Below are 72,089 nucleotides of genomic sequence, written 5' to 3'. Positions count from 1 at the left end.
CTTCATGAAATGAAAGGTGTTTCGGAGCCTTTTGTTACTCCAAAACAAGGGGGGAGGGATCTTAGAAAGAAATTATCACAAAAGAACTGAAGGATAATGTAGCTTCAGGTTCTGGCCCAACAGAAAAGCTAAAACAGATTGTAAATGACAGCGATAGAGATGATATAGATGAGACTATTGTTGATGCCCTGAAAAGAAAGAAAAGGAATAAAGAGTTGGATGAAAATTTGAAGATCACAAAGGAGGCTGAGGAAACAGAGCGACGAAACAAAGAAATCGCAGATATCTTACAATGTACGAAGGCTCTATTTCCTTAAGGGACTCAGGATGTGTTGATCAGTCAAGCAGTTGAATCATCGAGTATCTACTGGTTAGAACTGATTGCTTCTTTTGACTGCGACAATTCTAAGGACTCACAGTTTGATATGCCAATTACAAGGAAGGCATTTACTTTTCACTGTTTTGACTCAACTGTTGAGGTTCCCTTTCCAAGCCCAAAGGTTGACCGAGAGCTTATCGAATGGTACTTAAAGTATGGTCAACCTCAATATCTGACATGGAATGCACAAAAGATTGTAACTGTCAAGGTATTGAAGCCGACTCCAGCTGACAAGTTTGTGAACGTCCATTTCAAGGTTACACGAGGGACTGCAAACTCTGTTTCATTGATATCTCTGGTTGATCTTCCCAATCTCAATCCACATGATTAGATTTTGCTATTCAACATTCTGCTCAATAATTCCAAGGAGTATGAACCGATTCTAGAACATTTAAAAAGAATGTTGGGCTCCTATATCCATGAAGTTGCAACAATGGATCAGGAGATAGCGAGGGTAATGAACAAGAAGCCGACGGTCAAGCCTACTCAAAAGCCTGGTGATGTGAACAAGATGAAGATTGGGCAAATTGACTCAACTCATTTAACTGTGATGTTTACGAAGGGTGACGCTCATAAGTTCTTGTTCGCTTTGGTAGATAAACATCTGTTTTCTACCGACTGCTTGGAGCACATTATCAATCTAATACATCGGTGCAAGCAGAACTCGGATGCTGATAAGAAAATTTTTACTGATATGCTTCGGTGGTATATCACCTTTCGATACCATCTGTTAGCTATCATACCGAGAGTGTTCAAGATGGTGAAGACACCCTCGGTTCCTAAACAAAGTTGAAGTCTCGGTCCCAAATACGCAAAGGGTGAGATTGTTGGGGCTTATTGTGTTGCGTCTTAGGGCTTTTTGTATATATCCTGATTGGGCCTGTCCATCAGTGATTATCTCTTAGGGTTAGACTATATATATGCATGCATGTATGCATTATGTTTTACACGTCTTATTAATTTCGCTTGATTTTTGTAACCCTAAACACCTCTACAGTCAAAGTTCTTAATCGAGCTCTTCTGAGGTGTTGAAACATTAATCATTCAACGTATTCAATTCATATTCTGTTCACTTTACGTACTTACTTGTTTGCATACTTAGAATCAATCGATCCTGATAGAACTTTGTTCCAACACAGGCCTAAAATAAAAAATACAGATTTCCATGCATTTTCAATAAAGATATATTAACCCAAATAAAATCACAAATCGACCCTAGCCATGGTTCCGCCCCTTGGACCCCACTAGGGGTTACCACCCCTTAGGCCCCATGGTTTAGGGGTTTCGCCCCTAAATAACAGTGTACTTTAAATCAAAATAACCCCAAACAAGTGTGCACAATGAACCACCCTTATTTGTTAAATATTTATGAAGATTACATCAGTCGAAAAGTTCATCATATTACACTTAAATAATACTAGTGACACAAATCACTAACAATCCTTCCCAAATTAAGTGTAGTGTTGTTTAACTTAAAGTAAATGGATAACAAACAACAATCTGTATGCATAAATGAAATGTCGTAACGACTGAATTTCATATTAGTATATTATGCATTCAAAATATTCGAATATCAAGGTGTCACTATGGATTCAACCCTTTCTATTCACAATAAATGCATGTAGATCATACACATAAATAATTTACATACTAATATGTTCTAACTTGACACTATATTTTACTAGCTTGTGCTTTATCCTTCAATAAGCATACCAAAACTAAGTCCCAAACTTCTTGAAGCGGCTAAACTTCATGTTTATATAGGTAGTCTACTTACTCTTACACCTACATATATAATTTTTCAAAAGAAATATTAAGAAATAAAATTTTAACCTCCTTTACTTGCAGTTTTGGACACATACCTTGGGATGATGTTAGTTATGTGTTGTAATATTTAGATATCAAGCTTTCCACATTGAACTGAGCATCTAATGTTATATTAAATGGGAGTTAGGTATCTTAATATGAAAGATTTTAGGTGGACTTAAAATTCATCCCCATAGTCGCCTTGTACACAAGATATATGCCATTTAAAACCTGGCATGAGTTGCCACCCCTTAGACCTTGCTACTAGGGGTGTTCCCTCAGACCCTCTTGGTTTATGGGCTTTGCCCTAAATGTAGAAACAATGAAGTTTATGATCGATAGATTCAAAACAGTTTGTATGAATCAAACAATAAGAACAAGAATGAATTGAATTGAATGAGTGCCAATGCTTTATTATCAAGTATCTTAGAAGAGTTCGATAGAACTTCTCTGCAAAAATACGTAGGGCAACTGAATCACTAACCCTGACACGGTACATGCAAGCTATATTTATAGCTAAATCCTAGCACCATAATGACGGATGGACATGCCCATACCGTTAATAATAAATATTATTCTAATACAAAAAAAATTATTGACACAACACATTTAATATCCCTAACAATCTCCCTCTCTGTGTCAATAAGGAAGGCAGATTCTTCATTGTGGTTGTCGTTTCTGAACCTTGAAAAGTTTTGGCATTAAGGCCAGTAAGGTGTTGCGAACAATAATGTACCACTTGATCATGTCTGCAAAACATTTCTTGTCAGCAACATCATTCGGTTTATACTGCTTAGTTATTCCCAAAATATACTTCAAAAGCGATATGGAATAAAGGTGCTTTTCAAGAAGGAAAAACAAACACTTCTGAACGTTCAAATCTTCTCGAGTACTCGTTTGATACATCACACTCCAATTATCTCTTATAATCTTTCCCATCTTCATCTTGCTAATGTCACTTGGAGCTTCCTTCGGTTGTACAGTGGGTTTCTTTCGTAAAACAACTGCAATCTCCACATCCATTTTTCCAATTTCTAGAACGTAGGAGATCAACATCCTCTTCAAATGTGCCACGATAGGTTAGAATTTCTATTCATCCTTAGACAAAAGATTAAACAATGAAATCCAATCATGAGGATTAAGGCATGGCAGGTCTGCAAGTGTGAACTCAAAAGTTGTGTTTCTTGACCCCTGAGAAGCTTTAAAGCGAGCATTGACAAAACTCTCTGTTTCAATAGGACCAACGACTTTAACAACACAAATCTTCTTCAAACTCCAAGTTTGGTATTAAGGTTTACCGTGCTTGAGGTAAAAAGAGATAAGCAACTGATGAACATCGTTGTTGGAATCCAGTGCACTTGCAATCCTGTCAAAGCTTCTGAACAAGAATGCCTTCGTAGTAATAGGAAAATCAAGTTGAGACTCCGAAGTATTCTCCAACTCAAACGAAACAACTGGCTCCAACCAGTATACATTCGGATTGTCTATCGCCTCATTCAGAATCCTCTCCATAGACCAAGGAGGGAAGATGGAATTCTGAGTTTTAAGTGTGGCTTGGGCATCACGAGCCTCACGTTCACGAGCTTCTGCTTATTTAGCAACTTGCTGAGATTCATCAAGCTCTTCCAACTTTATCCAAACAACCAAGATCTAACCTTTAAGTCTCAAATGGACCAAAAATGCATCTTTCTCAACTTAATCCATTAAGCCCAATTCTCCAACCTTCAGATCTAAATCAACATGATTTTTATATGGATAAATTTTCCAACTTTATCCATAACAAGGTCACAAACTTTCAAGATCTAAACTTTATGCACTAAAATGACCAAAAATGCTAACACAACTTGCATGGCTTAATGAACAAGCACCAAAGCACAACTTTCCAAGCCCAATAAGTCCTAAGAGTATTCCATATAGCTCAAAAGGTACTTGAGTTGCCTAAACTCCTAAACACAAGATCAAAGGACCAAAAAGTGGCAATTATGACAAATAACTAGATCTAAGAAATCAATGAGCAATATAGAAGCTTATTACTCATAATGATGTAAGAATGATGTAACCTTGCTAGATCTTTACTTGAACCCCTTTTCAATACACTTTGCCATTACCTTGATCTTCAAGATTTAACCTTCCAATGGAGAAATAAGCTCATAAATGATGTCAATGTGTAAGTCCCGGAGTTCCAGGTATAATATTTTATTCTTTATTTTTGGAAGTTGTGAGGAGACTCGGCGAGTTGGTGTTTAAACTCGCCGAGTATGGTCGTGGATTCGTATCCGAGTTCACAGCTGGACTCGACGAGTTCATGAGTGGACTCGGCGAGTCCATGCTGTTTAATGAAACCCTAATTTCCAGGGTTTGAGACCTATTTAAAGGCTCTTAAGGCCTTCATTTGCGGCCACCAAACCCCAGAGAGAAACCATAAGAGATCTAGAGCGTTTGTGAGGAAGGAGAGGCCATTCTTGATCCTTTTGTTGGTGTTTTTGCAAGAAGGAGGTGACCAAGGCAAGAGGAGGCTGAAGGAGGTGCGATTTTGGTGATTTCTGAGCTCATAGAGATCATATTGAGGTATTTGTTCGGACCTTCTTCAGTTTTTGGTGTTGATTCTTAGAGTTAGGGTTTTCTAACCCTTTTAGAGGTTGGATAAGTGGAGCATTTGGTCCCTTCTCGAGTCTATGTTTTGGATCTGGACCCAAAGAGGTCCAAAGACCTTAACCCTTGGAGCTTTATGAGTCATTTTGGGAGCTATGAGCTTGGGATGTCATTTTTGGGGCTAAATCACCAAGTTAGACCACTTAGATGTTATATAAGTGTCAAGGTCTGAACTTTACGTGATTATCATGCTTGGGAAGGCCAGATCTATGAATGTATGGAACAGATTTGACCTTAGGAGGCCTATGGAGTTTGTGCATGGCATGAACTCGCCGAGTCAAAAGAACAGACTCGGCGAGTAGGATGAGGGTTTCCCGTAAATCACTCAGTGAGTGGACATGCCGAGTTGGGAAATAACTCAGTGAGTCTGGGAGAGTTAGGGGGACTAGAGTTCAAGGCAGAACTCGCCGAGTTGTTCTTGAGACTCGGTGAGTTGAGTCGGGGTGGCCCCGCGATTCATGCCAGGTGGAACTCGTCGAGTCAGGGGAAGTACTCGACGTGCCAAGAGAGGGGCTAAAAGAGTCAGTGGACACGTGCAGACTCGACGAGTCGCCCAAGTGCACTCGACGAGTCGGGTCAAAGTTTGACCATTGACTTTTGTTGACTTTTAGGGTTGAGTATAGTGGTATTTATGAAAGTATTTACTTTGTGCGATTAGGCAGAGGCTAGATCACATTTCTACCGAGTCAGAGACTTACCGAGACACCTGAGGTGAGTCTTATCACTATAATTTACCTAGAGTGGTATTATGTGTGGACCAGAGGGTCTTATGTGTTATGTATGAGATTATGTGGTATGTGTTATATGTATGTTGTATGATGTTATAGACCGGACCGAAGGGTCCATCGATACAGACCGGGCCGGAGGGCCCAACGAGCTATGACCGGACCAGAGGGTCCAACGAGCTACGAGACTGGAGGGTCCCGCAGAGACACATCGACCGTAGGGTTGTATTATAGCCTCGAGTGGCGTATTTGTTGTATGCGGTATTTTGGGGAACTCACTAAGCATTTATGCTTACAGTTGATGTGTTATGTGTTTCAGGTACCAACGATGAGCGCGGGAAGGCGCCGACATGATTCGTACACACGCACATTGGAGTTTATATATTCTGATCTTGGGGTTTTGTACTGATACAATGTTGATACAATGTTTTTAAAATGATTGTGAATGATATTTTATGGTTTTTCAAAATTGAAAAATTGTTCAAATTTTACGGTGTTACAACTTGGTATCAGAGCCTTGGTTTGAGGGATTCGGATGCATCTTCGGGCGTATCTGAACTCAAACTGAGGATTTGAGGAAAATTTTGATAATGAAGTAAAATTTTTGAAAAGAATAAAAAGAGTTTTGAGACAAACAGAGCAGAGCCATGTGTACGATCAGCCAACGCCCGAACGATGAATCCCCAAAAGTACCCTTACATTATGTGTTATGAGATATGTTATGTTACATTATGCATGCTAGAGTAGGCTAGGTATACAAGTTAGGACTAGAGTGGCCTGATTTGTGATGCCTTAGCCTAGGAGATTTCTGCTGCAGAGATGCTTTGAGAGCGAATAGATAGCAGTTAGGAGCTCATGAGAATGGAGTACTTGTAATCCAAGATCCAAGGAGGAGGACTTGGAGTGAATGCTGATGCGGTGTGGTCAGTAGTATTAGGCTCGTACTACTGAAGAAACCGGATCAATAGGCATTCCAAGTAAGAATCTTTTGGACAACGGAGGACGAGTAGGGTTGTGTCATCGATTATGAGTATGCTCGATCGAGTCTGATAATTTTTGTTGTATTTCAGAGGCATCATGGTTGGGACTCGACACACACCTAAGAGCAGTGGTGTCAGCGACGAGGAGATCCGTCGATTGATTCACGAGGAGGTGGTTGCTGCCATCCGGGCTGAGATTTCTGAGATGTTTGGGGACATCAAGACCACATTGATTGAGACTTTTGATGAGCGGTATGCAATGCTGACTGAGGTTGCTGCAGCTGCAGCTACTGCTGCTATTGCTGCTGCCAGACCTCAGGGAGGTGACTCGTTGTTGTTTCGGGAGTTCAGCAACACGAAGCCACCAGAGTTCGACGGGACGCAGGACCCGATTTCCGCTATGAGATGGATCTCTAACATCGAGGGATGTTTCTATACGTGTTCTTGTCCAGAGCACTTGAGGGTTTGGTTCGCCCTGAACCAGCTCTGCTTGGGAGCGAAGGATTGGTGGAAGTTCGTGACGGCGAACTTCACTTTGGCTGAGATTTCCGAGGTGACCTGGGAAGGTTCACCGCTATGTTCAAAGATGAGTATGTTCCCCCGGTGGAGAGGGAACGGTTGATTCAAGAGTTCTTGACCCTCAAGCAGGGTACTGATTCTGTGGCAGTGATCACCAGGAAGTTTCATGAGAGGGCGATGTTTTGCCCTGAGCAGGCTCATATGAGCCGTTATCTGAGTGTTCTGAGGAGAGATATTCAGGAGTTCGTGGCGAACTCGACTTACCGGACATTTGCTGAGCTCCAGGCAAATGCCCGGAAGCGGGAGATTGAGTTGGAGACTCAGGCCAGGGAGGAGGCCGAGTCACAGAGGTCGGATCGGCGACCGGCTCAGTCTCAACCGGCAACCAAGCGGGTTAGACCCGCTGATTTGAGATCCGGGGGCGCGAAGGGCCGCACCTGTGGTAAGTGCGGTAAGAGTCACGAGGGGTCGTGCAGGGCTGGAGTATGCTACAAGTGTGGGAAGGAGGGGCATATCGCGAGGGATTGCCCCCAAGGGATTTTCGGTTTGCAATCATTGCAACCAGACCGGCCATCGAAAGGCCGAGTGCCCTCAGCTTCTTCAGGGGTCAGCGCAGGGATCTGCGCCTACTGCTAGGGCTACCGAGGTTCGGCCGGTGAAGGCCGAGGCCCCGAAGGCTCGTGGGAGAGCATTTCAGTTGACTGCGGAGGAGGTCCGTGCGGCGCCCGATGTCGTGGCTGGTATGTATTCTATATTCATCTTTTATTTGAGTTGAGTTTTTTATGCTTATATGATGATGTGCGTAGGTACTTTTCTTGTGAGTTATGTGCCTGCTTTGTTATTATTTAACTTGGGTGCGAGTCGGTCGTTTGTTTCCGTAGCATTTAGTCAGCTCATTAGTATCTGTCGAGAGGCATTGGATCGACCTCTGCGAGTTTCCATAGCTGATGAGCGAGTTGTGTATGCTTTGATGTGATTCGAGGATGTGTCCTTGAGATCTTCGATGTGGAGTTTCCGATAGATTTGGTTCCGATCGCGATGGGGGGACGTGTGTGTTATAGTGGGTATGGATTGGTTGAGTCGATATGGAGCGGTGATAGACTGCGAGCGTCAATTGGTGATGATTCGAGACCCTAGTGGGGGAGTTCTTACGGTGTACGGCGAGGGTACATGTACGGGGTCAACATTTTGTTCGGTCGCCAGAGCGAGACAGAGTCTACAGCAGGGCTGTAGGGGATTTGTGGCATATGTGATGGATGCAAGGGTTGATTCAGAGAGACCGAAGTCAGTTGACGAGGTCCCGATAGTGCAGGAGTTTCTGGATGTGTTTCCAGATGAGTTGTCGGGTGTGCCTCCGGAGAGGCAGGTAGAGTTCAGTATTGAATTGGTTCCGGGATCTGCGCCTATCGCCAAGGCGTCTTATTGCCTTGCGCCTCCGGAGATGCAAGAGTTATCCTCACAGCTCCAGGAGCTGCTGGGGAAGGGGTTTATCAGGCCGAGCAGTTCGCCATGGGGGTCGCCTATCCTTTTTGTTAAGAAGAAGGATGGTTCGCACCGGATGTGCATTGATTATCGGGAGTTGAACAAGCTAACGGTCAAGAACCGTTACCCGTTGCCGAGGATCGACGATTTGTTCGATCAGTTGCAGGGAGCATCTTGGTTCTCCAAGATCGATTTGAGGTCTAGGTATCATCAGGTGAGGGTGCGGGAGGAGGACGTCCAGAAGACAACATTCCAGACTCGTTATGGGCATTACGAGTTCGTGGTGATGCCTTTCGGACTCACCAACGCATCGGTGGTGTTCATGGATCTCATGAACAGAGTTTGCAGACCGATGTTGGATCGCTCAGTGATCGTGTTCATCGACGACATATTGGTGTATTCGAGATCCGGAGAGCAGCATGAGGAGCATTTGAGGGAGATCCTCGGAGTTCTGAGACCGGAGAGGCTTTATGCCAAGTTCTCCAAATGTGAGTTCTGGCTACAAGAGGTTCAGTTTTTGGGGCATCTCGTTAACCAGAATGGGATATTAGTCGATCCGGCCAAGATTGAGGCGGTCATGAGGTGGGAGGTGTCGAGATCCCCCACCAAGATCAGGAGCTTTCTAGGTTTGGCCGGCTATTATTGGAGATTTATTAAGGATTTCTCCAAGAACGCCGTGCCACTCACCAAGTTGACCCGGAAGGGTGCTGCGTTTTCTTGGGGTCCAGAGCAGCAGACCTCGTTCGAGACACTTCGCCAGAAATTATGCGAAGCCCTAGTGCTAGCCCTTCCAGAAGGGATGGAGGATTTTATGGTATATTGTGATGCATCGATATCCGAATTGGGAGCGGTGCTTATGCAGAGGGGGCATGTGATAGCATATGCATCAAGGCAGCTTAAGCCTCATGAGTCGAGGTATCCCACTCATGATTTCGAACTGGGAGCGGTAGTGTTCCCCCTCAAGATCTGGCAACATTATCTGTATGGGGTTCAGTGTACGATATACACGGACCACAAGAGCTTGAAGTATTTGTTGGATCAGCCCAACCTGAATATTCGCCAGAGGAAGTGGTTGGACGTGGTCAAGGATTATGATTGTGAGATCCTGTACCACCGGGGCAAGGCTAATGTTGTAGCCGATGCGCTGAGCCGTAGGGCGGAGGGCGCCCCAATGCGAGATGTTTGTTTGAGATTGACAGTGATGACCCCGGTGTTGGATGCTATTCGTGGGGCTCAGGCTGAGGCTGTGAGGCCAGAAAGCAAGAAGAGAGAGCGAGTTGTCAGGATGGTATCAGAATTCATTACCGATAGCCGGGGGCTTATGACATTTCAGGGTCAGATATGGGTACCGTCCGTGGGCGGAACGCGTACCATTTTTGTAATAGCCCGGATTTCCAGGTATCTTTTATGCATATATTTTTGGTGTTTTGTGAGGGGACTCTGCGAGTTGGAGCTCAAACTCGCCGAGTAGGATCGCGGTTCTAGATGCGGGTTCGCGCCTAGACTCGGTGAGTCCGCGCTGTTTAATGAAACCCTAATTTCCTGGTCCTAAGCCCTATTTAAAGGGCCTTATGGCCCTTCATTGCGGCTACCTTGACCTTGAGAGCACCAAATCAGCTGAGGGTTCTTGTGAGTGAGATAAGAGGCCATTATTCATCAATTTTGTGTGTGTTTGCAAGAAAGGAAGGGGAAAGTCAAGCTAGAAGAGTTGGGGAGCTTGGATCTACTTCCATTTCGTCAGAGGAAGCTTCTTGAGGTATCATTCAGAGCTTATTCTCGTGTTTTTGGTAATATGGTCAAATCTAGGGTTTCTTCATGCCTTGTTTGCTTTGTATTTGAAGTGTGAGAGGTCCCATGGGGATATGGTGCCTAGATCTGGACCTTAGTAGGTCCAGAGAGTCCCAAATGCCATGCTTTATGTCCTTCCTTTTGGGTTGGAGACTTAGGTTGCCATTTTAGAGGTCATTTCTTCAAAAGAAGCCTTGTAGGCGTTGCATGGTAGCCAAGACTGTGACTTTACGTGATGAATGTGCTTAGGAGGGCCAGATCTATGAGTTGATGGAGCGGATCTGACCTCAGAAGCGAGTTTGAGTTGATGCATGGCATGGACTCGCCGAGTCCGAAGAACAGACTCGGCGAGTAGCATGAAGATTGTCCTTGACCACTCAGCGAGTGGTCTTGACGAGCTAAGGGTTGACTCAGTGAGTCGGGGAGAGTTAGAGAGGATTGACAGGTGGACTGAGTCGAGCTGGAACTCCCCGAGTTGTTCTTGAGACTCGGCGAGTTGAGTCGTGGTAGCCCCGCGATTCATGCCAGGTGGGACTCGTCGAGTTGGGGGTGTACTCGACGTGTCAGGAGAGGATCCTAGAGAGTCAGTGAACACGTATAGACTCGCCGAGTCGCCCTAGTGCACTCGCCGAGTCCGGTCAAAGTTGATTGTTGACTGTTGACCAGAGTTGACCAGTGTTGACTTGATAGGGGTAGTCAACCTTAGTGGTAAGAGTGTTAATTAGAGATATATGATGTTATAGGAGGATTATAGCTCGGAGGATCGAGCACGAGTGATTTCCAGGATTCGCGAGTTATCGAGATATACGAGGTGAGTCTTCTCACTATACTTTACCTTGAGTAGGTAATCAGAGTCATGTGACAGAGTATTTGTATGCTATATGTGTGTTATGTGTTGTACTGCATTATTTCTATGTGATTTATGTTGTGCATGTTTATAGAGTTGGAACCGGAAGGTTCCCAGAGTTAGAACCAGTGGGTTCACAGAGTAGGGTCTACGGACCCACAGAGTTATAGCCTCGAGTGGCTAATATGTGTTATGTGTGGTATTTTGGGGAACTCACTAAGCTTTGTGCTTACAGTGTTAATGTTGTTTGTTTCAGGTACTGGTGATGACCGTGGGAAGGCGCTGGCTTGATCTGTACACACGCATGGGATTTTTATGATATGTGATCTTGGGATTTTTGTATGATATGGATTGGAGTCTTAAAACATTGATGTTTTTATGAAAATTAAATGAAAATGTTTTTATTTTATGCGAAAAATTATTTTGAAATACACGGTTTTACAAGTTGGTATCAGAGCCTTGGTTTGAGGGATTCGAGTACACCTTCGGGCGTATTTGAACTCAAACTGAGGATTTGAGAAGTATTTTCAAAAAGAGTAAAAGATTTTTGGAAAAACGCAGAGCGGAGTTGTGTGTACGATCAGTCCGCGCCCGAACGGTGATTACCCAAAATACCCTCATGTTATGTGATATTGATATTGATATGACGTATTCGCATGCTAGAGTAGGCTAGGTATTCCTATTAGGAATAGAGTGGCCTGATTTGTGATGCCTTAGCCTAGGAAGAGTTGAGCTGCTATGAGATGCTTGAGAGTGAGTAGGTAACAGCGAGGGGCTTGTGAGAGATCTATTAGAGAGTGGCCTATGCATGATAGAGTACTTGGAATTTGGGATCCGAAGAGGAGGACTTGGGGTGTATTCTGATACGGTGCGGACAGTAGTATTGGGCCCGTACTACTGAAAGCACCGGAGCGGTGTACAGCTCAAGTAGGAATCTTTGGAATACCAAGGATCAAGGAGGAATGAGTTGTCGAGTGTGAGTATGCTCGAAGGGGTTCTAATTTTTTGTATGTTGTATTTCAGAGGTAGATCATGGTGAGGACACGTTTGATGCCTGAGAGCAGCGAGACCAGTGATGAGGAGATCCGTCGGATCATCCATGAGGAGGTGGCTGCGGCCATCAGAGCAGAGATACCAGAGATGTTCGGGTCTATTAAGACCATGCTGATTGAGACCTTTGACAAGCGTTATGCCGCTCTTTCTGAGGCTGCTGTTGCAGCGGCCACCGTGGCTATTGCTGCCGCGAGGCCGCAAGGTGGTGATGCGCTGCTGTTCCGGGAGTTCAGCAACACAAAACCGCCAGGGTTTGATGGGACCCAAGACCCGGTGGCAGCTATGAGGTGGATTTCTGATATAGAGGGGTGTTTCTTCACTTGCTCATCTCTTGAGCATTTGAAGGTTCGGTTCGCGCTGAACCAGTTTGCTTGGGAGCGAAGGACTGGTAGAAGTTTGTGACGGCGCATTTTACGTCTGCTGAGCTTGCGGCAGTGACCTGGGAGAGGTTCACTGCCATGTTCCGAGATGAGTACGTTCCCCAGGTGGAGAGGGAGCGTTTGGCCCAGGAGTTTCTGACCCTCAAGCAGGGTACTGAGTCAGTTACAGCGATTACCAGGATGTTCCATGAGAGGGAGATGTTCTGCCCTGAGCACGTGTCCACTAAGCAGGCACGTATGAGCCGATATTTGAGTATTTTGAGGCGAGACATTCGGAAGTTCGCGGCGAACTCCTCGTACCGGACATTTGCTGAGCTTCAAGAAAATGCCCGGAAGAGGGAGATTGAGCTAGAGACTCGGGCCAGGGAGGAGGCGGAGTCTCAGGGGAGGGATCGGCGACCGGCACAGTCTCAGCCGGCAGCCAAGCGGGCCAAGCCCGCTGATCCCAAAATAGGGAGCCAGAAGGGCCGCACTTGTGGGAAGTGTGGCAAGGGTCATGATGGAGGCTGCAGAGCGGGATCTTGCTACAAGTGTGGCAAGGAGGGGCATATGGCCAAGGACTGCCCCAAAGGGTTTGCGGTATGTTTTCACTGCAATCAGACCGGACACCGGAAGGCAGAGTGTCCGCAGTTGCGAGGATCATCTCAGGGAGCACCTCAGGGATCTGCCCCTGCTGCCATCAGAGCTATAGAGAGTCGGCCAGTGAAGGCCGAGGCGCTGAGGGCACGAGGGAGAGCTTTTTAGCTGACCGCGGAGGAGGTCCGTGCAGCGCCTGATGTCGTGGCTGGTATGTATTATTTCATGTATTTATTTTAATGTTGAGATATTATGCTTATGATATGTTATGCGTAGGTACTTTTCTTGTGAATTTTGTACCTGCCTTGGTGTTATTTGACTCGGGTGCGAGTCGGTCTTTTGTGTCTTTGGCTTTTAGTCAACATATTAGTGTTAGTCGTGAGGCGTTGAGTCGGCCTCTGAGAGTTTCCATAGCTGATGAGAGGGTGATATATGCCACGGAGGTTCTCCAAGGGTGCATAGTCGAGATTTTCGGTGTTGAGTTCCCGATTGATCTGGTTCCTATTGCAATTAGTGATGTCTGTGTCATTATGGGCATGGATTTGTTGAGCAGATTCGGTGAGGTTATCGACTGTGAGCGACAGCTGGTGACCATACGAGACCCTAGTGGGGGAGTTCTTTCGGTGTATGGCGAGGGTACACGTTTAGGATCAGCGTTTTGTTCGGCCGCTAGGGCGAGGCAGTGTCTTCAGCAGGGCTGTAAGGGTTTTGTGGCGTATGTGATGGATACGCAGGTGGATTCCGAGAGACCGAGGTCAGTTGAGGAGGTCCCGGTAGTGCATGAGTTTCCGGATGTATTTCCCGAGGAGTTGCCGGGTGTGCCTCCTGTGAGGCAAGTGGAGTTCAGTATCGATTTGGTTCCGGGGGCCACGCCTATCGCCAAGGTGCCTTATCGCCTTGCACCTCCAGAGATGCAAGAGTTATCCTCGCAGCTTTAGGAGCTGCTGGGGAAGGGGTTTATTCGGCCGAGTAGCTCGCCGTGGGGAGCGCCTATCCTGTTCGTCAAGAAGAAGGATGGTTCACACTGGATGTGCATTGATTACCGGGAGTTGAACAAGCTGACGGTCAAGAACCGTTACCCGTTGCCAAGGATCGACAATTTGTTTGATCAGTTGCAGGGAGCATCTTGGTTCTCCAAGATCGACTTGAGGTCTGGATATCATCAGGTGAGGGTGCGAGATGAGGACGTCCAGAAGACAGCGTTCAGGACGCGTTATGGGCATTATGAGTTTGTGGTGATGCCTTTCGGGCTCACCAATGCCCCGGCAGTGTACATGGATCTCATGAACCGAGTGTGTAGGCCGATGCTGGATCGGTCGATGATTGTATTTATCGACGATATTCTGGTATATTCGAGATCTAGAGAGCAGCATGAGGAGCATTTGAGAGAGGTTCTCGGAGTTTTGAGATCGGAGAGGCTTTATGCCAAATTCTCCAAGTGTGATTTCTGGTTGCGGGAGGTCCAGTTCTTAGGACATCTCGTTAACCAGGAAGGGATATTGGTCGATCCGGCCAAGGTTGAGGCGGTGATGAGTTGGGAGGTGCCGAGGTCACCCTTCGAGATCAGGAGTTTCCTAGGGTTGGCAGGGTATTATCGGAGGTTTATCAAGGATTTCTCTAAGATCGCAGTGCCACTCACCAGTTTGACCCGGAAGGGTGTTGCTTTTTCATGGGGCCCCGAGCAGCAGGCCTCCTTTGAGACACTTCGCCAAAGGTTGTGCGAAGCCCCGGTATTAGCCCTCCCGGATGGGATGGAGGACTTTGTGGTATACTGTGATGCATCGATTTTGGGGTTGGGAGCGGTGCTGATGCAGAGAGGGCATGTGATAGCATATGCATCGAGGCAGCTAAAGCCTCATGAGACGAGATATCCCACCCATGACCTAGAGTTGGGGGCAGTGGTGTTCGCCCTCAAGATTTGGCGTCACTACCTGTATGGGGTTCGGTGTACGATATACACGGACCATAAGAGTTTGAAGTATTTGATGGATCAGCCCAACCTAAATATGCGTCAGAGAAGGTGGTTGGACGTGGTCAAGGATTATGATTGTGAGATCCTGTACCACCCAGGCAAGGCTAATGTGGTAGCCGATGCATTAAGTCGCAGGGCGGAGAGCACCCCGCTGCGGGAGGTATGTTTGAGATTGACCGTGATAGCTCCAGTGTTGGACGCCATTCATGGGGCACAGGCCGAGGCTGTGCAACCTGAGATGCAGAAGAGGGAACAGGTTGTTGGTTTGGTTTCAGAGTTCGTTACCGATGGTCGGGGGCTTATGACATTTCAGGGGCGTATCTGGGTGCCGTTTGTAGGAGGAATGCATACCGTTTTGATGGAAGAGGCTCATCGGTCGAAATTTTCGATCCATCCGGGGGCCACTAAGATGTATTTGGATCTGAGAAAGGAGTATTGGTGGCCCTGTATGAAGAGGGATGTCGCGTGGTTTGTTGAGAGGTGCTTGACCTGCCGTAGGGTTAAGGCCGAGCACCAGAGGCCGCATGGTAAGTTGCAGCCATTGGAGGTTCCCGAATGGAAGTGGGAATAGATCACTATGGATTTCATCACCAAATTGCCAAGGACTGCCAGGGGAGTTTATGCAATTTGGGTGATTGTGGACAGGTTGACGAAGAGCGCTCACTTCCTTGCTATCGGTGAGAGTTCTTCAGCAGAGAAATTGGCGGAGGTTTATGTGAGGGAAGTGGTATCTCGGCATGGGGTGCCGATCTCGATTGTTTCAGACCGTGATGTGCGCTTCATTTCCAGATTCTGGAAGAAGTTTCATGAGGAGTTGGGAACTAGGCTGCATTTTAGTACCACATATCACCCCCAGACAGATGATCAGAGTGAGCGGACGATTCAGACGCTCGAGGACATGCTCTGGGCATGTGTGCTGGATTTCGGGGGTAGCTGGGATGCATATTTGCCCTTGGCAGAGTTTTCCTACAACAACAGCCATCATTCGAGCATTAGTATGCCACCCTTTGAGCTGTTGTATGGGAGGAGGTGTCGGACCCCCATTTGTTGGGGAGAGGTTGGACAAAGGGTGATGGACAGTACAGAGATCGTGCTTCAGACGACAGAGCAGATTCAACAGGTCAGACAGAGGTTGTTGACCGCTCAGAGCCGACAGAAGAGTTATGCAGACAGACGCCGGTCCGAGCTTGAGTTTCAGGTCGGCGACCTTGTACTCCTGAAGGTCTCTCCTTGGAAAGGAGTGATTCGATTCAGGAAGAAGGGCAAGTTGGGGCCCCGATATATTGGTCCTTTCCGTGTGATCGCGAGGGTAGGCCGGGTAGCCTATTGTTTGGATTTGCTAGCAGAGTTGAGGCAGATTCACGACACTTTTCATGTGTTGCAGCTGAGGAAGTGTATAGCCGACGAGTCGGCAGTGGTTCCATTAGAGGATATTCAGGTGGATGCGAGCCTGAATTATGCCGAGAGACCAGTGGCCATCAGAGATCGGAAAATCAAGGTTTTGAGGAACAAGGAGTTACCCCTGGTGTTGGTTCAGTGGCAGCATTGGAAGGGGTCAAAGATGACCTGGGAGCCGGAACGTGAGATGCGTGAGCAGCATCCGGAGCTATTTGCAGAGCGAGACTTTGAGGGCGAAGTCTAGTTCTAGTGGGGGAGAATTGTAACAGCCCAGATTTCCAGGTATCTTTTATGCATATATTTTTGGTGTTTTGTGAGGGGACTCGGCGAGTTGGAGCTCAAACTCGCCGAGTAGGATCGCGGTTCTAGACGCGGGTTCGCGCCTGGACTCGACGAGTCCAAGGAATGGACTCGGCGAGTCCGCGCTGTTTAATGAAACCCTAATTTCCCGGTCCTAAGCCCTATTTAAAGAGCCTTATGGCCCTTCATTGCGGCTACCTTGACCTTGAGAGCACCAAATCAGCTGCGGGTTCTTGTGAGTGAGATAAGAGGCCATTATTCACCAATTTTGTGTGTGTTTGCAAGAAAGGAAGGGGAAAGTCAAGCTAGAAGAGTTGGGGAGCTTGGATCTACTTCCATTTCGTCAAAGGAAGCTTCTTGAGGTATCATTCAGAGCTTATTCTCGTGTTTTTGTTGATATGGTCAAATCTAGGGTTTCTTCATGCCTTGTTTGCTTTGTATTTGAAGTGTGAGAGGTCCCATGGGGATATGGTGCCTAGATCTGGACCTTAGTAGGTCCAGAGAGTCCCAAATGCCATGCTTTATGTCCTTCCTTTTGGGTTGGAGACTTAGGTTTCCATTTTAGAGGTCATTTCTTCAAAAGAAGCCTTGTAGGCGTTGCATGGTAGCCAAGACTGTGACTTTACATGATGAATGTGCTTAGGAGGGCCAGATCTATGAGTTGATGGAGCGGATCTGACCTCAGAAGCGAGTTTGAGTTGATCCATGGCATGGACTCGCCGAGTCCGAAGAACAGACTCGGCGAGTAGCATGAAGATTGTCCTTAACCACTCAGGGATTGTTCTTGACGAGTTAAGGGTTGACTCAGTGAGTCGGGGAGAGTTAGAGAGGATTGACAGGTGGACTGAGTCGAGCTGGAACTCGCCGAGTTGTTCTTGAGACTCGGCGAGTTGAGTCGTGGTGGCTCCGCGATTCATGCCAGGTGGGACTCGTCGAGTTGGGGGTGTACTCGACGTGTCAGGAGAGGATCCTAGAGAGTCAGTGAACACGTATAGACTCGCCGAGTCGCCCTAGTGCACTCGCCGAGTCCGGTCAAAGTTGATTGTTGACTGTTGACCAGAGTTGACCAGTGTTGACTTGATAGGGGTAGTCAACCTTAGTGGTAAGAGTGTTAATTAGAGATATATGATGTTATAGGAGGATTATAGCTCGGAGGATCGAGCACGAGTGATTTCCAGGATTCGCGAGTTATCGAGATATACGAGGTGAGTCTTCTCACTATACTTTACCTTGAGTAGGTAATCAGAGTCATGTGACAGAGTATTTGTATGCTATATGTGTGTTATGTGTTGTACTGCATTATTTCTATGTGATTTATGTTGTGCATGTTTATAGAGTTGGAACCGGAAGGTTCCCAGAGTTAGAACCAGTGGGTTCACAGAGTAGGGTCTACGGACCCACAGAGTTATAGCCTCGAGTGGCTAATATGTGTTATGTGTGGTATTTTGGGGAACTCACTAAGCTTTGTGCTTACAGTGTTAGTGTTGTTTGTTTCAGGTACTAGTGATGACCGTGGGAAGGCGCCGACTTGATCTGTACACACGCATGGGATTTTTATGATATGTGATCTTGGGATGTTTGTATGATATGGATTGGAGTCTTAAAACATTGATGTTTTTATGAAAATTAAATGAAAATGTTTTTATTTTATGCGAAAAATTATTTTGAAATTCACGGTGTTACAATTTTGATGGAAGAGGCTCATCGATTGAAATTCTCGATCCATCCAGGGGCCACTAAGATGTATTTGGACCCAAAAAAGGAATATTGGTGGCCCTGTATGAAGACGAATGTCGCATGGTTTGTAGAGAGATGCTTGACCTATCGCAGGGTTAAGGCCGAGCACCGGCGTCCACATGGTAAACTGCAGCCATTAGAGATTCCCGAGTGGAAATGGGAATAGATTACCCTGGGTTTCATCACCAAATTGCCAAGGACCGCGAGGGGTGTCGATGCAATTTGGGTGATTGTGGACAGGTTGACGAAGAGTGCTCACTTCCTGGCCATTAGTGAGAGCTCTTCCGCGGAGAGGTTGGCAGAGATGTACGTGAGAGAGGTGGTATCACGGCATGGAGTGACGATCACGATTGTATCAGATCGAGATGTACATTTCACTTCCAGATTCTGGAAGAAGTTTCATGAGGAATTGGGAACGAAACTGCATTTTAGTACCGCATACCACCCACAGACTGATGGGCAGAGTGAGTGGATGATTCAGAAGCTCGAGGACATGCTCCGAGCATGTGTGTTGGATTTCGGCGGGAGTTGGGACACATATTTGCCCTTGGCAGAGTTTTCTTATAACAACAGCCATCATTCGAGCATTGGCATGCCGCCCTTTGAGTTGTTGTATGGGAGGAGGTGTCGAACCCCCATTTGCTGGGGAGAAGTAGGGCAGCGTGTGATGGGTAGCACCGAGATTGTGCTTCAGACGACAGAGCAGATTCAACAGGTCAGACAGAGGTTGTTGACCGCTCAGAGTCGTCAGAAGAGCTATGCGGACAGACGCCGGTCCGAGCTCGAGTTTCAGGTCGGCGACTTCGTGCTCCTGAAGGTCTCTCCTTGGAAAGGAGTGATCCGATTCAGGAAGAGGGGCAAGTTGGGGCCCCGATATATTGGGCCTTTCAGGGTGATCACGAGGGTAGGCAGGGTAGCCTATCGTTTGGAGTTGCCAACAGAGTTGGGTCAGATTCATGACACTTTCCATGTGTCGCAGCTGCAAAAGTGTATAGCCGACGAGTCGGCAGTGGTGCCATTAGAAGATATTAAGGTGGATGCGAGCCTGAATTATGTTGAGAGACCGGTGGCGATTAGGGATCGGAAGATCACGGTTTTGAGGAACAAGGAGGTGCCTGTGGTACAGGTCCAGTGGCAGCATCGGAAAGGGTCAGAGTTGACTTGGGAGCCGGAGCATGAGATGCGGGAGCAGCATCCAGAGTTGTTTGCAGAGTGAGACTTCAAGGACGTAGTCTGATTCTAGTGGGGGAGAATTGTAACATCCGGAGTTCCAAGTATAATATTTTATTCTTTATTTTTGGAAGTTGTGAGGAGACTCGGCGAGTTGGTGTTTAAACTCGCCGAGTATGGTCGTGGATTCGTATCCGAGTTCACAGCTGGACTCGACGAGTTCATGAGTGGACTCGGCGAGTCCATGCTGTTTAATGAAACCCTAATTTCCAGGGTTTGAGACCTATTTAAAGGCTCTTAAGGCCTTCATTTGCAGCCACCAAACCCCAGAGAGAAACCATAAGAGATCTAGAGCGTTTGTGAGGAAGGAGAGGCCATTCTTGATCCTTTTGTTGGTGTTTTTGCAAGAAGGAGGTGACCAAGGCAAGAGGAGGCTGAAGGAGGTGCGATTTTGGTGATTTCTGAGCTCATAGAGATCATATTGAGGTATTTGTTCGGACCTTCTTCAGTTTTTGGTGTTGATTCTTAGAGTTAGGGTTTTCTAACCCTTTTAGAGGTTGGATAAGTGGAGCATTTGGTCCCTTCTCGAGTCTATGTTTTGGATCTGGACCCAAAGAGGTCCAAAGACCTTAACCCTTGGAGCTTTATGAGTCATTTTGGGAGCTATGAGCTTGGGATGTCATTTTTGGGGCTAAATCACCAAGTTAGACCATTTAGATGTTATATAAGTGTCAAGGTCTGAACTTTACGTGATTATCATGCTTGGGAAGGCCATATCTATGAATGTATGGAACAGATCTGACCTTAGGAGGCCTATGGAGTTTGTGCATGGCATGAACTTGCCGAGTCCGAAGAACAGACTCGGCGAGTAGGATGAGGGTTTCCCGTAAATCACTCAGTGAGTGGACATGCCTAGTTGGGGAATAACTCAGTGAGTCAGGGAGAGTTAGGGGGACTGGAGTTCAAGGCGGAACTCGCCGAGTTATTCTTGAGACTCGGCGAGTTGAGTCGGGGTGGCCCCGCGATTCATGCCAGGTGGAACTCGTCGAGTCAGGGGAAGTACTCGACGTGCCAAGAGAGGGGCTAAAAGAGTCAGTGGACACATGTAGACTCGTCGAGTCGCCCAAGTGCACTCGACGAGTCGGGTCAAAGTTTGACCGTTGACTTTTGTTGACTTTTAGGGTTGAGTATAGTGGTATTTATGAAAGTATTTACTTTGTGTGATTAGGCGGAGGCTAGATCACATTTCTACCGAGTCAGAGACTTACCGAGACACCTGAGGTGAGTCTTCTCACTATACTTTACCTAGAGTGGTATTATGTGTGGACCAGAGGGTCTTATGTGTTATGTATGAGATTATGTGCTATGTGTTATATGTATGTTGTATGATGTTATAGACCGGACCGAATGGTCCAACGATACAGATCGGGCCGGAGGGCCCAACGAGCCATGACCGGACCAGAGGGTCCAACGAGCTACGGGACTGGAAGGTCCCGCTGAAACACATCGACCGGAGGGTTGTATTATAGCCTCGAGTGGCGTATGTGTTTTATGCAGTATTTGGGGAACTCACTAAGCATTTATGCTTATAGTTGTTGTGTTATGTGTTTCAGGTACCAGTGATGAGCGCGGGAAGGCGCCGACATGATTCGTACACATGCACATTGGAGTTTATATATTCTGATCTTGGGGTTTTGTATTGATACAATGTTTTTAAAATGATTGTGAATGATATTTTATGATTTTTCAAAAGTGAAAAATTGTTCAAATTTTACGGTGTTACACAAGGCTCAAAAACAAGTAAGAGGAGGCTAGGGTTTCTCAAGGAATGGTCTTAGGTGATGGAGGTTGGTAATGGGGGTGTTTCCCATAAGTTAAAGCCCTTAAATGGAGCTCAAAACCGAAGAATCGTGGTTTTGATATGCCTAAATTACGCCTTGTGTAACTCATTAAAAATGCATCCAAAATCAGCATGTTACGCCCTGCGTAACTTCTAGTTACGCCATGCATAATTCAGAAGTTCCTAATTTCGACTTTAACTTAAAATAGCCATAACTTCTTCATTTCAACTCCGTTTTTAGTGTTCTTTATATGCATAGAAAGGTATCGACGAGCCCCATAATCCTATCTAGTTATTTGGCTTAACACATGTCGAACTAAAACCATAATCCACGAAAGAAGCCCGATATATAACTTTTCCCATATTACCCCTTTCTTTGAAACACAAATTTGAGGGTTTGAAACAATTAACCAATCACGTTCATCATACTATAAGGTCTAAGATCTATTCCCTTGAAGTTTAAGACCTTTACTCGATCCAATAATGACACGGTATCCTGATAAAAGAAACATCCAAAACTGGGTGTTACATTTTAATTCTTTCCCATTTATATAACAAGTTATTCCAGACCATATTGGTTTCAAGTAAATTCATGAACAAATCAAGATAACCATACTGATTGAATATGCCATCAGATAAAGATAAGGATGCATAGTGTATCACGTTCTTCCAGTGAAAGAGGAATGTCATATCACTCATTTTCCAATTAGAGAGGCCTCAGGTTTACTTATGGCTAACGATTTATAGAGTTTCTCATATGAAATACATTACAAGTGCGGTTTTTGGGTTCATATATGCGTTAGTCTCTTTGACTCAATCATCATATATGCATTGAAAATAAATTGTTGTAACAGACTCTTTCCATATAAAAGGAGTGAACATTCATTTTCTCGATCTTGTATTCTATAAGCAATGAATTCACGCATTTTCAACCTTTTTGGTTGAGTGATCTAGTAATGAACACACCTCTATGGGCAATGTTAGGGTTGTAGCTATCATGTCTATAAGGAGAGAACAATGGTTATTTTAATAGTATGTATGATGGGTGTAGTTAATTAATATGTTGTATCTGTCTAGTTTTAATCTCAACAACAATATTTTTTTTTCTCAACAAATGTGTCAACATCCCGACAATCCACATGGCTACATCAGATGTCGTAGGCAAATATATACCCTACCATTTGTATTAAGTTTGGCCACCAATCTGAGCTTTATCTCTTCAAACCCACTATTGGGGAATCTATGTCGAATCTTCCTATAACTTTTAACCAGTTAATTATTGTTATCCAAAATATCCTTCATTTTTTAAGTGAGGACCGTATCAATCTCCCCATATACATCTGTTGGTTCATATGGTTGTTTCCTACATAACAAACGACGCTATTATATATAAATGCATTGCATGAACCTATATAAACATTTTAAATGCAACTATTGTTTATCTCATAGACTTTAGCCTTTGTAATCTCATTAGCATTTATATATATATATATATATATATATATATATATATATATATATATATATATATATAGAGAGAGAGAGAGAGAGAGAGAGAGATAAAGAAAGAGGGTTCAATTGAGAAAACAAAATGTTAAGAATGGAGAATCAATATCAGTCATATATTTATTTTGCTATTTTGCCGCAAAACACTTGGGTATACTGGCCGAAATGGGGAAAGGGATACACATGTGTGTTCTAACAAAATATGTTTCTTTAAATTATGTTAATCATTACCTTAATATATACACAAAATCATAGGTTTTTTTGTTTTTTTAAGAAGTTATTTTTATCGAAAAGCTCTTTTAAATATATCAAAATTCATAATCTTTTATTTTCTATAAATAAACATCCATATTGATATAGTTATAAAATAAAATAAATTTTTTATTTTTTTTTTATAGTTTTAGTTACCGTTATTCATAAGTATATAAAAATAAATCAAAATTTTATTACAGTACATTCGTTATTCAATCATGAATAAAACGTATGCTTATATTTTTTACTGTTTAAGTATCATTCATATATGAATATAATACGTAATAAAGTTTTCATATATATATATATATATATATATATATATATATATATATATATATATATATATATAACATGTATTAGTTCTCATTATATATTATATTTATATATGAATTAAACATGTATCAAATTTTTGTTACAGTTTATTTGTTATTTTATATGAGTAACTATTATGTTAATAAAGATGAAATATTTTGAAAATTTGAACAATTTATTCATATATGAATATAATATATGTTATTCATATATGAATAAAACTTTTGAGTTAAGCTAATATACCTTTTATTTATATATAAATATAATATTTGACGAGAGCTGATGTAAACTACGAAAAATTTATTAAATGTTATATTCATATATGAATGATACTTAAACTATAATAAAATTAAACATATTTTTTTGTTTACAAGTGAATAACGAATATATTGTTATAAAAATCTGATGTATTATTATTCACTTATAAATAATAAGAGTTGAAACTATAAAAAAATAAATTTTTTATTTTATTTTAAAACTATATCAATATGGATATATAGAAAATAAAAAATTATAAATTTTTATATATTTAAAAATCTTTTTCGACAAAAATAGTTGCTTAAAAGTTAAAAATATATATATATATATATATATATATATATATATATATATATATATATATATATATATATATATATATATATATATATATATACTTTGCATAGTATATATTATTGTGTATTGGAGATTTTTGCGGCTCTAATTATTATTTTCTTAAGTACAGGAGACAAATGCGGGAATTAGTCCGATGAGAGGGTTGAAAACAGGTAGATAACAAGAGAAAATCTTGCTCAAAATCCAAATAAAGTCAATACAAATATTGCGATCTAACCACTACTCACTACTGTATCCAATTAAGTCCATCTTTGATTCTATTTTAATTTTATCTGCATTCTTTTACTTTGCTTCTTCTCATTACTCTTTTCCCCAATTCTTCTTCTTCTTCTTCTCCCCTTTTTAAAGCTTTACACTTTCTGTCATTTTGTATCCAAAACAAGAAAAAGGAGACCCTTGATCCGTTAGCAAGTTTGAAATGCCCACCACCTGTTTGCTAAAAGGACATGACATAATTGCTGTCTGCTTTTGTTGCTTCGTTTGCAAGTGATCGACTTTGACGGGTACTGAAATCTCACTCTCTTCTTGTAGGGTTTCTTTTCTTTCACTTTGTTGTGGGTCTGGTTCGAGAATCAATTAAAGAGTTTCCTTTCGTTTACTTGGAGATTTTAAATCATTAAAGACTCTCATGTGAGTCATTGAGTGTTCTTTCGTTTGCTTCATTTACAAGCTTTTCCTTTAATCTTCTTCTCCTATTTTCCTTTTTTTTATCACTTTGAGGTTTTGGGATTTGGGTTCTGCTTATCTCTCTCTCTCCTTGTGCATTTCACCATTCTCGTTGCGAACCAGTAGGTTTTTACAGCTTGATCTTCTTCCACATTTGATCAATTTCATGGCGGTTGTGTAGGAGACCTGACTTTGTTTTTTCCGCCAATGAATTCTATCAGTTGGGCATTGTTAGCTTTTCTGATTTGTTCATCTTTGGGTATCGAAACCCTAACCCAAACATGCCATCCGGTTGATTTGTTAGCTCTGAAGGACTTCGCCGGAAGTTTCATTAACGCTTCCATACTTACATCTTGGTCGAATGATTCCATTTGCTGCCATTGGGACGGCGTCGTTTGTGAGGATGACGCCAAAAATCTTTCAAAAACCCTAAACAGGGTCACCATGCTGAGCTTGTCTGCAAAAGGTTTAAAGGGCGAAATTCCCAATTCTCTACCTCGTTTGGAAAAATTAAGATCTCTCGATCTATCGTTTAATCAATTACAAGGCGAATTCCCCAAAAATCTCTCCAATTTGATGGATCTCGAAGTTCTAAACGTCTCAAGCAATTCATTAACCGGGGACCTGTTCGACATTGGTAAATTCCCACATCTCATAGCATTAAATCTCAGCAACAACTCTTTCGCCGGTGAAATTTCTCCACAAATTTGTACTTCCTCTACGAACCTTCAGATTCTCGATCTATCAATGAATCATTTCACCGGAAACCTAGAAGGCTTGAGCAACTGTCACAAATCTCTTCGAGAACTGCTTGTGGATTCCAATTCGTTTTCCGGCGACCTCCCGGAGTTTATATACTCAATGTCATCCTTAAAGCTGCTACATCTTTCTTCCAACAACTTCTCCGGTCAGATAACCACAAATCTCAGTAAGCTTTCCAACCTCGAATCACTACTTTTATCCGGGAACCGGTTTTCAGGTCCATTTCCCAATGTCTTCAAAAACATGACACGTTTAGAACAGCTGAACGCACATTCGAATTCCTTCACAGGGCCATTACCTTCTACCATAGAATCATGTTCCAATTTACAGTTTCTCGATCTCCGTAACAATTCATTTTCCGGCGACCTAAGTTTAAATTTCTCAAAATTATCCAACCTTTGCACTCTTGATCTTGGTAGCAATCGTTTTCATGGTCTCTTACCAATCTCACTTTCCAATTGTCATGAATTGAGAATCCTGAATCTGGCCAAGAACGCATTATATGGTGAAATTCCGATTCCATACATGAACCTTTCAAACCTCTCATTCCTCTCCTTTTCAAACAACGGAATCACCAATTTACCTCGCGCTTTATCTGTTCTACAACAATGCAAGAATCTCACCACTTTGATTCTGACAAAAAACTTTCAAGGTGAAGAACTTCCACGATTTGTAAATGGGTTTGACAGATTAATGGTTCTTGCAATCGCAAATTGTGCCCTCAAAGGCCAAATCCCACCATGGTTAGTAAACTGTCCAAAACTTGAAGTTCTTGATTTGTCCTGGAATCAGTTGACTGGAGTCATCCCTTCTTGGATTGGTCAAATGGAAAGACTCTTTTACTTGGATTTTTCAAACAATTCATTAACGGGTGAACTTCCGAAAAGTTTAACAGATTTAAAGAGTCTCGTGTCTTCAAACATAAGTTCTTCAATTCTCACTTCATCAACCGGGATTCCATTATATGTGAAGAAGAATCAAACTGGAAAAGGTCTTCAATACAATCAAGTTGCAAGCTTTCCTCCATCAATCTATCTCAGCAACAATAACATAAACGGGACGATTTTACCCCAAGTTGGAAGATTAATACAGCTTCATGTATTGGATTTGAGCAAGAACAACTTAACCGGGACAATTCCCGACACGATTTCCGAAATGGGAAACTTAGAAGTTCTTGATTTGTCATCAAACAATCTTCATGGAACAATTCCAGCCTCTTTAAACAAGCTTTCATTTCTTTCAATGTTCTGTGTAGCTTATAATCACTTACAAGGTGCGATTCCGACCGGAACCCAGTTTTCCGGTTTCCCAAATTCAAGTTTCGAAGGGAATCCCGGTCTCTGCGGGCAAGTCCTGTCTCCTTGCAGTGTAAACGGAATTCCATCCGTCAATTCCGATTCCGGTAGAAAACTCGGACGGAATGGTATCGTCGGAATCACACTCGGAATCGGAGCCGGAATCGCAATCGTGTTAGCATTCATTCTTCTCAAAATGTCAAGAAAGAGACACGGCGATTGGATTCCGGAGTTGGAGGAGAATAACAGTAGGAGGAATGGAAATGGAATCTCGGGTGTGTTTACATCTTCGAAACTAGTTCTATTCCCGAGTTTTAATTGTAGAGAGCTCTCGGTTTCCGATGTAGTGGAATCAACGAATAATTTCAGTCAATCGAATATAATCGGATGCGGTGGATTCGGGCTTGTGTACAAAGCCGACCTTCCAAACGGTTCAAAAGCCGCAATCAAACGCCTTTCCGGCGATTGCGGTCAAATGGAACGCGAATTCCATTCCGAAGTCGAAGCCCTCTCAAGAGCCCAACACAAGAATCTCGTATCCCTAAAAGGGTATTGCAAACACGGAAACGATCGACTCTTGATATACTCCTACATGGAAAACGGAAGCCTAGATTACTGGCTACACGAAAGGGTAGAACAGGAATTACCATTAAAATGGCGAGTTAGGTTAAAGATAGCAAAAGGGGCAGCAAAGGGATTATCATATCTCCATAACGATGTGAAAATTATCCATCGGGATATTAAAACTAGCAATATTCTCTTGGATGAAAAGTTTAAAGCCCATTTAGCTGATTTTGGATTGTCAAGACTATTATGCCCTTATGATACTCATGTGACAACCGATTTGGTAGGGACATTAGGGTACATTCCACCTGAATATGGACAGACACTTTCCGCGACTTTTAAGGGCGATGTTTATAGTTTTGGGGTTGTGCTTTTGGAACTTATTACAGCTAGAAGACCCGTTGAAGTTGGAAAGGGGAAGAATTGTAGGGATCTTGTTTCGTGGGTGTTTCAGATGAAACTTGAAGGGCGATATGGGGAGATATTTGATGTGTCTGTATGGGATAAGAGCTGTGAGAATCAGTTGTTGGAAGTGTTGGGGGTGGCTTGTAAGTGTCTGGATCAAGATCCAAGAAGGAGACCAGGTATTGAGCAGGTTGTTTCATGGCTTGATGGGGTTGTAGAAACGAGGGCATAACTATGCCTCATGTTTTTAAGTGGTAGGTGAAGGTGTCAAATTGTAAAAAGTAATAACTATAGAAGTCCTTGATATAAGTTGTTAAGTTTATTATAGTTTTATTTTGTTGTTGTTGTTATTCTCTTGTGTAAAGAGCATGTTTTAAAGTAAATGTTAGTGTTCTAACTGTGTTTTTGTAGTTAAACTAGGTTTTTCATCCTGTGTGATGTGGTGGGTGTGATTGCATTGTTAAATTAGCATTGACGTGTAAATTCATAGATGATTACGTAACATCTAAGCAAAAGATATGTACAGTGTTAAGCAAAAAGTCAGAGCGTGACAAAAAAAAAAAAAAGTAAAAGTGATTATTATCTTTTTTCTAATAAGATGATAATAAACAGTAGAAAAAAGGTATAAATGTTATTTGGTTTCTATTTCTTGTACTAGGAACCAACCTGGAATAAAAACAAACGTTTGGACAACTGAGTTAAAAAAAAAAAAAAAAAAAAAACTTATACGAACAAAATGTATGCAGTACAGGTCTAAAGGATCATTCATATAATTTATCAAAAAATTAGTTAAAAAATTGGACCATAATTGAAAAAAATTTAAAGTTAGGTCAGAACTGTAAAATATGAAAAGCTTGAAAAGCTGGACAAAATAGGCCAAAAGATGCCAAGGGAATAGGGAAGGGATCAAATCCTTCACCTTTGAGAGGGAAATGTACCCGAGCGTCGAGCGGCAATTTTGCATTTTTATGGGAAAATATCACTAATAGACATAATATAAGGGCAAATTTATAAATTTAGACACAAAAAACGAAATTTCCACCTATAGACATGCATTCCGCGGAACTATGAAACCTCCACGAAGAGGGGGTAAATTCGTAATTTCAACCTTGTTTTTTTGACAAAAAAGAATCCCCTCTTTTGGTTCCCACTGGTCCCCTTTCGTCTTCGTCACTCCGCATCAGGTCGCAGAGGGTTTGATCGAAGACTTCAAATCCGACGACGACTTCAACTCCGGCGAATACTTCAACTCCAGCGGCGACGACTTCAAGTTGATACGACTTCAAATTCCGGCGAAATCGAGTCGTAGAGCTCCTTCCGTCACCGATGGAGCCCGAATTCCCCGATGTTATGGCAGATGGCTACGGTTCCCGGGTATTTCTCACATTTTCATTACACTAATGTCGAATATGATTCAAATTAGAGGAAAACCCATTTTATTAAACTGAATATGTATACATATTTCGGATTTTTAGGTTTAAAAATTAACAGTTTCGTTTTTTGGAAATGATCCATTCCGCGTAGGTGGACGTCACTCCGCAGAGCTTGCTCCGCGGAGTGATGTCTTCCTCCGCGGACTGTTATAATCGAATAATTGGTCCTTCCGCATAGGTTAGATGTCACTCCGCAGAGTTGCCTCCGCGGAATGAGCTCTAGCCTCCGCGGAGTGATGGTTTTTGACAAATTTTTTTTTTCTACTTTTAAGTATGTTGCTATTTTTTTCATAATGGATTAATATATATATATATATATATTTTTTTATTTCAATTAGTAATGTTTAAATGTCCTAATATATATCTTTTTGTTGTGTAGCACGAAGATCTCAATCAAAAAGCGGAGTTAACTTTGAAAGGCGTGGTTGGGACTATGATTAAAAGTATTTTCCGCACCTAACACAATCACAACGAGTATTATTCAAAGCTTCCCTCTTTGGAATATTTTTAGGAATGCATATCCCACATGGTGATCCATTACTTGTGCATATGATGATGTTGCATGAAGTAAGGTCTCAACCAATATTTGAAATGGGGAGGTTTCTATTTGATATACAGGGGATCCAGTTGGATTTTGGTGAAACTGAATATATTCTGATTTGTGGTTTAAAAGTTGGTCCTTATGTGGATTTACTCTATGACGAAAAGGGCCAGTCAAATTCACAGCTCCGTGCTCGGTTGTTCCCATATATTTCAGATTCACGTTTGCGGCTGAAAGATTTAGAAGACTTGATTATGTCCCCGAATTATTCGGCACTACAAGATGAAGATGTTGTGATGCTTATCCAACTTGTTTTTATGTTGAAGGGTCTACACGGACGGGATGTTAAAATGGGCATTCCTGGAGCAGTATACAAGCTTGCTGATAATATAGATGATTGGAACAGGTATTACATTTAAAACAGGAATGCCCACAGTAGTATGCCATGCATTAATTATAATTAATAAATTGAAAATTGCAGGTTTGCATGGGGTACGTATTTTTGGAAATATACTTCACGTATGATGCGTGGAATGTTTGAGAAAATAGAAGAGTTTAGACAATTCAAGCAGACGAATCCTGAATCGAAGAAAGGACACAAGTATACCGTTCCTGGTTTTATAATTCTGTTTAAGGTTACTTTCTAATGCATTTTAATAGTTATGATTGTTTAGTTTTTTATACAATAAAAATTTGAACTTCGTTTTGTATTATATAATAAGTTTGTATCATGATTTTTTTTTCATAGATATGGATTTTGGAGATGTTCCCAGAGGCAACCATGTTTTATATACGCACGCCGACAGAATTGCCACGGATGAGGGCGTGGAGAAGTAAAACACCGTTAAATTGGGAACAATGTTGTCGAATAATTAACGTGTCTGTGGTATGGTTTTTATATTAAGAATAATTTATATTTACAAATTTCAATGTATTTTCATGTTAAACTAACCATCTGATTTTTTCAGCCAAACAACCAACCTATTAATGTCGTGGCAAACCTGGAGGAGCTGATGTTGCCGTTTTATGTTCGTTATGTCAATTGGACTCTTAACCCTGTAGAGTCTCCCCCACGACAACATAGTCCTGTTCCAAATAGTCCACCTCATGTTGACTCGCCTGCTCGAAGAAGGATGTACAAGTCCGAAATATAAGCATCTACAACTGAATCTGCCACAAATGCTTCTTCCTCACAACATCTTGAAACAAGTTATATGTCAAACGACACATCAAGATTGACAAAGAAGAAGAAGACGAGCACAAAGGCATTAGTGAAGCGTCTCATAGGCATTGTGGCAGAGTTAACTTCTAAAGTAGACCGTGCATTACAGAAAAAAGATGTACCAAACACAAATGTTGAACCAGACAGAGGGTTTCAAGAGGAGGAAGAAATGACAAATGAAGATGAAGAAGAAAAATATCAACATCATACATATTTTGAGTATGATGATATCGGGACTCATGGTTTGGAGGGGGAATTTGGGCCTACACCTACGCATGTTGAGCAGTCATCGAACGTGGGTGAAGATCACACAAAAGAAATGACTCCCATTGGTAGGCCGCAACGAAAGAGGGGTGTTCCATGGTTTCAGCGGACTCCGTTCACAGTGGTACAAAACTCATATTTTAAATTTGATATATTTTTAAAATATTAACGTATTGATAATTATTTAACATGTTAATTTTTTAGTTGCAATCCACACCAAAAGTGAAGAAAATCACCAAACCAAAGAAAAAAAAAGTGGTGAAGAGTCCTGAAAAACCAAATGAAGACATTGTGAATGAAGAGAGTAATGATGTTTCAAATCATCTCCTGCTCGACAGTGTTGAAGCTGCCAGTACGTTGAGTTTTTGGAAAGAATGGAATTCAATCTCTTCCAACCTAATCACTAAGCATAGGCTGCATATGCTCACACTGGATCTCGACTTTTGGTCGAGGTTACTTGCAGTTACTGACGTTGGGTGGTTACTTTCTTCGGTAACATTCGTTAAATATAATTTTTAACTACAATTTTAGACGATAATTTATATAAAAAACTATAACATTTTTATGTTAAAATGTACAACATATTGCGATATGGGGTGCCTTGCTCATGGAAAGACGGCCGACGAACGCAAGGTGGACGATATTCCCTCAAGAACTTAGTTTGCAAAAGGGAAAAACATATTTTCTTAGGAATATCGCAAATGGTGTTGGAGGCCATCCTAAATGGAAGGATGTGGATAAGGTTAGTTAAGTTTATTAATTATTTATTTTATATACGAAATGAATTAATGACAATTAAATTTGTTTTTGTTTGCAGGTTGTATTCCCCCTAATCATTCCTCATGTCCATTGGTTTTTGGCAGTGCTACATTTAGATACTTGGAAAGTAGACATCTATGATTCAGCACGATGTATGAATCACTTCACAAAGTACTCCGCTGGTGGAGAATTCAAAAGTTTTGGGGATAGTATAATCGAAGTGCTAGATGCGATTGAATACTGGAAGGATTTCCCTGATGGACACAAAGACAACGCAGTTGTGGAGTTTTGATATTGTAGATGCGCCACAACAAGAATATATTAGTGAAAGAGGGGATGGTGGAGTATTCGTATGCATGTTTATGGAAATGATTGCTTCGGGGGTACCGGTGAAGAGTGATAAGCCATGTAGAGATGCAAGATTTCTCTACACAAATAGGATGACAAATATAATTTGAGATACTAAATAACTTGATGTTTGGTAGTTTGTATCCATTATTATGAAAGACTTGTTTTTAGTAAAACATTACATAAAACATTACAAATAAAAGATTAACGACTAACAAACATTACATAGAACATTACAAATAAAAGATTAACGACTAACAAACATTACATAGAACATTATGAATAAAAGAGTCGTCTACATGAAAAAGGGTTTTTTTTTCTAACCAGATTCCAAACGTCCGTATACTCGAACTCAGTTTCATCAAACTGGCACAGATAGTATCCGTTCACGTATTCAAGAAGTTCTTCATCATCAGCATTAGAGCATAGCATTTTCTCATAATTGTAGCATCGATTGTACCATGTGACTTTAGTCTTTAAATCCATCCATTTACTAACAATATCGGGTTTTAGTCATTGTTGTCCTTGTCCCACTTTAAAGTTGAACAAAGCTACTAAGCGGGACCATTCATCACCAACAAGGCAATTAAGGGGAGCCATTACTGTCAGACCCTCGTAAATAGTAATCCAGCATCGTGTTAGGAGCAACACCTCTGTTGTCGTCCATGGAGATGCACCATGTGTTGGAGCAGATGCATTAGACAGATTACCTGCATTAGAAGACATTGGTACATTGGATGCCATTTTATGAAGAGATCCGTTATCTCTAATTCGAACGTATAGATACGTGATTTACTATATATAAAATGATAGGTAACGCGGACTGAGCATTCGCTTTGCGGACTGACAAGTCAGTAACGCGGACTGAGCATTCGCTTTGCGAACTGACAAGTCAGTAACGCGGACTGACAACGCAGTAACGCGGACTAAAAAGTCAGTAACGCGGACTGAGCATTCGCTCTGCGGACTGAAAAGTCAGTAACGCGGACTGACAACGCAGTAACGCGGAATGACAAGTTAGTAACGCGGACTGAGCATTCGCTTTGCGGACTCACAAGTTAGTAATGCGGACTGAGCATTCGCTTTGCGGACTCACAAGTCAGTAATGCGGACTGACAACGCAGTAACGCGGACTGACAACCCCGTAACGCGGACTGACAACGCAGTAACACAAACTAACAAGTCTATATCAAACGACAAACATCAATGTATCACTTCATCTAAGGTATTTTAGTTCATGTGCTTTGTATGTTTTACAATGGGTTCAAACCGATGGACCGCTAACGAGTATTTCCTTCTAGCTCGTGCATATATTAATGTCAAAGAGAACACCAGTTTGGAGGATAGAATGTTTTTCGTCCAACTAACGAATACCTTCAACACTGACGCTGAAACCACCATACAAAACCATCGCAACACGCTTGATATAGCTGCAAAATGGTATGAATTGAAAACAGAAGTTGTGTTATTCAACGATCTTTATAATAAGATTGAAGACGATCGTGTCAATGATACTGAGGAAGAGATCTTGGAGGCGGCTAAAGAGGAATACAAATCCATTAGCAACGGATAGAGTTTCGAGTTTGAAGCCCCTTGGAATCTTTTGAAAAATGTACCGTTTTTTTTAACTAGAACTGCATTTTGTATTGTTCTTGTATTTCTTTATTTAAATGTAATATGGTATTTATCCTTTAATTTACAAAAAATATTTGACCAACAAATGTTACAAAATCATACATTCAAAAAACATTATCTGACAAACAAGTTACGTGGACTGACAAATAACTTACGCGTAATGACAAGACATTTACGCGGACTGACAAGTAAGTTCTGCGGAATAATGTATACTAATTCCTTATAAATTGGACAACCATGACGAAAATTTACAAGGTGTCGAAAGTTGTGAAAATGAGTTCAGTAAATCAGGTATTAAGGAAAAAGTTTGTCACACCCCCGAACCAGACGGCGGAAACGTCCGGGGGCTGTTGTGACTCAATTGAATACCATAACATTGAATATATATGAAACATAACAACATTCGTCACCATGCATTAATATAGTACAACCAGTAGCGTTTACATGAAATACATTGTTTAAACATTACATTCCCAAAAATAAATTGTTCGACTCGTACATAAATAAACTGCAGGCCACCACTGAATATTATTTCCTTTGTATCACTGGTTCCCTGAGAATACAAGTATTTTGAAAAACGTCAACATATGAAATGTTGGTGAGTTCATAAGTAGTGTTTGAAATCCAATGTTTTGTATTGTTTGAAAACCACCAGAAAATCCGATATTTTCTGAAAGTAGTATAGTAAAAAAGGTGTGAAGATCCATAGGTATGCTTGTTTGTTTCTATACTTGTAAAAATTTTTCATTAAAGTTGTGTACATTTCGAGTCCGTTATGTATTGAAAAAAAAACCTAGGAAAACCCGATGTTTTCCTAATCCTTTGAATCCCATGAAGTTGCATTGAAACCATTGCAAAAAGAGTAGTCTCATTCCCAGGCGACGTTGGATTATTTTTGAGCATGATTAATTGCTACAAACTCGCATTACACAAACGACCAGTTTATAGCTATACTAACGATCCCGAAGGCGTCGTCCGTACTAATCACGTTATCCAACCGCCCTGACTACGTGTCGTCCCACATCCGAAGAGAAAGAGGACACGAAGACCTCGATGACTCTATTAACCGGTTGGGGATAAAAAATGTGTACGAGGGGTCCCCGACCCGCCTCGCAAAAAAAATGTAGACTTTACTAGCAATACCAAAGGACCCTTGGGGACCAGTAGTATACAAGCCATTGAAAGTCCCTCTACGTTGTGCCAAGTCGGTGAAACCCAACACTTCGTAGAAAAAAGGTCTTCGGGCCTTAAGATCAGGTCATTGGGCTAGCTAGGCCCAACAAGCAAGATTTTACACTTTTGGGGCCCAAAGATGGTGCGTAGACGTCTGTGCACACTCGCATGTATATTGAATTCCCAAACATTATTTGTATGAATCGTAGTGTCGTCGTGTTAGTAGTTTCGGATTTTCATTGGTTCGAGACCGAACCAATTCGTTTCACAACGATTTTGGTATTGTAGTGTATTGTATTTCGTCGATAGTCGCGGTACCATTGTTTGATCAAGTTGCATGTATTGAATTAGCCTTGAAAGTTTTCTGTTTTCAGCCCCTCATTGTTTGTAAAATTTACTTTTTCAACCCTTTGGTTAAATACTTTCCGGTTTGGTCCTTAAATCAATTTTCTTGACATTTTAACACCAAAAATCATTGAAGTTGAGGTTTTTCAGCATATTTTTCAATGAAAACAGTTTAAGTCCCTGAAATTTCAGTTTTCTCGGTTATACCCCTTCTTTTTCGAAACTTGACAATTTTGGCCCAAATTGTAAAATTTTTGCAACTTTGGTCCTTTTTAAATTTAAAAAGCATTTTAAACCTTTGAAAAGGATTTGGAACAGTTATAGTCCACTGTTTTACAGAAAAATACAGTTTTGGCCCTCCAAAACAGAAAATCTCGCATAATGGGCCTCATTGGACCGAAAATGTCATTTTTAGCCCATTAAGCTTGAAATTTATATTTTTAATCCTCTAAGTGAGTATATTTCCAGAAATTGTTTTATTGAAACTGTTTTGGCACACCTCATCCATCAGAATTCGTGATATGTCAATTTGGACCCTTAATTTTGTATTTTTCACATTTTAGGCCCAAAATTTGTGTTTTTAGCCCAAAGAAAATTGTCACTAAACCACTTAGCCATTTTTCTTGAAACACTTTGTATGTAGAAATATATTTGATTCTAAAACCATTTAACATAAGATATATCTCGGTTTTGAGGGGTTTTATGGCTAGATCCAACATTATAGCACACAAAAGCATACATGTAAGCATGGAAATCATACAAGGCATACAAATCACATATAGATCTACACTTTCACTTGTATTCCCCCCCCCCCCCCCCCACACACAAAACTCATAAAAACAGAAAATAGGGGGTATGAAGCTCACCTTAAGGGGGTAGTTTCGGTTTTGGAGAGAAGATGGAAGAGAAGTGAAGTGATTTTCGGCCTTAGCACCCTTCCTTGGTAGATCTCGAGTTTGGTGACTTCTAAGGTGCATGATCACAAGTTGGAATAGATTTAGAAGAGATTTTTGATGAAATGAAGTAGCTAGATCATGGATTAGTCATCAACTTACCTTAGATGATGGTTTTTGGTGATGGATTTTCCTTGTGAAGCCCTTGATTCACGAAATTTTTGAAGGAGGAGGGAGGATTGTTCTTCAAGACTTGGAGAGTTTGGAATAGATTTTTGTGGTGTGTGTGTGTGTGTTTTCGGTCGAAAGAGAGAGAGAAGGGAAAAATAGACCATGAAGTGATACTTGCATGGAGGTATGTGATATATTGCATGGAAGTCCTTTGGTTAATTATGAGGTGTCACTTGAAAGTCAACTCTTTCTTGGATTTGGGCCTTGGGCCGAGATTTTTGGGAGAGAAAGAAAAAAAATTGGGCCTTTGCCCCTAAGACCACTATTAGAGTTAATTTGGGTGTTTATTGACCTTATAAAATAAAATTGTGATTTTTATGCTTTAATAAGCTAGATTAGGTTAATCATGGATCAAAGCTTTCAATTCATTTCATTCTAGGCCCAATATGGCCCAAAATGTTGAAATAAATTAGTGTGGGTCCAATTAGAGCCCAATTAGGGTTCTAAGCCCATGATAGTCTAATTGGAAGCTTATTGGTCCTTTTGGATCCAATAAGGAAGTCCTAGTCCAAAATGGACTTAAACAAGGACTTTTAGGGTCTCCAATTGTTTGATGACTATTTGTAGTACTTGTATAATGTATTTGATTGAAGTTTTTGATTCACATTAGCTTGAATGTATATATTACATGACACAAAATTTCCAGTTGTGACATCATCCCCCCGTTAGAGGGAATTTCGTCCCAAAATTCTGTTTGAAAGCTAGATTTGAGAATGCTAGAATAGGTGAGGGTACTTTTGCTTCATTTGATCTTCGCATTCCCACGTGAATTCTGGCCCACGCTTTGCGTTCCACCGTACCTTCACGATCGGGATGCGACTTTGCTTAGTACGCTTCACCTCCCTGTCCATGATTTCAATTGGTTCTTCGACGAACAGGAGATTCTCATTGATTTCGATTTCGTCAAGAGGAATGACAAGGGTTTCATCTGATAGGCACTTCTTCAGATTATAGACATGAAACACGGGGTGTACACCGTTTAGCTCTGCGGGTAGTTGTAGTCTGTATGCTACTGGGCCTATTCGGGCGACGATTTCGAAGGGTCCAATGTATCGCGGGTTCAGCTTTCCCCGTTTTCCGAAACGTATAACCCCTTTCCAGGGTGAGACTTTCAACAGTACTCGATCACCGACCTGGAATTCTAAGGGTTTTCGCCGTTTATCGGCGTAGCTCTTTTTTCGGTCACGCGATGCTTGTAATCGAGCTCTGATCTGAACGATCTTTTCTGTGGTTTCGCGAATAATCTCCGGTCCTGTTAGTGCCCTGTCCGACGTATGCGTTCTTGCTAGCTGGGTGTCACCTACTTCAGCCCAACATAACAATGATCTACATTTACGCCCGTACAGTGCTTCGAAAGGGGCCACCTTGATGCTCGAATGGTAACTATTGTTATATGAGAATTCGATCAACGGTAGGTGGGTATCCCAAGACTTTCCAAAGTCTATCACACAAGCACGAAGCATATCTTCAAGCGTTTGAATGGTTCGTTCACTTTGACCGTCTGTTTGTGGGTGATATGCGGTACTCATATCGAGATGAGTTCCCATTGCCTTGTGGAGTGATTGCCAAAAGCGCGATGTGAACCTACTGTCCCTATCCGAGATGATAGATTTTGGCACTCCATGGAGTCTTACGATTTCTCGTAGGTACAACCGCGTCAGTCTCTCCATCTTGTAGGATTCTTTGATTGGCAGGAAATGGGCAGATTTCGTCAGTCGGTCGATTATTACCCATATGGTGTCCAGTCCGTCCGACGTCTTGGGCAGCTTGGTCACGAAATCCATAGAAATCCCCTCCCATTTCCACTCAGGGATTGCCGGTTGCTGTAACAATCCGGAAGGTTTCTGGCACTCCACCTTTACTTTGGCACACGTAAGGCACTTACTAACATAGGTTGCGATTTCCGCCTTCATGTTAGGCCACCAATAGTGTTGTTTAATATGTAAATACATCTTGTCTGAACCGGGATGAATGGAGTATCGTGTCTTGTGGGCTTCCTTCATAACGGTCTCCCTAAATCCTCCGATTTTTGGGACCCAAATACGGTTCATGAAGTAGTATGCCCCATTCTCTTTGGCTTCTAGGTTCTTCTCCATCCCGCGTAATGCCTCGCTAGTTCTATTTTCCGCTTTCATAGCCTCTGCCTGGGCTGATGCAATTTGAGTGGCCAGATGAGATTGAATGGTTATTGAGTGTGTTTTCGTACGGCGATTAGAGTACTCCTTCCGACTTAATGCATCAGCTACCACGTTGGCCTTGCCTGGATGGTACTTGATCTCGCATTCATAGTCGTTTAGCAATTCCACCCATCTTCGTTGTCTCATGTTCAGCTCCTTCTGATTCAAGATGTGCTGGAGGCTCTTGTGGTCCGTGAAGATGGTGCACTTTGTACCGTACAGGTAGTGCCTCCAAATTTTCAGAGCGAAGACCACGGCTCCCAGTTCTAGGTCATGGGTCGTGTAATTTACTTCGTGCGTCTTTAGTTGGCGGGACGCATATGCTATCACTCTTCCACGTTGCATGAGAACGCAACCTAAACCCTGATTCGACGCGTCACAGTAGACTACAAAATCTTCCGTTCCTTCAGGTAGAGATAGTACAGGAGCGCTGCAGAGAGCTTGCTTCAAGTTTCGAAATGCAATCTCTTGTCGGTCTGTCCACTTGAATGGCACGCCCTTTTGCGTAAGCAAGGTAAGCGGTTTGGCGATCTTAGAGAAGTTTTGGATGAATCTCCTATAGTAGCCTGCTAGGCCTAAGAACTGACGAATTTCTGTGGGTGTAGTCGGAGTTGCCCATCCTTCCACAGCTTTGACCTTAGAGGGATCCACATGAATTCCGTCCTGGCTAACTACGTGGCCTAGAAAATTCACGCTCCGGAGCCAGAACTCACACTTGGAGAGTTTGGCGTAAAGCTTTTCCGATCGCAGGGTCTCTAGGACTTGTCGGAGATGTTGGCCATGCTCCTCTTTGCTTCGAGAATTGACGAGGATGTCATCGATAAACACAATGACGAAGTTGTCGAGGAACGGTCGACAGATTCGATTCATTAGGTCCATGAACGCGGCAGGTGCATTTGTTAGACCGAAGGGCATTACGACGAATTCATAATGTCCGTAGCGGGTTCGGAAAGCGGTTTTAGGAATATCCTCTTCTCGGAATTTGAGTTGGTGGTATCCGGACCGTAGATCTATTTTAGAAAAATAGCTAGCTCCTTGGAGCTGGTCGAATAGATCATCGATTCGTGGGAGTGGGTAGCGGTTTTTAACAGTGAGTTTATTTAACTCTCTGTAATCGATGCACATTCTGAAGGATCCGTCCTTCTTTTTGACAAAGAGCACCGGAGCTCCCCATGGCGAGTAGCTAGGTCGGATAAATCCCTTGTCCAGAAGCTCAATGAGTTGGCTGGACAATTCCTGCATTTCAGCAGTAGCCAACCGATATGGTGATTTAGCGAGAGGAGTTGCTCCTGGAACGAGGTCGATTCGGAACTCAACCTGTCTCTCTGGGGGTACTCCTGGAAGATCTTCAGGAAACACGTCCGGAAATTCACACGCTACCGGAATATCTTGGATGTTAGTTTCTTCTTTGGTCTTGTCCACTGTGTGAGCCAAGAACGCCAAATTGTTCTTTCGCAGATGTTTTTGTGCTTTGATGCACGAGATAAGACGAAGATTCGTGCTAGGTTTGTCTCCGTAAATTACTAGGGTTTCGTGATTCGGGAGACGAAGGCGAACGGCCTTCTCGTGGCACATAATCTCAGCATGGTGGGGGCTTAACCAATCCATGCCGATAATCACATCGAAACTCCTAATTGATACTGGCATTAGGTCTATTCGAAAAACGTGTTGGTTGAGGGTTAGGGTACATCCGATGTAGATTTCCCTAGTGGATTCGGTTTTCCCATTGGCCATTTCCACCGTATAGGTTTCATTTAGCTTCTGGGGTTGTTGTTTCAATAAATGTTTAAACTTCTCGCTTACGAAACTTCGCTCCGCTCCGGTATCAAATAAGATGCATGCATATGTGTGGTTTAGGAGAAACGTACCGGTCACAACTGCGGGGTCCTGAACTGCATCACTCTGACCCATAGTCAGCATTCTTCCTGTTCCCCTGTTTCCTGAGTTGTTGTTAGGGCAATCTCGGCGGAAATGCCCCGTCCTTCCGCACCCGAAACAGGTGTGGCTAGGCCCTGCATTGTTGCCGCCGGCATTGGTGTTGTTGGTATTGCGGTGGTTGTTGTTGTTGTTGTTCTGATTGTTTCCCTGACTCTGATTCTGGGGAGGATAAGTCCTGCAGAACCTTGCAGTGTGTCCCCTTCGGTTGCAACTGGTGCAATGGAACTCCCTACATTCTCCATGGTGATGGAAACCGCACTTGTTGCACTTGGGAAAATTACCGGAATAGGGTTTTGAAGCATTTGAAGCAGCTGAGGCTGGAGCATGTGGTGTGGCTGGAACCGGTGTGGTGACAGCGTTAACTGCCACTGTCTGCTGCTTTTTAGAGGTCTCGGGGCCCTGACGCCCCTTTCTCTTGTTGTTCCACCCTTTCTTACCATCACCCTCCTTTTTCTTCTCAGTCTCCACTGGCTTCTCGCCCTTCTTGTTGTTATGATCATATAGCCTCTTTGCCAATCTCTTCACACTGTCAAATGTTTCAGGGTTCGCAGCTATCACATTCCCCTGAATGGGAGGTGCCAGTCCCCAGATGAATCGTTCGATCTTCTTTCCTTCTGATGTGATCATACCCGGGCACAACAGAGATAGTTCGCTAAATCTCGATATGTAGGCATCGATGTTCGCATTCTGCACAATGAGGTTCCATAGTTCCTGCTCCATCTTTTGTATTTCGCCTCGGGGGCAGTACTCAGCCATTAACATTTCTTTCATTTCTGCCCAGGGGATAGAGTTGGCGACAGGGAGCGTCATAGCTTCCACGTGTCCGTTCCACCAAGTGAGTGCTTGGTCCAAAAAAGTACAGGCCGCGAACTTCACCTTCATCTGCTCGGGGCACTCGCATATCTCGAATACCGACTCTACCTTCTCAATCCATCACTTCAGAGTGATCACTCCTCCAGTGCCGTTGAAAGCTCGTGGTTTAGCGTTGGTGAAGTCCTTGTAGGTGCACGTTTTAGTGGGTCCTTGGTTCGTCCCGTTGTTCGAACTTCCGGATCCTTGCCCGTTACCTCCTCCGTTGTTCCCTCGGTGAAGTTGTGCCATAGCTGCTGTGACCGCAGCAGACACGGCTGCCTGGAAAGCAGTGGTGTCAACTTCGGGCGGGGTTGGTTCGGGATTTCCGCGAGTAGCTCGGCGAGGCATCTTTCTGTCATGAAACGGAAAGATGTTGAGTGTACGTGGTTTTTGTGAGGTTGTGATCCTACTAACTAGGTGTATGGTACGAACCTAAACTTTACTACTATCGGGCATACAATCATAACGTCTCAACACATAACAACTGATAATATCATAGCAAAACACACAAAAGTTCATTAATATTATCCGCATGTAATACAAGAAAATTTTCTCGTAAGAGCATACATAAGTGACACTAATCCGACAGCATAACGGCTCCATGAGTAGTGTAGTCACTTAAACATAGAGCCGGAGTACATAACATAGTTCCTAATGACCTACTATGATAAGTCTATCCCTAACCGCGATGAGCTGCGTCAGGAGGTGGTGTCGAGGTCATATGCCGAAATGTTGTGCCAGTAGCTGCGCCATCTCTGCCATGTCTTCAATAACCTCATCCCTCTCATGCTCTGCTTGCACTGCCCGAGCCTCCATAGCATACAGCTGTTGTCGCAGTGCGGCGATCTCAGCTTCGAGGGAATGGTTCTCTCTTGGGGGGTTCGCTGGTGGAGCGGGGTGATCTGGTTGTGCCTTGTTCTCGCATGGCGGGACGGGGTCCTGGTCCCCGACCTGACCTTCTTCGTCGTCATCGTCGATCTCTCCAAATTCGTAGTCAGTGTCTACGTACTCGTCGGGTCCGACGTCGTGTGCTTCCCCTGGGTTCCCTCCCGGCTCATCCACAAGCATCCCGTGAGCTACTAAGACCTGATGAAACTGGATACCCTGCTGCTCTTCCTCAGGCTCCTCCTCCTCTAGCCACCCGTTGTTTCCCTGATTAGGGAAGTAAGGGTCTCCAGGGTGATGAAAACCAGCCATGCTGTCTGTGCAAGTACGTAAATATGCTAACATTATTCCTAGGTGCTATGACTATTGTACAGACTAAGCGAACGTGCTCTTTCTGGTGATAAAGGTATAGTTTTAGGTTCCCTAGCTGTCCCGATCTCATCAAGACGTGTGCTAGTTTTACTTTGGAGGGAATGTAGTTGATCAGGCTACATTCACTCCTTGGTATCACTAAGAACAGTCCCGAATTAACCGAGATGCCAGCATTATTGTGTTTGATTCGGCGTTAGGTCCTTATTTCTAATGCAAGCAAGTGTGTTTTATTTACTTGTTTTGTTCAGAGTTATGTTAGTCCCTCTTTTGGTTTATAGTTGCATATCAATGTGTGGCTCGACATGCTAGTTCACTATAAACAAAGCTCTGATACCAACCTGTCACACCCCCGAACCAGACGGCGGAAACGTCCGGGGGCTGTTGTGACTCAATTGAATACCATAACATTGAATATATATGAAACATAACAACATTCGTCACCATGCATTAATATAGTACAACCAGTAGCGTTTACATGAAATACATTGTTTAAACATTACATTCCCAAAAATAAATTGTTCGACTCGTACATAAATAAACTGCAGGCCACCACTGAATATTATTTCCTTTGTATCACTGGTTCCCTGAGAATACAAGTATTTTGAAAAACGTCAACATATGAAATGTTGGTGAGTTCATAAGTAGTGTTTGAAATCCAATGTTTTGTATTGTTTGAAAACCACCAGAAAATCCGATATTTTCTGAAAGTAGTATAGTAAAAAAGGTGTGAAGATCCATAGGTATGCTTGTTTGTTTCTATACTTGTAAAAATTTTTCATTAAAGTTGTGTACATTTCGAGTCCGTTATGTATTGAAAAAAAAACCTAGGAAAACCCGATGTTTTCCTAATCCTTTGAATCCCATGAAGTTGCATTGAAACCATTGAAAAAAGAGTAGTCTCATTCCCAGGCGACGTTGGATTATTTTTGAGCATGATTAATTGCTACAAACTCGCATTACACAAACGACCAGTTTATAGCTATACTAACGATCCCGAAGGCGTCGTCCGTACTAATCACGTTATCCAACCGCCCTGACTACGTGTCGTCCCACATCCGAAGAGAAAGAGGACACGAAGACCTCGATGACTCTATTAACCGGTTGGGGATAAAAAATGTGTACGAGGGGTCCCCGACCCGCCTCGCAAAAAAAATGTAGACTTTACTAGCAATACCAAAGGACCCTTGGGGACCAGTAGTATACAAGCCATTGAAAGTCCCTCTACGTTGTGCCAAGTCGGTGAAACCCAACACTTCGTAGAAAAAAGGTCTTCGGGCCTTAAGATCAGGTCATTGGGCTAACTAGGCCCAACAAGCAAGATTTTACACTTTTGGGGCCCAAAGATGGTGCGTAGACGTCTGTGCACACTCGCATGTATATTGAATTCCCAAACATTATTTGTATGAATCGTAGTGTCGTCGTGTTAGTAGTTTCGGATTTTCATTGGTTCGAGACCGAACCAATTCGTTTCACAACGATTTTGGTATTGTAGTGTATTGTATTTCGTCGATAGTCGCGGTACCATTGTTTGATCAAGTTGCATGTATTGAATTAGCCTTGAAAGTTTTCTGTTTTCAGCCCCTCATTGTTTGTAAAATTTACTTTTTCAACCCTTTGGTTAAATACTTTCCGGTTTGGTCCTTAAATCAATTTTCTTGACATTTTAACACCAAAAATCATTGAAGTTGAGGTTTTTCAGCATATTTTTCAATGAAAACAGTTTAAGTCCCTGAAATTTCAGTTTTCTCGGTTATACCCCTTCTTTTTCGAAACTTGACAATTTTGGCCCAAATTGTAAAATTTTTGCAACTTTGGTCCTTTTTAAATTTAAAAAGCATTTTAAACCTTTGAAAAGGATTTGGAACAGTTATAGTCCACTGTTTTACAGAAAAATACAGTTTTGGCCCTCCAAAACAGAAAATCTCGCATAATGGGCCTCATTGGACCGAAAATGTCATTTTTAGCCCATTAAGCTTGAAATTTATATTTTTAATCCTCTAAGTGAGTATATTTCCAGAAATTGTTTTATTGAAACTGTTTTGGCACACCTCATCCATCAGAATTCGTGATATGTCAATTTGGACCCTTAATTTTGTATTTTTCACATTTTAGGCCCAAAATTTGTGTTTTTAGCCCAAAGAAAATTGTCACTAAACCACTTAGCCATTTTTCTTGAAACACTTTGTATGTAGAAATATATTTGATTCTAAAACCATTTAACATAAGATATATCTCGGTTTTGAGGGGTTTTATGGCTAGATCCAACATTATAGCACACAAAAGCATACATGTAAGCATGGAAATCATACAAGGCATACAAATCACATATAGATCTACACTTTCACTTGTATTCCCCCCCCCCCCCCACACACAAAACTCATAAAAACAGAAAATAGGGGGTATGAAGCTAACCTTAAGGGGGTAGTTTCGGTTTTGGAGAGAAGATGGAAGAGAAGTGAAGTGATTTTCGGCCTTAGCACCCTTCCTTGGTAGATCTCGAGTTTGGTGACTTCTAAGGTGCATGATCACAAGTTGGAATAGATTTAGAAGAGATTTTTGATGAAATGAAGTAGCTAGATCATGGATTAGTCATCAACTTACCTTAGATGATGGTTTTTGGTGATGGATTTTCCTTGTGAAGCCCTTGATTCACGAAATTTTTGAAGGAGGAGGGAGGATTGTTCTTCAAGACTTGGAGAGTTTGGAATAGATTTTTGTGGTGTGTGTGTGTGTGTTTTCGGTCGAAAGAGAGAGAGAAGGGAAAAATAGACCATGAAGTGATACTTGCATGGAGGTATGTGATATATTGCATGGAAGTCCTTTGGTTAATTATGAGGTGTCACTTGAAAGTCAACTCTTTCTTGGATTTGGGCCTTGGGCCGAGATTTTTGGGAGAGAAAGAAAAAAAATTGGGCCTTTGCCCCTAAGACCACTATTAGAGTTAATTTGGGTGTTTATTGACCTTATAAAATAAAATTGTGATTTTTATGCTTTAATAAGCTAGATTAGGTTAATCATGGATCAAAGCTTTCAATTCATTTCATTCTAGGCCCAATATGGCCCAAAATGTTGAAATAAATTAGTGTGGGTCCAATTAGAGCCCAATTAGGGTTCTAAGCCCATGATAGTCTAATTGGAAGCTTATTGGTCCTTTTGGATCCAATAAGGAAGTCCTAGTCCAAAATGGACTTAAACAAGGACTTTTAGGGTCTCCAATTGTTTGATGACTATTTGTAGTACTTGTATAATGTATTTGATTGAAGTTTTTGATTCACATTAGCTTGAATGTATATATTACATGACACAAAATTTCCAGCTGTGACAAAGTTTCTCCAGCCTACCGACTTTTTTCCATAATCTGCAAAGAAGCAATCCTAACACCTTCACGTACATTACGAAAGATCAGTACAATCGTTTCCAAATTTGTTTCGTGGCATTGGGATACGTGGTATGTGGTCCCTTATAGTAAATAAATATTTAGTTATTTCAAGTTGTTATATGCCTAATATTCTTATGTTGACTTACAGATTCGTACGTTTCTTACGTCTATGATACCAATCATATTCGTTGGTCAAGTACCTCTAATTAGGCCGTATGTAACATCCATGTACATTGCTGTTGCTTTAGATGGAAATCATGAACCCCTTCTCATAGCGTTTGCCTTGGGAACCATAAACTGTGACAATTCATGGTTATGGTTCATGAGGAGGCTTAAAGATTGTTTCGATGACAATACAGAATTTGGTTTCATAAGCCATATGTCTGATTCTATAGACTTTGCATTCCACAGAGTCTACGCTGATTCATATCATGACTATTGTTGTAAAAATATAGCCGAGAAAATACGCGCTTCCATCGGAAGCAATACAGTCGTAGAGCAGTTGTTCTGGAAGACGTGTAAAGTGTATAATTTATCTCAATTTTATGCATGTTTGAACAATTTAAAAAATGAGGTTAATGGGAATGATCTTCATTGGCTTGACAATATTCCCATTGCAAAATGGGTACGAGCTTGTTTTCCAAGAGTACGTTTCAATGTTAAATTCATTGACATTCCCGATGTTGTCAATTGGTTTAAAACAAACACGCATGAGTTTCCAACAACAACAACCATTGAAATGGTTCATGACTCGATGCAAGCAGTGTGTCTTCGACGTGCTGCATTTGGAGGTAATTATAAGTTATGACATCATTAAAATGGTGAATTGATATGTTATTATATGTTATGACATTATAAGTTTTTTTTATTGATTCAGTTGATTTCACAGGGGATTTCCATAATCTTCTAACCCTTTATGCACTTAAGGTGATTCATAAAAGATTTATCCACTCGGATGGTTGTAGGACTACGCATATTGTTGGCGATAGATATGAAGTGACTAAGTATTCAACAACCGAATATGTCCAATTAGACCGTGGTATTTGTAGTTGCGGTAAATGGCAAAAATGCGGTATACCTTGTGAGCATGCTATAGCTTCACTACACAGACTCGAAATTGCAGAAATCCATCAAATGGTAAATTTAAAGTTAAGTACAGTGGCGTATCGAAATGCTTATCAAACTGAGACGGTCAATCCTATTCCAACCCTTAGGTATTGGGAAAAACCAGTCGAAAGTGTTGTGGTCTTACCTCCACGCCAATTCAATTGAACTTTATTGTATGGATCACAACGAATATTAGTTTGTATTCAGTTCTATGTTAACCGTACTTGTAATGGTCTGTTGGCGTTCTTTACTTTTTAATAAAAAATGTTTACCTTTAAATAAATAATTGTATTCTCATAATTGTAATGTATGCATGACAACGACTAGATAAAAAATTATGCGAACTGACAAACGCAGTAACGCAGACTGGCAAAAACCTCTACGGACTGACAACAGCTCTCTACGGAGTGGAAGGGACTATATATAGTCATGGATGGTCGTCGGATTTTTCGTATAGAGTTATAATTTTTTTTTAAATTTAAAATGACTTCATCTTCATCTTTGTATATTTGCTCGTGCAACGAAGTTGATTGTTTCTATTGTGATCCGATCGACCATTTTCTTGCACCATCACCAAATTTAAGAGAGCCATATATGTCGGAGGATACTTTGCAACAACTACAATGGGCTGAAGAACAACAAAAAAAAGATAAAGACTCGTCTCGGGCTCTCACTGAACGTTGTGACCTCATTGCGGCGGAGTGCAAAGATGTTGAGGAAAGGATGACGATTACAAAAAAAAAAATCAAAGATCATGAGGAATGGATAAAGAAAATAAGAAGAATCTCAAACTGTCTGAAAAATGGCTTGCTGACAAGGATGCATAAATGATAGAACTTGGTAGGCAAAAGGACCGTATGGAAGATAAAATAAGAATAAGGGACGGCTACATAACAATGGAGAAAGAAATGTATCCTTTGCAATTCCCTTAAGTTAATTACTGTTGTTGTACGTTTACAATATGTTTCTAGTTTGTTGAATGTATTAACTTCGAGTATTAGTTATTATTCTACTAGTAATTATGCACTAATATAATCATAATATTACCCATCATCTTTAAAATAAACACACCAGCTCAAATTAGACAAGTTAATGTCCTCTAAAACAAAACATAATTAATTATAAATACAACATCAATCATTCAAATCAAACGTTGAACAATAGTCTTCTCTCTGCGTCCCACTCGTCCAACGCGTCTCTTGTGTCCCGTGCGTCTCTAGCGTCTCCTGAGTCCCTTCTGTCCCTTTCCCTTTTCCTTTTGTGTTACTACCTGATGCCACACTAGTTTTTCTAGCCTTTTTTTTGTTTCTTTGGGACCAATGCCGGACAAGTCGCCGCATTATGTGTTGTACTATCACATCTACTACACCTTCTTATTATAGGTTCCTCACCTTGTGACGGAATACGATTTCTGTTTCTCGGTCTACTAGCTTGACGTGTATCCACTATTGGGGGTTTCACAACCATCATGTCAGCAGGAATCTCCCAATCACACGGTTCTGGAAGGGAGTAAACCGGCTCCTCATACGTATTTCGGTATGTTTCCATTTTGTAAGCATCTATAGCCAGATGTCCGAAGTTAGTTTTTTTCATGTGCTTCAAGACCATTATCACATGACCACAAGGCAACCCAGTTCCTTCCCAATATTTGCATGTACAAGTCTCTTGCCTCAGATCAACTATGCCACCATGTTTGAAATCATGAACTTCATAAAGTGCATCTGAAACACCAGAAACGGACCATCCTGCCGTACGCTCTTCATTTTTACTAACTACTTTTTCAGCCCACTCGGTTAGCACTGTTGAACGTTTCCCTATAAAGAAGATATATATAATTAACTAATTATTCGACCTAATTAAAGTCAAAATAAAATTCATACCTCCTTCGATGCGACGCTTGTTACACCATTCCTGTGAAAGACGTCGAAAGAACTCAAGAAGGGGTATTATAGGCATCTTCCTTGCATCTACAGATAAAGCATTCATGGAATCTGCACTGTTCTAGGTCATGTAATCGTAACGTTTCGACGACGAATATGCTCTAGTCCATTTAGCATGGGGAATTTCACTTAGATACGCTACTACTTGCGGCCTAGTAGAACTAAATCTATACCACAATTCTTCAAAAACATTTCTTTTGTAAGCTTTCACAAGCCTCCAAAACAACACTTTTGTTTTATCATTTTTCCCAAACTTGTGTACTATGTTTCCTAGTATATGAAAAGCAAACAAGCCATGATGAGTATGTGGAAAAAACATTTTCAATACTAACGCGAATTGCATCGGCCCTATCAGTTACAAAAGTCAATTCTTGACAATCACCAACACATTCATACAACTTTTCAAGAAACCATGTCCACGTAAGACCACTCTCTTTTTTGCATATTCCGTGCACAAGGGGCAGTATCTGGTTGTTCCCATCCATAGCTACTGCATGTAATATGGTTCCCTTAAAATCACCCTTCAAATGGGCACCATCCATAATTATAACTTTACAACAAAAACTTATGAACGCTCGTATCTGCAATATATAAAAATGGAACACATAAACACTCTATAATTTGTTTAAAAAAATTATATATTAAATAACAACAAGTTTTTTGTATTTACCGTGCTCCCAATGGCATAAAAACAACACTCGAAACAATCTTCAGAATCTGTTTGAATATACGCAACTGTACCGGGATTATGCCTCTTCAAATTGTGAAAATAAATAGGAAGTTTGGAAAAACATTCTTCAGAGGATCCCAACAACAGTTCCATAGCATATTGTTTTGCACGCCAAGCTTGTTTGTAATCTACGTTGATTTCCAGCAAAGCATTCAAATCCCTTGATATTTCATTAGGCCTCCAAACCTTGGAACGAGTTTTTCCCATAAGCTCATGCAATATAGTACCCATCACTTTTTTATTAGCATGCTTATGATTAGGGTGTATCTATAATGACGAACATGTGTGCACGTTGTTGAAAGTCCTGATTTCAAATTCATCAGTGGGATCAAGGCGTTTTGCATACAAACGCCAACTATAGTTCTCAATTTCACAATATACCTCATAACGATTTTTGTTAGAATGTTTGGTCTTAAACTGAAACTTTTCTCTGGTTGCTTTAAGATTCAAAGCAAAAATTAGTTGTTGTTTGTTATCATATGTTTGACGAACAAAAATATCATCATTTGGACCTAAAATGGGAAATGGTTCGGGTTCAACAATAGGATCAAGACAATCAAGTATGGGAGGCATACCGTAAAATATGTCTGAAGCTTTTTTCCCGTGTGTGAACTCATCTTCTGACCATCCTTCATTTGACTCTTCACCGTCTGAGAAAGTTTTGTCAGTCAATCTTCCAAACTCATATAAATTTTTTTCTTCAACCGTATTCAGTGCCACAGTTTCTTCTTCTGGACACTCTTCAACATTATTAGATACAATGTTTTCAACATTGTATGGTACAACTTTCTCAGCCGCTTCTGTCTGTTCGACCAATCCCTGAAACACCTCTAAATACAAATGCACAATCTCCTTCGTTTCAAAAATTACATTTCTGAGTTGATGAACATCTGCTTCATCTAAAATATTCATCACATACCCATGAACCGGGTGTTGAAATGACAATGATATATTACTATTGAACACCTTAGCCTTACTTTTGACCAAATCAAACAATATTCGACAATCAAAATTAGGCGGAAGCAGTAAACCCAAGTTGTTTAACTTTGGTCTAACGTAGGTGTTAATCCCATTACTTATCTGCCAAAAACCACTAGTACATAAAATAACAAAACTCATATTTGGTTTTGAAAATCAAATGAAAACGAACTGATCTATCGACCAAAATGAAACAAACATATGAAAAGGAAACTTTTGTATCAAAAAACTCTTCAAAATGCCGCTCCAACCACCCATTCCGCGGAGCCATTACTCTCTCCGCGGAGCTCCGCATCGACCTCTCCGCGGGGGTATTTATGAGATCCAAACAGCTCCCTCCGCGAAGGTTATATTGTATCCGCAAAGACCCATTCCGCGGAGCAGTATTAAAAAGGATAACAACCCATTTTTTCGACCACTACGTAGAGATGACGTCATTCTGCGGAGGTCCGCGGAGGGTCCTCAGCGGAATGCATGTCTATAGGTGGAAATTTCGTTTTTTGTGTCTAAATTTATAAATTTGCCCTTATATTATGTCTATTAGTGGTATTTTCCCTTTAAAATGCCATCAATTTCTTATTTCTTATAAAAATACTACATCAAAGTTAATATTCATAACACTCATGTAAAAGTTGATAAATGTAAGTAGGTATAATCAAACTTATAAATAACTAACATGACTTGACGGTAATGTTAAGGCTCAAGTTTTTTCAAGTTGTAGTGAGTCATGTCGTTTGTAAGATATTATTTAAGGCGACAATTTTATATATATTAATAACTTTATATATTTTTTCTACTATTATTCATTTTTATACATGTATGACATAAAATGATATTTTGTTAAAGCTTGACGACAAGTACACACCTAACCATGACTAGCTTTTTAGAACCTTAGATATAATAGTCTCCATCTACATATAGTTTGATTAAAAATGTAACATTTAATTTGACATATACAGTTTGTGGGTTTATTTTTGACTTCAAACCATATTCTAGGAACTACTTCATGTAGTTACTTGTTAGAGATTAATTGAGTTGACTGTATAAATAGAAGAGAAATAATATTCTAATAAATTCTCAGTGAGGTGCTTTGAAAAGTAGTTGTCTGACGATGACTTAAACGAGCGAGAAATTAAATATCATCATATATTTTGTTCATATCAATCATTCTACCCATTTAAATAATGACATGTGTCACATTAATATACTAAAATATCATTAAATTTCATTAAATGAGCATTGAATGTTATACATGTCACCATTATTTAATTGGATAGAAGGATTTCTAGGAACAAAAAATAGAAGGATATTTAATTTATCTTAATCGGGCTTTGATTGTGATGTTTTGACCAAAGACCGGGCTTTTGGGCAGTGGCGGCCCGTATGCACCTCAAATCAAGTTTCATATCAAGTGAAAGCCCCTCTTTAAAGTTATGATAAACAATTCCTTTTATAGGCTTAAAATAGATACACGAGATTTTAACCAACAACAAGCATTTCTTGTTGTTTACGATGTCCTAGGCAAAGGCAATGCATGTGAAAGAGTGATAGACCCCGTTGCTCAAACAAGGAACTTGGCTTTTGCTTGTTAATGAAAGACATTAAAGGGTAGATGATGTAGGGTTCAAACAACATGAAAAATTATCATTTGCTTATTTTTTTGTCACTTTTGGACGGAGTATTATACAAGGTAACTAATGCAGAAAGTCCAACCAAGTTTTGGTTGAAGCTCAAATCCTTCTACATGACTAAGTCCCCTATGAACAAGTTATTTCTCAATCAATACTTGTTTTTTAGGACTGGATGAACATTCTATTTTTAAGGATCATATGTAACATCCGAGTTTTCAGGCTAGAATCTTTAGACATTTTTAGTTAAATTAAAATTTTAGAAAATTAAATAAAATAAGAATTGATTAAAATTAATTAAGATAAACTTAATTAAAATAAGTAAGACTAGTATATTTAAAAGTTTAAGATTTAATACATGATTTTTCGAATCAAATTTAAGATTTATGCTAGAAGGACTAAAGTTATTAACTTAGAAAAAAACTTGGGTTTGAATTTTCCGTAACCAGGTTTGGGCTAAAGGTTAAGATATTTTATGTTTAGGGGATTGAAATAGTAATATTATTAAATATATGATAAGATTTAGGGATATTTAGGTAGCCAAATGATAAGGGATGAGAGAGTCGTTCCCATTGAATCCACTGCCATATCAACTTTTCTCTTTGATTTTTATTCATCTTTCCCAACCCACAACACACGGAAATCCTATCTTTCTCAACCCACTCAATTAAAAAAAAATACTAAACAACTAAGGTACAAGTCTTAAAACACATGGTACAAGAGAAAATGAGAGAGAGAAAGTAGATAGAGAGGATGAAATGAGTTCGTGAAACCAATTAAACAACCCGCCGAAGAGGGAGTGATATCGGCAGTAACTCTATTGCTAATTAAGATTTTACCTTGATTATTTTGTATATATTTTTTAATTGAGTGGGTTGAGTGATTTGAGAAAGATAGGATTTCCATGTGTTGTGGGTTCGGAAAGATAAAGAAAAATCAAAGAGAAAAGCTGATGTGGCAGTGAGTTCAGTGGGTTCGGTGGGTTCAATGGGAACGACTCCCTCCTCCCTAAGAACTAAGAAATGAGGTACCACAAGGGTCAAATGTTGAAACTTATGAACATAAGTCTCCTACTCTCTTATTCTCCCTCTCACTTAGGGAGGAGGGAGGAGGGAGTCATTCCCTCCCAACCCACTAAACCCACTGTCACATCAGTTTTTCTCTTTTATTTTTCTTTCTCTTTTTCAACCGACAACACACGGAAACCCTATCTTTTTCAACCCACACAACCTACTCAATTAAAAAAAATACAAAACAATCAAGGTAAAATCTTAATTAGCATTAGAGTTGCCGCCTGTACCACTCCCTCTTCAGCGCGGATTGTTTAATTGGTTTCACTAACCCATTTCATCCCCTCTCTCTCTCTCTCTCATTTTCTTTTGTACCATGTGTTTTAAGATTTGTACCTTAGTTGTTTAGTATATATATATATATATATTTTAATTAAGTAAGTTGAGTGAGTTGAGAAAGATAGGATTTCTGTGAGTTGTGAGTTGGGAAAGATGAAGAAAAATGAAAGAGAAAAACTGATATGACAATGGGTTCAGTGGGTTGGGAGGGAATGACTCCCGTTTCCCTTAGACGATTTCAATTTTAGAGAGCTAGGGTTGGGCGATTTCAAGAGCCCTTGCAATACTAGAAGTTGCATCCCATTATTCTTAGAAGATTAAGCAATCGCGACACTTAATCAAGCTACTAGAGGTACAAACTCTCCATTTTCTTTTTCATTCGGAGGTATGGAGTTATATTCTTATTTGAATTCTAAGAGTTAATACAATGATTAAATCAAGTTTAGAGTTAGATTATGTGTTACAATATTAATCAAGTGTTGCAATCTAAAATCTATGGTTGAATTTGAAATCATAGAGCTTCAATAGATGTTTTGAGCCTTAGTTCAATGAATTCATGAATTGACCTTGTTAATTTCGAATTTGATTATGAAACTAAGTTCCTAATATGATTCAGATATAGATTATTGTATGTTATGTTCAAATTATTGAACATAATCCGTTAACTGTAGAAGTCATAAATGGTGTTTTGAAGCTTAAATGAGAAAAAAGAAGACACTACCTCTTAATTGTTGAATCAAGCATGTCATTGATGTGTTTTAGGATGTTAATTAGGATTTAAAACATGTATTTTATGATAATTAATAATCCAAAGTCATTAGAAGTGAAATTGAAGTGATTACAGTAAGTTAGAGATTAAAAATGCTAAAAACATGAAGTTATGCATGCATGTCTAATGTCCCACTGTAGGGATGAGCATATGGACCGGGGAACCGGCCGGAACCGGTACCGGAACCGGTCGGGCCGGGACCGGGATGTTATTTTTGTGGATTTTTGGAACCGGAACCGGTAGAACCGGCAAAAACCGGAACCGTATGATGCTATTTTTCAAGGAGCGGTTCCAACATTTGAAGACACGACAAGAACCGGTAGAAACCAGAAACCGGTAGAACCGTCGGGCCGATTCGGTCCTATTGCTCATCCCTAGTCCCACTCAACAAAATGGAAACATGGTTTTGAAAAAATAATTTTGTTCTATTTGACATCTAACTTACGCCATTGCCACGTGACAACCACGTGTCATCGTCTGCACAAGTGTTCGTGTCCCCCTTTTGAACATTCAGCACTATTTTAACTAAACATACAAAGAACCACCACCTCCATATCAACAGCAGCAATGTTTTCGTACTGCAGGTTCATCGGCTTCGCCATTAACAAAAATCTTCAGCAATCCGCAGCTAGGGTTCATGTCTATCCCTCTAACTTCTTTTCCACTCTACCCGCACATCCTAATCACAAGGTAAAAGCAAAAACCACAACTTATTAACAGGATTCTATGAAATCTGATTGTTAATCATTAATCGATATGCAGGATTCGAATTTGGTTGATGATATCAGGCCAACCGGATCGGGATTGGGATTGGGATCGGAAACTGGTGCAGATTTTGATCGTGTAAACGTAGTGAAATCAACTGCAACTCCGTCATCTTCTACCTATGAAAGAAGGGAGAACGAGAGTTTCGTGGCGGAGACGGCGAAGCAAGGAGTTGCGAAAGCTTTGGAAACTGGATTGGAAATCGGAGAAATGGCTAAAAAAACGTTGGATAATATGTGGGATATTACGAAGGATACTACTAATATGGTGAAGGAGGCGGTGACCAGCGACCCGGAGGAGAAAAATGATGTTCCGCCGACTGATCAATTTGTTGATGATCTGAGGAAGCGCGCCGACGGTTATGATTTGAAGAAGAAAGGTTAAGTGGGGAAGTAGTAATAGACTCATAGTAGAGGGGTGTTATATGTAAATTGTTTTCCAAAGTTACACTTCTGCCCCTTTAAATTTAATTCTGTTTGTTTCGAACCCATAATCTTCTTTATCAATTATTTTAATGATTTAAGTCATTTTTGGTCACTTAACTTTTGGTTGTGTGCTCATTTGGTCACTTAACTCTTTTAAGTTTTAAAAGATCATCAAACTTTTGGTTTTGTGATCATTTCGTCATTTAACTTTTGTTTTGGTCACATTTATTTTAAAAGTTAATTGACTAAAAGAGCACAAATCTAAAAGTTAGGTGACTAATTGTGACCAAATCAAAAATTAAATGACTAAATGAACACAAAGTCAAAAGTTTGATGACCTTTTAAAACTTTGAGTGATTAAATGATAACAAAACCAAAAGTTAAATGATAAAAATGACCTAATTATCAATTATTATTTTAAATCTAATTTTACTTCTAAACTATTTTAAATTATTTATACTTCTATCTATATTCCATACTAACTATATTTCAAACATTTCAAATATGACTTAAAACCTCCATTCCATAAAGAAAAAATAAGTCCATAAGTATATTTCAAACATGACTTAAAACCTCCATTTCATAAAGAAAAAACAAAATGAAATATTTCAAATATGACTTAAAACGACTTAAAACCTCCATTTCATAAAGAAAAAATAAGTCCATAAGTATATTTCAAACATGACTTAAAACCTCCATTTCATAAAGAAAAAACAAAATGAAATATTTCAAATATGACTTAAAACGACTTAAAACCTCCATTTCATAAAGAAAAAATAAGTCCATACTAAGTATATTTCAAACATTGACTTAAAACCTCCATTTCATAAAGAAAAAACAAAAATTGGGATGTGAAAAAAACCTAAAAACTGTAATCCGGTCAATCCTAAACTAAAAATAAACAGTAACAAAAAAAGTGCAACTGTAAAACCGACTCTTTTGGTTAGTTTTGGTTTGGATATATATATATATATATATATATATATATATATATATATATATATATATATATATATATATATATATATATATATATAAAGTATTGTGTATGACCAAATGTGGTCTACTTGTTTGATATAGTAATTTGGTTAATTAAATTAATTATTATAAATATTAAATACTTTTAAATTTGGAAACTTAATTAATAGTTTTGACTTAAATACCATAATTTTAAGTAGTAATCTTTATTAATCTACACACCATCACCGATCATCGACCATGCCTCTTTTTTCATCATCGTAAACGCAAAATCATTTTTGCATCTAAACTAGGAAGATTTGTTCTCATTTCTTCTTCATTGTTATTCTTCTTCTGATCATCTATTATATGGCATCTAAACTCTAAACTACACTACATCGATTGGATCATGCATAGCTAAAATTCTAGTGAGATAATTATTAGCAATAATCTATAGTTCTAGTTTTTATTAATTTTATCTCGTGAATTTAAATTTTCAAATCTATTTTGTAGATGTTTGAAGTTGAACGAGAGGACCTGCAGTTTATTAATCGAAAGGAACTACCATCAATATTCTTTAAGAATGTATGTGATATTCTTTAAGAATGCATAGTGCAATATGCTTTAAGAATTCATATGCTTTTATAAAGTTGCTTTTTTTGTTTCGGTAATATTCTTTTAGATTGCACGTTACAAATAATGTAGTATATATTTTAAAAAAATTCTTAAAAAATGTAGTATATAAGGTTGTATAGTTACTTAAAAATATTGTATATATTCTTGTTTTGTGTTACAAAAATGGTTGTTTTATTTTATAAAAATGGTTCATCATTTAGTTTTATATATCATTTTTAATTTTTTCGTCACGTTCTCATTCATTCTTAACACATTCATATTATATTTTTTTAAGAACGGTTGGAATTTAGTAGTCAATGAATGCAATTTAGATTTATTCTATAAGAATGTCTGTTCTTGCATTTGTAATTTGTAATAACACTTATTATTATTTTGATGCAAACTGTTACTCTTGAAAATATGTATTAATATTGTTTAAGAATGCCGATTTTAAAATAATCTCTTTAATGAAATAAAATTTGTGATGTTGAATTGGAAAGAAAATTTGAATGTGTTGAATGAAATTGTATTCCTAAAAATCTGATGTAATTTAAATTCCTTGAATGAAATCAAAGATGTCATATATATATATGTGTGTGTGTGTGTGTGTGTGTGTGCGTGTTGTAAAAATCCCGATTAATCTCTAGGCGCTACTAGACCGATTAGAGGGCGCCTACCGATTAATTCCTGCATACATAATGACTGAAACAGTAGAACCCGATGAAAATTTAACAATTTAAAGAAGTTATATCTCAAAAGAAGCTATTTGAGGTATGATTAGTGTTGTATTTGTCAAATTAACCTATTTTGTTATAATATTAGTGATGTTTATGAACTTTTATATGATATTAGTTATATTTATTTTTTTAAAATCTAACAAATTAGCAATTAATGGTCCCCGATTAATCACCGCCTAGCCGATTAATCTCTTAACCTCAGTCCACTGACTAGCTAACGTCGAACGATTTTTACAACCTTGATATATATATATATATATATATATATATATATATATATGTTCAAGAGTTCCACTTATGTCCACGTCGATGATCTGCTTCCTCCTCCAATACGAGTGTTTTGGGCGGCTATTTTAACTTATTCTGTGGATGTCGAAGCAGCTTGGTTGCCTGTCTCACCTCCTTTAACCAAGTGGAAGTTGGTCGCTGCCCATATAAGACTTCGCTAGTAGATTTTGCTCCTAGGCTTCACACCAGCTGCTTCTAGCTTTTCCAATTGCCATGATTTGTGGCTGAGTCACTCAGGAACATCTCTCTATGTTTTTTCTCTATTTTTTATACCGACTAAAAAATAGAGCTTCATATTAATGCTGATGTATTCTGTCTTCTTCTTTCTCTCTTTAGAAGACCTGTATAAGCATCAACATGGAGACTTCTCGTTGTTTAATTGCAACTATCGGCGTATCATCATACGCCTTCTTCTTACATCTTACGCCTTTTTCCATTTACTGATTTCATTATTGGTATATGTTCTTCATCAATTTACAAAGAAATTCCCCAATTTATCCTCGGTCGATCCAAGGAAGGCGATGGTCGACATACTGTTACCGTATTTCTTTGAAAGCATGATTAATATCAACGATTCTTCTTCATCTTCGTATGCTGCTTAACCATCTTTTGATTGATTTTAGGTACTCTTGTGTTTCAATTTGTTAAATTGGAGGTGAGGAGACTATGTCGATGACAGGCTCTATCTCCTTCTTATCTTTTTCTTTGATTTTGTTGTTAATCCTTCCTCTTCTTCTCCAGGTTGAAAATTATGTGATTATTTGGTTACGAAACCACATTGAAGGCGTTGATTTAAGCACCTTTCTACCTGCTGCTTCTCTTTTACCGCCACCTTGTTTAACTGTTGCCGATTCACCCTCTCCATGTTTCTATGGTAACAACACATGTGCTTAGTTGTAAGCATCGAAAGCTGTCAAATTGATGGATTTATTTGTGCATCTTCAGTTACGATTATAATTTAGGGTTCTCAACAACTTTCTTGGAATTTTCTTCTACAACATGTAATTAGGATTCTATGGGTTCTATGCTTGTGTTTCATTCCCATCTGCACATGAGAAGTCGACCAAGGTAAGTACCTATATGCTAGGGTTCTATAACATCTCTTCTCTTCTATGTGTTTTTGTGTATTTAAGATCATCATTGTTTTGTTAAGGACATGCCATATCTTATCTTCTTTTTCTACAACATCTTGGATTGAAATGTGTCAACATTAGAAGAGACATATGTGATGTTTTTGGTCATGGCTTTCACTGCATTCAGGTAAGCTTTATCACACACCATATTACTGCATCAAAACACCCAAGACAGATTGTTAGCATTCAAATTAGAATAATTAGATTAAACCGAATTCAAACACCTCTTTATTTGAATTTCATGGGTTTCCTTTGAATTACATTTGTTTCCTGGTCTAGGCTGTTTATAATAGGGAGAGGGGGAATAATGGAAGTTGAGGTTTTAGGTTTTTGATAATTAGCATTTCTAAAGAAGTAGAGAAGGTTGTCTTTATGTAAGCTGCATAGGAAGTTCATTGCTTTATATTGAAAGAGTTTGTGTCGTTACTCTTTCAAAAAATGTTTATCTTTAATATAACTATCAAAATGTAAGCATTTGTTTTCTATCTTTCATGTATCTTGAACGTTCATATGGTGTTTGATAATATGTTTCACTGATTCTACGTTTGTGTATTGTGTGTTTGGTTAGCATGTGACAAGGAGAATGGATTATCTGGTATGGGTGGCTTGTGAATTGTAAGCAAATTCGTGATGATACAATATAAATATGTTGTTGAAGAAGACTACTATCCAAGTCTGCCTATTGCTGTAATGATCACTGGTTTCAAGGTGAGCCTTAAATCATATTTCTTTGATGTTGCTGGTGGCTTGTATTTTGATGGACGATTTGTAATCTTTAACTGTTTAGACCATCATGGTAATAATTAAAGGCTTCTTGAATATGTGCATTTTCATACTTTAGCATCCCTATATTTCAATTTTGGCAAGTATATATCTTAATAAACTTTTGATTTTTAGGATTCCTTTAAAATATCTCGATTATTTCTCTCTTCTACTTAAGAACATGATTGATCCATTAAAGATGTAACAGTAAAGAGTCTTATGAACATCCATTTTTGAAGTATATAGACTTCCCCTGTGTTATGTTGATAAGTTTTGTGGCTTCCTACTTCTATCTATTGTTATCTTTTTACTCTTAATAATATATATTATTGGAGTTTTGTTTGAGTATGTCTCAAAGAACTCTTTAATATGGTTTAACAATGAGCATGTGGGAGCTGAAGGTAATGGTTATAAAAAATCGAATTACATTCTGTTGTCAACTAAACTTGTTTCAATCTAACTCTAATGATCTATCTTTTTAGAGTAACTAAAGCTAACTCATATACTCTTCCCAAAATATGAACAAAAAGGTGAAAACATCATTTTGGAGTTCATCGGTTCATATTTCATGTTATATTAACTATTATCACGCATTAGCCAAAAGCAACATAATAAAAATTCATTATGTTGCCACGGTCCAAGGCAGCCGACTCACTGGCTGACTTACCCAAGATGATCATCTTTATTCTATAGCTTTTGGCTAATGGGTTCACTTACTAATTCATGATCTTGTATGTATATAATGATTTTTTTTAATTCTACGTGTCGCGATCAATTTAGATTGGTAATTGAAATTGTATCCTTAGCTGATAAGCCTCATGAAATTGCAATATTAATAGTCATATACACGTGATCTATTTGAGTTTATTAGTAATATACTTGCTAGAATGGTCCCATTGGAAGACCAAAGTGGTTGATCAATGTCACACCCCCAAACCAAGGATGGTGGAAACGTTCGGGGGTGAAGGACTTCATGTATAGTATCACAACAACGAGTATAATAGTGCTCAAAGTAAATACAACCATCATAAATATAATTGAAAAAGTTACACCAAAGTATATGTTTACATGTTTCAAATCAATTACATTATGATGACAAAATGAACTGTTTGATGATTTAATGTTCCATCCTCAAAACGCTGTTGGTTTTCCTGTTTCATTAATTTCCTGAGAATACAAGTAGTTTTGAAAAAGTGTCAACAATGAAGTTGGTGAGTTCATAAGAGTTTTGTTTGAGAAAGAAACCGTTTTCTTTGTAAAAACGACAAAGTATGTTTCCAGAAAATGTAATATTTTCTTTATTACGTATGAAATGAATGCTTCTGTGTTATGCAATAATGAACTCTAGAACGGCCCGTAGATTCCTTCTATAATTACCCAGTGTATATAAGCTATATAAGATTTAAATTAAATACACCTTCGAATATAATGTGTTTGCCCTAGATCCACAACCAAACAAGGAATATGAAGAAAGGCGGGCCCACCAATTCTAAGTCGATTATGAATAGATTCTTATATAACTCTAACATATACACTTCACAATTATAGCCGAAGCCTAACAATTCTAGATGAATGTAGTTTTAACAGAAATATGTTTCCAAATAAAATCCAATATTTTCCTTATAAGAGTTAGGTAGTCCTAAATCCCATGACCGAAAGTAAACAAGTATTTTCCATACTTAAAGATATAAAAGTGATTTTAAATCGGCATAAAACCTTTTTTGATATAAAAGTGTACAAGTATTTTTCCATACTTAAAGTAATTCCTGTGAGTTAAATCGACATAACTCGCTAATATAAAAGTAGAACCCGTAAATCTTATGATTTGTTAATACCACATGTGATCTATTATAACCATGCAAAGACTCAGACGGCCTTGTAATACGACGTTCTTTAGGTGTCACACGTTAAATGACAATTGTCACCTCAGACCTGCCGGTCTAGCTGCTGCAAGCAGCTCAGGTGCGGCCTTGTCAGACCCAATACAGATCTATACAGAACTATCACGCTCTCCCTACAAGAGACTCTGGTTATAACTTAAAGGACTTTTGATTTTGTTACCATGAAGGTAACATGAAGGGAATGACTAACAATTATTCATTAACAAATTTACGTGAACTGAACTAAAAACCTTTGGTAAATAAGTTTGAAATGTAAATGATACATAAACTGTACCTATTATAGTTTATCCAAAACATTTGTAATGTAAAAGAACTCTTTTATGAAAATGCATTAGTGCTATGAATCCATAAACTATGCTTATTATAGCTTATTATATGTGTTCTAAATGAATGAAGAAAGTTATCATGAATGACTAAATTTCAGTTTATGATGATAAACTAACAAGAAAAACACATTCATTATTTAGTACTTATTGTTATACACTTTGCTCAACATAATACAAAGTGTTATGAAAGTATAAGCTGTTAACTAGTTTTTAACCGTTTTGCACTATTTTAGAAAAATCATACGGAGTCGAAAACTAAATCCATAAATTCTGAGAGTTCATAAAATGTGTCTAGTTTATCCATTATTTTTATTATGATTTTTGGAAGTCTTTAACTTGTGTTAAAATGTCCATATTCACAGACTGGTCCGGATTTGTTCTTGAAATGATAGGTTGTTTTGTAAAAATCATCATAAAGGTATAAACCTGAACTATTTGTGTCTAATACAATTTTGAAAACTAAAATGTTTAAGTTGACCAAAACAGTCCGTGAATGGAGTTAAACTTTCTTGATGAAAGCTGTTGGAAAAGTTTAGTTGTGTTCTTGGTGTTTTAACTTGTATTCCCCCCCCCCCCCTAAAACTTAAGAAAACATGAAAAAATAGGGGTATGAACTCACCTTATATGATTTCAGTGGGTGAATGTTGAAGAAGAGAAGTGTCCAACTCAAGAATATTTGGAGGATTGCTTGAAGATTCGATAATCTAACACTAATGGAATTTGTGTAAGCAATCTATGATTTTGAGTAGGAGGTTGTGTAATAATCATAAGAGAGATGATGATACTTACCAAATGAAGGAGAAAAGCCTTGGAGTATGCCTTGAAGTTCTCGAAATTGAGAGAGAAAGATGAGAGAGTTTGGAGTGTGATTCTTGGTGGAAAATGAGAGAATGAATGAAGTGTGAGGAGAGAGGGTGGATGTTCCAGCTCTAAGAACGTGGGATATGGCTGGAAATGATGATAAAGTACATTGACATGACCTAGGTATGGTGGAAGGAATGTGGCTAGTTATGGAGTGGGTGTGAGTGGTTGCTTGTGTCATAAACTAAAGAAAAGTCAACACTCCACCTCTTGTACTTCACCCACTCTTCTTGGATAAGATTTATCCCCCAAAACATGATTAATTAATAAAGATGGGGCCTTATATGTTAAAATAAAGTTTTGGGGGTGAAAATCCCGCGTTAAAATAATTAAAACCGGCCTAAAATGCAAAACTAGTCGAAAACCGGGAAGAAAAAGCTTTTCTGCGAGACCTCTCGGTCCTGTCTGAGGTTCGGTCCCTTCTGGTCATGGACCGAAGGTGAAATGGAGCGAAAGGTGCAAGAGTTTTGGCCTGAAGGTGGCTTCGGTTCTTCATGCGAGGTTCGGGCCCGAAGGCTTCCGGTTCGGTCCTGAGGCTTCGGGTTCGGACCTGGGGTTTCGCTTCTCAGCAGTACGGTCCTTAAGGGGACTTTTGGCTCTAAGAGGGTTCGGCCCTATAGAGTAGGTTTCGGGTCCTTAAGCCTATTTTACTCGTTTTTACCCCATTTCAAGCCGTTTTTGACTCGGTTAAGGGTTGGGATGGCCTGAAAGACTAAAAAGTTTAAGGAACTTTTGAGAGAGATTTGGGAGATATTTCACATACTTAGAGGGATTTAGGAGAGATTTCACATACTTAGAGAGATTTGGGAGAGATTTGAGAGAGATTCTAAATAGAGAGAGATAGAGTGAAAACGATTGAGAGAGGTTTCGTGTGTGACATTTGTGAGTGTCCGGCTTCGCAACGCAAGGTCCGTAAACCCCGTTAAACCATGTTTAAGGGTCCTACACACTCCCGATGGGTATGCAACATTGTTTTATCAGTTTGGTTCATTACATACCACAGTTTTAGGTTAAGGAAATTTAGATACACAAACTTTTCAATTGATGATTTCTCATTAGAATAACAAGTTGTACAGTAATTACATAACGTAAACCCTAGTATACAAGGGTTAGTTGAGTTGACCGGTTTGACTTGTTGACTTTAGTTGACTTTGACTTGACCGGAAATTGACGATTGTTACAATCAATCTGTCATTTTTAAACAAATTTACACATAAAAGTAGAATGTGTGCATTCTTATTTTATGGATAGAAGGCACATGGGGAGAAACTAGGCAAAAGTGAAAACTGAAATAGTAAAGCCTTGGGATCATTGATTTTTATCAAGTACAAGCGAAGACGATCTCTAGGGAAGTCAACTTTCTCATATTACTTATCTAACTTTTTTTTTGGTAATTTGTTTATTAACAAACACAAATATTTTTGGTTTTTGATTTTCACATGTAATTTATTTATCATTTCTTGTATGAAAACTTATGGTGATTAGTTACAGTTTTTTATAACCAGCCAAATAATCCTTTCAGTTTTAAGATTTTGGGTTATTGGATTTTAAGGAACCTTCTACTTCATATTAAGTTACAAATGATCAATTTAGGGTGAATATATGACAAAGAAAAGGCCGTCTACACTCCTTTTTATTCTCATTTCCGAAACCCTTTATATGCCTAAAAATCCAAAATTTTATAGTCAACATATATCTTAATAAATGACTTCGCATGAAAAAATATTGGAGGAGCGATGAAAGTAAATATACAAAACCTAAGGGTTTTTTTTCTTTGTTTTTTTTTTTTTGGGGGGGGGGGGGTTAAGATATGTAGACATTTTTAAAGTCTCTTAAAGAAACATTTAATTTAAACTTGTAGAGAGATTAAATATGATCAAATCACCTCATTTATTCATATTTGATCAAACTTAGCTCCCAATTTGTTTTTTTTCGAATCACTTAAAACTAGCTAAATGATAAATTATTTAGGGTCGAAATTATCACGGCCCGAATAAGTTTCCTACTATATATATGTTCAAGATTAGTACTTTGGTGCACGTCATCGAGTTGCTTACTTCCTCTAATAATGAAAACTATGGCGACAACTTTTAACATATATGTTCGTATACTTTATTTTATAGCAATATAGCTGGTAGGCTTAGGTTGTAAGGTAGAGATGTCTTTGTTGGACTTTTCCAAATTTTGGTGCAATTTATGCCTCCTTTTTGTAGTCAATTTGTTTTCAATTTTCTTTTGACCAATTTATTTTGTTTATCATCATTACTTTTGTTTTTATTCTTAACAAATAAAATTTTAGGTTTATTATTGTTTACCTGGTACATATCCCAAAACAATTTTCTTCCCCCACAGGTAATTTTGGAGTTTTGTGCTTACGCCTCCTGTAGTCCTCAAATGCTACATGTTGGTGCTGTATGTTGTCTAGGGTACGGTCCAATTAAAGTAAGCAGTTTATCTTTTTGCCCAATTAAATCAATTGGTATTCATTTTTTCGGATATTTATTTATTTGTTGTTTTTTTATTTTTCACATTTCAAGAGTTGGGATTCTATTCACTTCGTTGCTTTGATTAAGGGTTCAAATTAGTTGTGCAGTAGGATTTGATGCATGCTGATTAAGGGGACCGAAGGTATAAGAGGTAAATCTATTTTCGTTCCGTTTTGCTTATTAGTTATATTTTCCTTCTCCAATTGTTCACCATGTTGCTATTACCTTGATTTGAAATGGGTTTCCATATTATTTTCACAAAGAATGGTATCAGATTTGCTAAAATTCTATGCATATATCTTATTCTAATGGGTTATGTTATTTTTTAGGCTAGAAATATATGTTTTGTTGCTTATGTTTCCCTTAAAGTTTCCTCCTTTTTTCCTTGTAGACTATCATCTTCAGGCTTATCTTATGATCACGTGTTGCCTTCTTTTCATCTGAAACGTATTCAAATATGTTATTATTGGTTATAGTTATGATGTTTGTTTAGTTTCTTGCTGCACATCTATATTCATCTGTTATTTGTCATTGCAAAAGGTTGATAAATCTATCATGAAGGATGTTCATCCATCTTTGGATTTTGAGGATAGGAAATCATATAGGAAACCGGCTATTTTAAGGTGGAAACTAAAAATACTTGAATAGAAGAAATATTACATACATAAATCCTTTACAAAGCAATAAAATCATAAAAGTAAGCATATTATTGTCAACCATGCAACAAGTAGAGCTCTATTAAAGTTCGCTCCTGTTGCTGCTGATATCTTACCTTACGTTCCTGACTCCTGATTGACATCATTGTTTTGCTTTAAAGTTCTATTCATAAACATCAGGTTTTTGCTGTTTAGATGGTAGTGTTGTCTTGTATAGTTATCATCTTCCAACAGTCATGATTGAACTTCTAACTTCAGGCTTTCACGAAGGAAAGGTTTTTAGAACATATAATAACCGTTTTTACTTTTACGTCTTTAGGTGTTACATCTAATCCCAATTTCAATTAGAGATAGTGGGATTTATACTTTTAGAATTCAAGGTCAGATGTATCATTTTATAAATGGTTTATTCTCTGAGAATGATCGGCATCAAAATCTGCAGTTATATTTGTTGGATTAGTGTCTAAGTCCATAACTATTTTGGTATGTACTTGACCTGATGGAGCATGGTCGTTTTGGGTTGCCTTCACCAAAGCAACTTGATAGGATGAATTATGGAGAGAAAGGATTAAATATGATTTATTAATATATTATGAGAATAATATATTAAAGGAGAAATCATATTGTTTAATTAATATTAGTCAAGAATTAATTAGTAATTAGTTTTGTGACTAAAAGAGATTAATTGAACTTAAGGGACTGGAATTGTAATTATAAGATAATTGCAATTTGGGCCATGGATTGCCTTGAATCAAGAGGTGGACAAATTCTTATGGGAAGCCCATAAGGAAATCGTCCAAGGGGCTTGATTAAAGGAGTCTATGGGTTACTTAGGGCTTAAGCAACCAAATTAGGGTTTCCTTGTTAGATAACCCTAATAGCCTCACTATATATAGAACCCTTAAGGCTCAAAAACGTGAACAAGCAACCTTCTAGGGTTTTCACACGGTTTTGGCAGCCTCCATCCTCTCTCCTCTTCATCCTCTTGCTTATGGTGTTTGTAAACCATTAGAGGAGTGACAATTGTGACTCTAAGCCTTCCAAAGTCAATTCAAGGAGGAATTGGGATTGTTATTGCTACATAACAATCAAGGTAATATCATAAACCTAATTATATGTTAATATTGATTTCCATATGCTAGAATTAGGGTTTATAGTCTTGGATTCAAAGCATGTACAATAGAGAAACCTAGATCCAAGCATTAGGGTTTGTATGGGCACATATGATGTCTTATGACCAAAACCCATCAGTGGTATCAGAGCCTAGCTTGGTTTCAATTGTATTGATGCATTGTATAATTGGAAAATTCATTTTTTTGGGTTTTTGGAGGCTGGACTCGCCGAGTCCATGCAGACTCGTCGAGTCCAAGCCTGACTCGCCGAGTCAACTCGTCAGATGGAGGGTATTTCGGGATTTCTTGCTGTTTTTGCTTATGGATAGTTACCTTATCATGTTAGATCAATATTAATCCGATTATATGATATATTTGACTATAATTTTGATCTAATTGAAGATATTTATCAATTAATAAGATAATTGTTTCCTTATGTGATAATTGATTAATTATTTTGAGTAAATTGATAAATTGTTTTGCAAGAAATCATTAAATAAATCAAATATGGATAATTATGTGATTAATTGTTAATTTAGATTATTTGTTATTTAATCCTTGTTGTTATGAAAAGTTTCATATTTTGCCCTTTAGGTTTTATAGTTTAAATTTGAACCCAAAAGTTTTGTTGTTTTGAAATTTAAATAGTTGAAACCCTAATGTTTTGAAAAAGGTTTCAAAACTTGCCCTCATGTTTTGGAATTTAAATTTTGATTAAATGGTTTAATTTTGATGTATATTTAAATTCTAAACCCTAATGTGTTGAAATGTTTCAAAACTTGCCCTCAAATTTTGGAATTTAAAAGTTGATTAAAAGTTTAATTAGGAATGTTAAATTTTAAAACTCTAGTATTGTTTTGAAAAAGTTCAAATCACACCCTTATGGTTTTATTAATTAATTAAGGTGTATAATTAAAAGAAGTTTAATAAATCCATAAAAGTTTAGGTTTACAATTTAATTGAATTAAAAGTATAATTGTTAAATTAGACCACCTAGTATTTTAAAAGTATAAAATACACCCTATATATATATATATATATATATATATATATATATATATATATATATATAACATTAAAGGTATAACATTATATATATGTATGAGTAAAAGTCAGTCTTACCGTTAGTAGGCCTCATTCACGAAGCTGGTCTATAAGGGGTGTTTAAGAAAATTGCCTATAAAATGGCGATTGAATGGGTATCCACTCTTACCCACCGCACTCTTGACTAGTGGAGGGTCGTTAGCCGAAAGGGTAGGATAGGACAAAACCTTCCAGTATAAGTATAATGAAGTATAAAAGTAACTAAATGTTTTCATAAAATTCCCAATCTCAGTTACTTAGGCAAAAGTGAATTGATGCAATTCCATGAAATTACACTTTGTGCCCTTGCGAAGACGTTAGTGGAGCGTGTGTGGTTTTCCGGCACACTAAATGGTTCTAAGCAAAGGTAGCAAAGGGTGACTCAATGTTTGTCATAGTTCGGTGGAGCGTGTGTGGTTTACCGGCACATCGAATAGGTGACTGTAACATGTGAGGGCACCATGTAAGTTTGCATGGTTATTCACACCCGCTTTGTGATCCTCGGCATCCCAGTCACAAACTAGAGGGGCATATCGAGATTTAAACATGCCATTGAAAGTTCAATGAATCTCAAAGGATCTAGGAGTTTTCATAGATTTAAAACTTAAATTTCTTTTTCGTTTTTCATGGTGGAAATTAGTGAATCATCATTCACTTACCTTCAAATATTCTGCAATTAGGGTTACGGCATCCCTCTCCCGAGTTGTAGAATATTGTGTTGGGTCCTAGACTTAGTATTTCATTTGGGTGATTTACTAAGGACTCAATCTATCAACTAACTTGAATTCGTTTTTCTCCCGTTTTGTAGATGTCAAAGTTCGACAACTATGGTCTTCTCAAATCCCGTGGAACAAGAATTCCACATGAAGATGATATTCCACGATTCGATCGAGGAACAAGAAATCATGCTTCACTTCCTCTACCTCCTCCAATTATTCATCCTAACCCACAAGTTCAAAGGCTTGAAAAGTTCAAGATCACTCAAGCCCTTTTGGTAAGTAAACATAAAGAAGGAAAGTCCGTGTGTGCACACGTCCTAGGGATGACGTCACACATTGATAGGTTAAGAATGTTGGGATCCGTTGTCTGTGAGGAAATGGCTGTTGATTGGGTTCTTCAGTCACTTCCCAACTCATATAGTGAGTTCATAAGAGAGTACTATATGATGAACTACGACGTGACCCTTATAGATCTCACCTATATGCTTATTGCTGCTGAATCAGCAATGATTTGGCGCAATAGGAAAGCAAAGTTGATTGGTTAATCTGCCTTCGAGACCTCTATGGATATAGACAATGGCAACGAAAGACATGCTATGATCGAAAAGTTTGATCACAAGAGAAAGACAATGTCTGAAGTAGTTCCATGTCATGTTCCGAAAGAGTCAATTTGCTTTTATTGCCAAGAGAAAGGGCATTAGAGACAAAGCTGCACCATTTACCTAAGAGATCTAAAAGATGGGAGAGTCGAAACGTATGGCTCTAATTTAGGTAAAATCCATTGACTAACTCTTTTAAGCTTCATTCTAGATTCTGAATACATAATGTGATAAGATTACAATTGATGTTTTGTAGGATCGAAGAAAAGAAAGGAAGCTTAAGGGAAGAGGTGAGCAGAATCTAATTGTGAATGAATGGATTTCGATCGCATTTCTCGAAGATTAGATTCTTGAGCTACTACTTAGAGTTAGAATTAGATTGCTGAGAAAGATGTATTAGCATAAGTTTTTCAATGAGTTGCATTGTAAGGACAAATTTTTTCGCAATAAAATAAATTTTGATTTTAAATTTTATTTATTTATCCTTACAATGGCGTGTATGAAAAAATTGATGTTAAAATGTTTCTATTATTAGCAATAATGGATTTGGTTCTTATTATGTTATGGAAAGTTGAGAATTTACCAAATAGGGAGAGTTTCTCATCGCCCAAGTTTCAATTGGACAGAAACTTGGAATCATGCAACATGGATGCACGATGAATGAGAAATTTCGTATTTGGAAATTAGACTAATTCATTGACAAAGTGTCAAGTGAAGGACTAGGAGATCGAGTACACAAAGTTGTGTGTTGATCAAAGTCCACCATAAGAGTAACAAGATATTCTTCATGATTTACTAAAGGGTTAGTAAATATGATTATACTTATAAGATTAAGTGTAATTCTGAATTGATTGAAAAAGTTTAAATCAATAGTAGAACGAATAACAAGAATCAAGTAGGCAGAAAGATAAAAGTTTCTCCATTCTAAGAAGAAGGGAGAGTACCTTTTATGCTTTATGATAGGTCTTAATGATTAAGAACCATATCTCAATTGATCCTCTAAGTGAGTCTTGGTACAATTGTATGTCCAAGAAGAGGAATCAAAGATTGAAGAAATGGTCAAATCAAGAAGTTAATCATACTTCGTTCCAAAACAAGTCTTAGAGTTAAGATTGTGACAATGAGTGAAAAGTATTAAGAAGGTTTAAAACATTCATTAAATGTGGTAAGTTGTGATGTCTTAGATAAGACAAAGACCAACTAGGACCAATTTATGAAGAGTTTTGATAAAAGCTACACTAACTCTTGAATATTTGTTTGTCAAGAAATGTTTTGACAAGAGAATCTTATATGTCAAAGAGTCAGTGGGAGTCTTAATGGTATTGAAAGGTTTCAAGAACAAATCAAATAAACCTTATCAATCATCACTAGCACACGAGTTGAGGTTTACAACATATCGTGTTGACATTATTTTGTTTCTGTGCTATTCCAATTGAGTTAATTATGCATGTGAGTTCTATGAGTTCTCATTTTGAACGCATAAATGGCAAAGCACCTTAATCGATGAAAGGTACATTGATAGGAAAGGGTGAGCTGCTTAACTACTTGGAAGACATGGTGGGCAGCTGTGCTACCAAAAGGCAAGAAATCAAGATTAAGAAAGTTCGGTCCATATGAGTTTGAATTTGTCGTAAACTTTGGTTTTAACAAATTCACATGGATAGGAACACATACACCGTTTAAATCTAAGTGTCATAAGATTTCCTCCTTCATGAAAATGATTGTGAGGAAA

General features: G+C 39.3%; 4 protein-coding genes across 4 annotated transcripts; 3 read left to right on the top strand and 1 right to left on the bottom strand.

Moving 5' to 3' along the window:
- Positions 1 to 24,478: 24,478 nt before the first annotated feature.
- PSKR2 (phytosylfokine-alpha receptor 2) lies at positions 24,479 to 28,400 on the top strand. The gene has a single exon (XM_079008779.1). The coding sequence runs from the start codon at positions 25,166 to 25,168 to the stop codon at positions 28,214 to 28,216; it is 3,051 nt and encodes a 1,016-aa protein (XP_078864905.1). The 5' UTR covers positions 24,479 to 25,165; the 3' UTR covers positions 28,217 to 28,400.
- An 18,257-nt stretch (positions 28,401 to 46,657) lies between these two features.
- LOC145064663 (uncharacterized) lies at positions 46,658 to 47,703 on the top strand. Its single transcript, XM_079012071.1, has 2 exons — positions 46,658 to 47,222; positions 47,309 to 47,703. Exons 1-2 carry the CDS (start codon positions 46,658 to 46,660, stop codon positions 47,701 to 47,703), a joined length of 960 nt encoding a protein of 319 aa, XP_078868197.1.
- Positions 47,704 to 48,828: 1,125 nt separating this feature from the next.
- On the bottom strand, positions 48,829 to 50,439 carry LOC145064662 (uncharacterized). The gene is made up of 4 exons (XM_079012070.1): positions 50,149 to 50,439; positions 49,811 to 50,059; positions 49,419 to 49,539; positions 48,829 to 49,352 (listed from the first exon to the last, which is right to left on the bottom strand). Exons 1-4 carry the CDS (start codon positions 50,437 to 50,439, stop codon positions 48,829 to 48,831), a joined length of 1,185 nt encoding a protein of 394 aa, XP_078868196.1.
- A 5,036-nt stretch (positions 50,440 to 55,475) lies between these two features.
- Positions 55,476 to 56,216, top strand: LOC145062688 (uncharacterized). The gene is made up of 2 exons (XM_079010276.1): positions 55,476 to 55,622; positions 55,695 to 56,216. Exons 1-2 carry the CDS (start codon positions 55,500 to 55,502, stop codon positions 56,079 to 56,081), a joined length of 510 nt encoding a protein of 169 aa, XP_078866402.1. The 5' UTR covers positions 55,476 to 55,499; the 3' UTR covers positions 56,082 to 56,216.
- Positions 56,217 to 72,089: the final 15,873 nt, after the last annotated feature.

This window comes from Lactuca serriola, chromosome 7, assembly GCF_051521515.1.
Source record: "Lactuca serriola cultivar US96UC23 chromosome 7, Lser_US96UC23_V15, whole genome shotgun sequence".
In the NCBI taxonomy this organism is placed as follows: Eukaryota; Viridiplantae; Streptophyta; class Magnoliopsida; order Asterales; family Asteraceae; genus Lactuca; species Lactuca serriola.
Note: the sequence above shows the minus strand (reverse complement) of the source record. Positions and strands in the feature narration are given on the sequence as shown.

Coding starts and splice junctions, on each gene's coding strand:
- PSKR2 (XM_079008779.1), top strand. CDS start 25,166: ATGAATTCTATCAGTTGGGCATTGTTAGCTTTTCTGATTTGTTCATCT.
- LOC145064663 (XM_079012071.1), top strand. CDS start 46,658: ATGTACATTGCTGTTGCTTTAGATGGAAATCATGAACCCCTTCTCATA. Junction 47,223..47,308: donor TCGACGTGCTGCATTTGGAG/GTAATTATAAGT, acceptor TTATTGATTCAG/TTGATTTCACAGGGGATTTC.
- LOC145064662 (XM_079012070.1), bottom strand. CDS start 50,439: ATGGGTACTATATTGCATGAGCTTATGGGAAAAACTCGTTCCAAGGTT. Junction 49,540..49,810: donor ATAGGGCCGATGCAATTCGC/GTTAGTATTGAA, acceptor TACATGACCTAG/AACAGTGCAGATTCCATGAA. Junction 49,353..49,418: donor CAAGCGTCGCATCGAAGGAG/GTATGAATTTTA, acceptor TCTTCTTTATAG/GGAAACGTTCAACAGTGCTA.
- LOC145062688 (XM_079010276.1), top strand. CDS start 55,500: ATGTTTTCGTACTGCAGGTTCATCGGCTTCGCCATTAACAAAAATCTT. Junction 55,623..55,694: donor CCGCACATCCTAATCACAAG/GTAAAAGCAAAA, acceptor ATCGATATGCAG/GATTCGAATTTGGTTGATGA.